The 72,089-nt window shown below is 34.5% G+C and overlaps 1 protein-coding gene across 1 annotated transcript; it reads right to left on the bottom strand.

Moving 5' to 3' along the window:
• Positions 1–21,016: 21,016 nt before the first annotated feature.
• Positions 21,017–43,417, bottom strand: RND3 (Rho family GTPase 3). Its single transcript, XM_003763850.3, has 5 exons — positions 42,993–43,417; positions 42,417–42,504; positions 28,094–28,203; positions 25,083–25,217; positions 21,017–23,038 (listed from the first exon to the last, which is right to left on the bottom strand). The coding sequence occupies exons 1-5, from the start codon at positions 43,140–43,142 to the stop codon at positions 22,787–22,789; spliced, it is 735 nt and encodes a 244-aa protein (XP_003763898.1). The 5' UTR covers positions 43,143–43,417; the 3' UTR covers positions 21,017–22,786.
• Between the last annotated feature and the right edge of the window lie 28,672 nt (positions 43,418–72,089).

Raw genomic sequence — 72,089 nt, 5'->3', positions numbered from 1 at the left:
ACATATAAATATGGAATACACTACATTGTAAAAATGAGGAATGTGATGAATTTAGAGGAATAAGTGTAGACTTGTTTGAAACGATGTGAGAAGAAAAGCAAGCTGAGCTAGGAAAACAATAGATATAATGACTACAACAATGTAATGAAAAGAATGATAAAACAAATTGGAAAACTAATTACAATGACCAATCCAAATTGTAATAAAGATGAGTAAATTCATCTCCTTCTTTGTCTGGAGATATAGGAGACTATGGACATATAATTCAGAATATATGGTCAGAAGTTCTCTACATTTTTATTTAAGTGTTTTAAATGTTTGTTATAAAATAGGGCTTATGTAAGACACATAAACATAATCTAGAAATAACAAACAGATAAAAACTAAAGTACTCAATATAATGTTTTAATAGTGTTTTTACAAGAGACAGAGATAGAGATACAGAAAAAAGACAGAAAGATAGAAAAACAGAGACAGAGAAAATATATTCAGCTTACCCAAACTCTTCCTCCTTGCACATACCCTTTACTTATATACTGACTAATTTAAAGATTGATTTCCGCTGTATCCTTGTGTGGTAACCATTGAGCATCAAGCTTTAATTGGCAGTTAGGAGACAGAGCAATAGACTTAGATTGAGACAGAACTGAGTTCAAATTTTACCTTCGGTACTTACTGGCTACATGATTTTAGTCATTTAAACCCTGAGGTTCAGATTTCTTATCTATAAAATAGGAATAATAATAACTCCTTTAGAGTATTGTTGCAAAGATCAAAAGAAATAGCATTCAAAATTGCTTTGTAAATTTTAAAATATTACATAAATGTCAGATATAATTTAATATATTTTTTAAGATAAAGCTGACAAATCCCTCTTCTTTCCTGTAAGAAATGCAAATTGAAGTTAGAAGGTGTGTTTACTTTGGAGAAATTCTAATGTCACCAAATGCAGATCATACCTTTAGTCATCAGATGCTATATTTTTGGAGGAAGGACGTTATAAATTCAAGGATTCAGTTTCAAGAATATCTAGCTATCTTAGTTCCACAGATGTAAATACAAGTTGGTTACCTCATCTGCTTATTGCTGATAAGTTTCATGTTATTCAAGGACCTTTCAGTGGTAATAACTTGTAAGAATAAGTATTCTTGACCATTTTCTCCCAAATAGGCACAATCAAATAATTCACTTCAACAAAATGACCAAGCAAAAACATACTAAATGAAGAATGTCATACACAGTAAGACTGAGAAAAAGATAATTTTAGAAACCTTAAATACCCATAATATAAAACTAAGAACATAAAGCTAGAGGTAATCCAACTTCTATAGCACAGAAAGATCCTTTAATAAGATATCTCAGATAATACTAAACAATGGGAGGTGAGAATCATGGGCTATATATATGTGTGTGTGTGTATAATATAATATGTTTAATATTATCTATATCTATATATAAGCATTGATAATGAACTGCACATAAGACTTTTTTGTGCTAGGAGCAAGTATTCTAAACTACGTCTGAGATAAGTGGTACCAATCATGCCCTAGTTAATGGGATAGATTGAGACCCCACACTATTGGGACAGTAGTAATTATAAGACAAAAGGAGAGAGCCTCGAAACACTAGTTCCTTCTATGTTGCTATGGGAATGGAAGAGTAGGGAAAGAGTAGAAAACAAGAAAGGAACGGATAAAAGCCAACCTATCTAGCAGCTTATTATTTTAACTAATTATTATTGCTATATAGGGACAAGTTTCGATTTATGTTTTTGTCTGTTTTGATTTGATTTTGGCATTGTTGATAGCATTCTCTAAATTCAGCATCCTGGGACCAAGCCCCAGTTACTCTGCTCTTGTTACAGTTCCATTAATAACTATACATCCATTTATATATGCTTTTATTTTTTATAAAATCTTTATGACATTTCAACATTACCTTCAATAAAAACATGAAAAAGGAAGGCATGCTTTTGTGGATGATTATTGTACAGAATGCCACATAGTTACACACAATTGATTGAAAAATGCAGAAAACACAAGATCCTATTTGGTTTATTGTTTGATCACACACACACACACACACACACACACACACATTATTTGACTCCAGAAAGCAAAATGAAGCTTTACAGGATCCTTCCTAACCAGGATCATTACCATATGTAGTGATCATAAAATATACCTTAATGGAAATATTTTATGATTTTCTATTATTGATGTCCTATTGATAGTCTTTGTCTATATATCAAGTCCATTTCAACTTTTTTCTATAATCTAAATTGAACCCTGACTTGCAAAAAAAAAGAAAATATAATAAAAAAAATTGATATAGAGACAACCTTTCACACTTAGCTCTTTACTGTGATAGGGAAGGTATCATTCATTATGAAGTTCTTAAGACTTTCATAAGTTTTTCAGTTAATCAAAGTTCAACTTCAACTTCTGATCATGATTTTTTCACTTACGATGAAATTATTTCTCATATTGTTCCCTTTATTCCATTTATTTTATTCTGCATCAGTTCATGCAAGTCTTCCCAAACATCTCTGAATTCAAAACAATCATTTCTTAATATATAATTCCATTTGTCACCACTAGCAAATCTGTTTCCCTATTTTATCTCTCCAATATTAAATCACTTAGACTTATTTGAATTTGAATTTCCTAATAATTAATTGCTTTGCAGTTTTAAAAAGTTCATTGCCACTTTTTAATCTCTGCTTCTGAAAATATTTTATGGAAAATTTTTATGGAATGTGTATACTGGGAAGATAGTTCACTGAAAAATAATTTGTGGACACTTTTTTTTTGATCACCTGAACTAAATAAGTAGAGTATCAAAATGTAGCAAAATCTGCAAGAATAATCAGATAAAAAACAAAAGAACTTGCTAGAAGATAATTCCTATTGTAAAAAAATTAATAAGATACAAATCATTAGCCTATAATTCCACATACTCCCTCTATTAAACTCCTCCTTCTTTCTACGCTGGCAAGGTACTCACCAGGTAAAGGGAATCTTGTCTGTGTCCTTTGTGGCTCCTACAATTTTAGGTATCAACTTTTGGAATTAGTTGCTTGATACTACCACAGAAGTATCAGCTAAGACATCAATGATAGTCACTCAAGATCTCACTGAAATTGCATTCCAAAAGGTCACCCTCTTCCCTGAAGGGTCACAAACTTTGCCCAACTCTGGTGGTCTGAAAGAACAAATAACAACTAATGAGAACTGAGGGAGGAACCAACAATGATGAGCTTTTAGAAGAGAAAAGATGGGCAGCTACGTATATTATATTATTGTTCAGCTATTTTCAGTTGTGTCAAACACTTTGTGACCCAATTTGGGTTTTTCTTGCCAAAGAGACTGGAATGGTTTGCAATTTCCCTCTCCATTTCATTTTACAGATGGGAAAACTAAGGCAAATAAGGTTAAGTGACTTTCCCAGGGTCATAGTTAGCAAATGTCTCAAGTCAGATTTGAACTCAGGAGATGTCAGTCTCCTGATGGAATGGTGTGGCATCTGAAGAAATTAAAAAAAAAAAGAACAGAAAAGCCATACACATCTGCCTTCTCCCTATGAGGTTAATCAAACAGTTAGATGGAATAGTGGATAAAAAAACTATGCCTGGGATTAAGAAGCCCCAGATTCAAGTCCATTCTCATACACTAACTGTAGGACCCTGTGCAAGTCACTTGACCTGTCTGCCTTAGTTTCTTTAACTCTAAAAATGGGGATAATAATAGCACCCACTTTCCAGGATTGTGAAGATCAAATGAATTATTATCTGTAAAGCACTTAGCATGGTGCTTAGAACTGAGCAGATAATCAATGCTTATACTTGTAACTTTACCACAGTACCCTAATAGCTCCTTTAAGAATTAATATTCTTTATTATTGTTCTATAAGAAATGATCAGCAAATTGATTTCAAAGAGGCCTGGAGAGACTTACATGAACTAAGTGAAATGAGTAGAACCAGAGAACAGTGTTCTCAGCAACAATAAGATTTGGGGATGATTAGTTCTGATGGATGTGGTTCTTTTCAACAGTGAGAAGATTCAGGTCAATTCCAATTGTCTTGTGATGGGGAGAGCCATCTGCACCCAGAGAGAGTATTGGGGGGAATGAGTATGGATCACAACATAGTGTTTTCACTTTTTATTGTTTTTTGCTTGCTTTTTGTTTTCTTTCTCATTTTTTTTCTTTTTGATCTGATTTTTCTTGTGCAACATGATAATTGTGGGAGTATGTATAGAAAAACTGTATATGTCTAACATATATTGATTACTTGCCATCTAAGGAAGGGAGTGGGGGGAAGAAAGGTAAAAAAAATTGAAACACAAGATTTCGCAAGGGTTAATGTTGAAAATTATCTTGAATATGTTTTGAAAATAAAAACCTTTAATAAACTAGCTAAATAAATAATTTTTTAAAAAAACTAAATTCCTTATTATTCTACTTCTGCCAGTTTTGTTTGTTTTTGCTAGTATTGTATGAAGTATTATTCATTATATTAAATGAAAACAAAAATTAAATTTCTATAAGAGCATTTATTTATATGATCATATGGAATAACATCTTACTTTTATTTAACTTGAAAACTGAATAAATTAAAATATGAGATAAAAAGAATTAATATTTCTGGATATATTCTATCTAGAGGATCTAAAAGTAGAAAAATAATAAAGGAGATGCAAAAAAATAACATTTCTTAGAAAGAGACATGACAAAATAATGTTACTGAAATAGAAGAGTTGAAGCAAGAAAAAAGGACTGAAGAGGATTGAGAGAATTAGTGTAGATAAAAAACAAAAAAGCATAAAAATATTTTTTAAAAAAGAAAACTGCACATATCCTTTAACCATTTAGTTATTGGGAAATGACTATTATCTTTATAGATTTATATTCATTCCATATAGATCTAAGATGTCTGAATTTTATCAGAGATTTTAAGACAAAACAAAACAAAATTCCCCATCTTTTCCTGCATCTTCTAAGTCATCTTTTATCCAAAAACTCTTGAGTTTTGTGATGAATAAATAGTTGCTTGCTAAGCAATTTTCTTCCTTACTTTCAAATATTAACTTTCAGTCTGAATGTTCTTAAAGGTTCATAAAAACATAACTTTAAAACTAGGAAGGATCTCAAAGGTCATCTAGGTCAACAGTTCAGGTAAGTTAACATACCTGAAGTCACACCTTATTTATTTTTCTCTCTTTGATCTACTATGCCCTAGTTACTATGCCAGGTGCTAGAGATACAAAGTGGAAAATGAAAGAAAAATATCTCTATTCAAGTGTTTGTTTATTTGCATTAAAATTATTTGGTATTTGTATTTACATAAATCCTTTACCCATATTACTAGCTCGACCCTCAGATTTTTTATTGTTTTATCGATTTAAATGGAAAATGGTATATTAGTGATGTATGGGGAGAAGGAAAGTGCCCAGCAACTGGCAAGGGGAAGTCAGAAAGGACTGATGTAGGTATCATGGACTTGTTTTCAAAAAAGAGGTAGAAAATCTGAGAATAAGAGAGGAGAAGAATAAAGAGAAAGAGTACACTTCTTATGTATTTCCTGAAATATGATGTTTAGTCTCTTTGTTTTCCAATTCTTTATGGAAAGTCTGCAAATTCTTGAATTACATGTTCTCCAATCAATCCCTGGCTTCAAGGTTAGTTGTTTTGGCTAGAAACCTCATTCGTCCAATTGTGCTATCTTTTTATTTTATCCTACTTCTTATTGTTTTGCCTCTGCATTTTTGAATATATCATTCTTCAGAGTGCCCATCATTTTACTGTTAGGTACCATTTTTTTTAACATAACCTATTTTCTTTGTTTCTTTTTAATCTTTAATTTTATTCTTCTATCTTGGATAAGAAGCTTCTAAATCACTCTAAATTAGGGGTTCTTAATCTGTATTATATGAACGTATTTTAATACATTATTAAATATAGTTTAATAACTGTATTTTTTAAAAAATCATTTTCTTTGTAATCCTCTGTGTTTTATTTTAAGCACATTAAAGACATTATTTTGAGGAGAGGATAGACTTCACCAGATTGCCCAAAGGTTTTATGACTCAAAACAGTTAATAACATCTGGTCTAAATGATCTCTAAGGTACTATTCCTCCATGATTGATGAGTACATGAAATATCTTTCTTCATTATAAGGAAGGTCCCATTGTAAGACTCTGCTGAATACTAAATATCCAATCCTTAGTTGAGGGTAAATAACATCCTGGTTCTGCAACTTGTTATCTACATCTTTTTGAACAAATCACTCCTGTAGAATGATTTCTACGATTTTTTTCCAGCTTTATATGTAACACAGAGAGAGAGAGAGAGAAAAAAATCAAAATGTATACAAAATAATTTCTGGGAGAAGAACATAGGTCTGAAATAAAGGGCTGTTCCTTAGCAATAGAATAAAGATTTCAAAGGACACAGTGGAAGGTTGACAACAAGATGGGGATTCCGGAGGACCAAGCTGACTTGAATGGATATGAAAAAGCAAAGAATATTGGTCAGATTTTCAATCTGGTTAGCCTACAGTTTAGAATCAAAATCAGGAAAATGAATTGTTTTTTTTTCTTATCTAATCTATTTGAATAATTATGTTAGTTATTTGCTTTGTGTTGATACAGATTAACACCAAAACAACTAGTGGTGAAAGGAAACAAAGAAGTAATAGAATGGTTTCCCTGTTTTTGCACAGCACAAAGCAGACTGTATTTGATAATTATTTGTTTAATAGGTCCAATGCAGATAATTAAATAATATAATTATTGTAAGTAACTTGAAGTCTGTCAAACCTGTACTTTACTAAAATTGTACAGACTATCTCATATCTATACAGTACTCTGAGGTATCCTAAGTTTTACATTTGAGCTTCACAATTGCTTATTGAAGTAGGTGCTATTACTTGTGCCCCCCACCTCTACTTTGCAGATGAGGAGCCTGAGTCTCAGAGAAAGTAAGTGACTTTTTGAGGATCACACAGCAACAAGTATTTGAGAAAAGATGCAAACCCAAGACTTCTAACTTGAAAGTTTTATCAGATCACTTCTGTCTTATTTCTGAATTGTTTTACTCTATAACATCCCTTTTTGAAGATGTATGTAAAATTCACCTCAAAGGGATAGTCCTGTACACTCACAGATTTTTCCTCCAGCAGGTAAAAATATCATCATTCTACCAAAATTAGAGAAGAAACAAGAAGGCCACACAGGTGAGTGAAAGGACTTTCAGGAAACAAGGAGAAACCGAAACTAATTATGTGGTTGGAATTCTTTCCTCTGTTGAAGAGGGTGATGGAAGGTTCCTGACTCTTCATGTGTGGGAAGATACAAGGATAATCATGTCTTCAACAAAAAGGCATGCTTAAGCCACTCCACAAGTTTCTCCTGAAAACAAGTGGAAGAGCCGGTTTTATTTTCCGGAGGTTACCACTACAGGAAGCAATTGTATTTGTGAAGATGAAAGCCTGTCAGAGTTTCTGGGCATAAGCCAAGGAAGTCTAACCTCACTGACAGGATGTGATGGAGGCTAAGAAACATGTGAAGGAAAATGATATAATCTTTGAGAATTCAGTCTTTTAAAAGCAGATATTTTTAAATCACAAATTTTAAAAAGCCAAAATTTCATAGTGAAATTTTTACTATTTTCATTTTAAAATTCACCTAAAGTAAGTTACATATGAACAAAAAATACAAAATTTAAGCCATCTTCAAGGTGTCTTGTTTAAAAATCAGAGATGCCACTCTTAAGATATAAGACTAAACCAGAGAGTATTCTATGTAGACAATACATAAACAAAAACTAAACACTTGTCCTGTTGGCTTTTATGCAGCTTTCATGTCTCCTTATTATCTGGAATCTAATTCATTCCAATTCATCAAGCAACTATTAAGTGCCTATTGCATACAAAGCATCAGACTTCCCTGAATCAGAACCTCATGCTCCTGATGATTTCTGCAACAAAATATACTTATCCTGTGTCCCATTCCATTTCAGAATTTCGTTCTGTGAAATAACATTACAACAAATTGTTGCTGTTTTTTCAGCCTCATTTGATTCTTCACAACCACATTTGGGACTTTCTTGGCAAAGAATTAAGCTAAGTTATTAATAGATGATAATAACTGAACATGATGCTATTGTTCAAGAATCCAACCTCATATGTGACATCTGTATATTAAACACCTGTTTAAATTCAAGGTTGTAGCTAATAGAATTTTAGCTACCAAGCAAAGAGGGTGAGTGAGAAACTTTATTCAGGGAAGATTCTGACATAGAATATCTCTGCTTTTATGTATCACCTACATATTACATCATACTACATATATGGGGCACATTGGGCTGAGAAGTTTTTATCTGGCACAGAATGGCATATGTGTTTTCCACAGACTTAGATGGCCTGAAGGTCATCAAGTCCATCCAATCCTCTCATTTTACAGATGAAAAAATTGAGACTGAGTAAGGTTAAGTAACTTACCAAGGTCACACACCAGTAAGTATTTGAGTCAGGACTTCAACACAAGATTTCCTGACAGCAAGCCTAGTGCTTTATCTACTGTGTCATTTACATGTCAGCGTTTTAGGATATGACCATATTGATATAAAACCTATTATTGGATTTTCATTTTAAACATTTGTGTAACAATGATTTTCCTAAGGGCAACTGCTAAAGTTTCCAGGATTTGAAACTGAATTTTCCGTAGTCAGATGTCTATTTGGTCAGTTTTTCCATCTTGAGTCATTTACTTAGAATATTTTGATTAAAGGAAGGATGAATGTATCACTTTCCAGATGACCAGATGAAAACAGTCCCAGAGCAAAATTTTTCCCATCCTATTGCAATTTTTTTAAGATTTCTGAACAAAAATAAAGCACCAATTGTGTTTCAAGTGTGGATTTTGTGTCTTGGTAATATAATAGCATTCCAGGGTGTTGGATTTCTCTTTCAGCTCTGCTTTTTACACAGTTCTTTTAAAAGTCAAGTCTGTTTCTATGCTCTATGCTCAGTTAGATAAGCTCCATTAGGTGTGGAGTAGGGTAAAAAATTAGTCCATAAGTCATACTGACCTTTTTTATAGTAAAGTCAACCTGCACTTTTTTCTTACAGTAACACTAAAGCAAAATATATATTTTCCCATAAGAAAAATGTTATAATGGGAGAGAGATTTTCATTTTCCTGACACAGAATTTAGTATCGAATATATCAAAGATATGACCAAAATGTCACAAAAACAAATATACAACATAAATGAACCTCTATGATAATTTAAATTAGCAAAATTATGCTATGTCATAAAATAAACAGAAATGTGAACTTAATTAAAAGATGCTCAGATTTAATTCTAGTTCCTGTATATGACTGATTGTTTTTAATTTTAAAAGAACAATATTCATTTTACAATTTTCAAAAATGCCTGCAAGAGTGATTCACAAATCACATGGGGTTCATGAAAATGATTCCAAGGGTTCACACTAAAAATCCTTTAACGGCATGTTAAGGAGTAAATAATTGCCCAATTATGTTACAAATGCATTTTTCTTCTGTGACTACAAGTATAAGCATGTTTGAAGCTTCATAGCAAAAGTTTCTACAGTGATTTGAACCATCATTATCAGGCACTCACTGATTTTGGTATACATACAGAGATTACATCAAACTCTGATCATTTCTGACTAAGCTCAATATATTCTTGCAGTTTTTTTAACTTACCATCAAATTGATCCTAAATCCCATAAGGCTTCAATACTTACTCATAAAGGCTCTGTGGGTGGTAAGATGCATGCATAAATATATAATCACATGATCACTCTTGGGTTATTATTGAATGTATTAAAAATTAATATTAGAGTATGGACAAACTTCAAACATGCATAAACAATGTTTTTCCACAGTAACTTACAAGTGTGTTAGATGATGCTGTCAAAATAATTAGATTTATAAAGACTAATTCTCTTTGTATACCATTTTAAGCAGAGATGGACAGCAAGTACAATATACCTCTAACAGAGATATTAGTTGGCTTTCTGAAAGCAATTGTTACTCATCTATTTGAATCAAGAGAATAGTTAGTTGTTTCCTTCATTCATCAACTATTCACTTAACCTGAGTGAATTTATAAGTACTATGACATAGCTACAAAGTTTAGCATATTTAGAATACATTCTATTTTTTAATTAATAGATTCAATATAGCATTACAAGAGGAAAAAAATCCTAAAAACTTGGGAGCTAGACAATAAACTGTTAGCTGCCCTGAAACATTACATAATTTTAATTTTACTTATTTTGCTATAGATCTTGGGTTTACCTTTATCTGAAAAGTGGAAATGCTTTGCTTAGAGAAAGTTTGGTAAAGATTTAATCCAAACTTTGAAGTCAGGGGACTGAAGACAGGGGTCAAAGTGACCTCTTCCATTTGCTGCCTATATGATATTAAATAATTTAACTGCTCTGGGCCTCAGTTTTCTCATTTGTAAAATGATGTGTTTGCAATTGATAAATGATCAAAGGATATGAACAGAAAATTTCAGATGAAGAAATTAAAGCTATCCATAGTCATATGAAAAAATGTTCTGCATTACTATTGATTAGAGAAATGCAAATTAAAACAATTCTGAGGTAGCAGAATCCTATCACTCCTATCAAATTGGTTAAAATGACAGAAAAATATAATAATGATAAATGTTGAAGGGGTGGGAAAACTGGAACACTTATGCATTGTTGGTGGAATTGTGAACTGATCCAGCCATTCTGGAGAGCAACTTGGAACTATGCCCAAAAGGCTATCAAACTGTGCATACTCTTTGAATCCAGCAGTGTCTCTACTGGGTCTATATTCCAAAGAGATCATAAAAGAGGAAAAAGACCCACATGTACAAAAATGTTTATAGCAACTCTCTTTGTAGTGACAAAGAAGTGAAAAATAAATGGATGCTAATCAATGGGAAAATGGCTAAATAAGTTATGGCATAAGAAAGTAATTAAATATTATTGTTCTGTAAGAAATAATAAATAGGCTGATATTAAAAAGGAAAACCTGGAAAGATTTACATAAACTGATACTGAGGGAAGCAGGTAGAACCAGGAAAACATTATACACAGCACAGCAAGATTGTGTGGTAATCAGCTGTAACAGACTTGGCTCTTCTAAGCAAGATAAAGATCCAAGGTAATTCAAATTAATTTTGGATGAAAAATGCCATGCATATCCAGATAGAGAACTATGAAGACTGAATCCAAATCAAAGAATACTATTTTCAAATTTTTTCTGTTTTTTTTTTCATTTTTTCCCTTTTGTTCTGATTTTCTCTCCCAATATGACTTGTGTAAATATGTAAAAAATGAATATACATGTATTATCTAAAAATTTTAATAAATTTTTAAACACATCTTATTTTTAAGGAAGTAGAAAGCATTAAAGAAAAAAAGTAAGTAAAATGATTCATTTGAAAACAAGTAAACTGTAGAATATCCAAGAAGGAAAACAGAATTCTGAAAAACCTCAATTTCATGCTTTATGGAAATCTTAGGAGGAATTGATTCTATTTAACCTAAAAAAGAAGATTTGCTGAAGATGTGATAGTTATCTTTTAGCATTTAAAATATTGTGGTTCTAGAGGATATCAATAACCACCAAACTATTAACCTATTTTCTTATCTCTATAATAAAATATTACCCATTCCTCGAATGCTCATCACCTTCTTCACTGCTGTCATCTGCTCAAGTAAGAGACCTTTCCTAATCCACTAAATTGTTAGAGCCCCACTTCCATGTCATTTTATATATATTTTGTTTACATCTTGCACTTATTGTGTTATATTTTCCAAGTAAAATGTAAGTGTCTTGAAAGCAAGGACTGTCTCACTTTTTGATTTATATTTCTACACAGTACCTAGTACACAGTAGGTGCTTAATAGGAGTAAACAAGTAGTTGCCAACAAGCATTCATGTCTTCTCTCATTTACCAAGTATCTCATTCTGACATTTTAAGGTAGCTGAAGGTAGGAATTATGTCATAGACAAATAAAGGAAAGAGGGTTAAAATTGACTCCTCAAATAGAAACATTCCTCACTGACATAGTTTGATTCATTTGTCAAAGAAAAATGAACAGTATCTCCTCTTCAATCTACAGCAACACATCCTAATTTCTGAAAAGTTCACATGTACAAGTCCTATCAAGTGATTCTTTTGTAATCTAAGGGCTATTTCTCTTTAGACAACATTGTGACATTGAAATGGAGAATATTGTAATGGATATGGTTCCGTATTTGGAGGTAGGAGATCTGGGTTTGAGTACTGGCCAGATCTGTCACTGATTTTCTGTATTACCTCAGATACCTGAGATCTAATACTTTGTAAAACTGGAACAACAAGGCTTGCACTATATCTCTTGTAGAGCTATTTAAAAGTGCTTACAAATTTTAAAAACAACAACAACTATAAAAGTGTAATGTAAAAGCTTGGCAGTGTGTGGGTGAAGAGCAAGAAAAAAAAAAAAAAAACAAGTGATTTCTTTCATATGAATATACTGCAGTCTTCTTTCATAGTCTTTGGAATAGCTAGGTGATGCAATAGATAGAGTACTAGACCTGGAGTCAAAAAGAACTTAATTCAAATCCAGGCTAAGGCACTTAAGTGACTCTGGGCAAATCACTTAAACTCTATTTGTCTTAGTTCTTCAAGTGTAAAATGAGGATGTAATGAAGAAGGAAATATCAAACCACTCCAGTATCATTTCCAAAAAAAAAATCCCATGAATCCATGGGGTTTACAAAGAGTAAGACACAACTAAATAATCCCACTTAGATTTTGTGATAGAAGATAGAAAATCGAAACATTTTGTTATGCTTTCTCAATCTCAGGAGAACAGATTTCAAAGGGGTCATTCAGATAATGAATAGGTAAGATGACTTATATGAAAAATTATGTAGGCAAACTCAGCCAAGATTGGATGGAAATCATTCAAGAATGAAATACTAAAGGCACAAAGACAATTCTGATAAGGAAGAAAAAGATTATAAAAGTCATATACAGAAGATGAAAGAAAAATTAAGTAATACAAAAGTCATTGCACAATTCTGTGAGAATTGTGTTATAAATACTAAACTCAGAATGCTTTGAAGCTGATAAAAATAAAGAACTGGAAGGTGAAAGGCTTGATAGGATTTGGGGATAAGGGATTGGAGTTGTTATTTCATTAGCATATTGTCTACTCGGGCATGAGGAAATTCCCTCCACTGGTGTAACTCAGCATTTTTGTTACCTGAGGAGTTAGGTGAAGAGAAAAGAATAAACTTGTATATAGCATTCACTATGTTCCAGGCACTATACTAAGTGCTTTATTTGGCCAGTGAGGAGTTAAGTGATTTGTCCAAGCTAACACAGCCAATATATGTCAGAATCAGGATTTGAATTCATGTCTTCTCTACTCAGAGGAAAGCTGCTCTAAGAAGCTTTCTATCTGCTCTGCCACATTGCTTTATATCCAGAGATTAATAACTGGGGCAGGAAAGGGATGATTTTGTTTGACACTCCCACGTTCCACTATATCAGACCTAGAAGATACAGGGGGGAGGGTTGCTTCAGTATTTAACTTTTAACATATGGGTGATGGCACTGAATAAATATTCTTTGATAGTCTTAAGATATGCATATGTGGGACACAACTTTCACCTTTTAAGCAACCAAATTTTTGCTTCTTTGAGGAAAAGATCTTCCTCTTCTTGCTGATAAAAATCTATTTTTAATATTGCTGTGTTGATCAATCATTTTAATCAGGTTTGACTCCTCATGACCTTATTTGATGTTTTCTTGGCAAAGATGCTAGGGTAGTTTGTCATTTCCTTCTCCAGCTCATTTTACAGATAAGGAAACTGAGGCAAACAGAATTAAATGACTTGCTGAAGGTCATGCAGCTAGTAAGTGTCTGAGATCAGATTTGAACTCAGAAAGATGAGTCTTTCTGACTCCAATCCAGCACTCTATCCACTGTGCTTCCTAGCTTCCCCATTATTGTTGTATGTGATTTTTTTCCCCTTAAAATTAGAATGATAGGATTTTGAGCTATGTGTGATTCTGGGCACTTTGAGACTGGAGGAATGACTCATCAAAGAAAACCTGGGAAAAGCTATAGCTAGTGATCTCAACTTAATACTCACCTAGCTTGGGACAAGTTAATAAATGTCCTTAGCCTTACACATGTGCCAAAAGCTTAATGCAGTTCTCTGCCTGGAACCAGGAATTAAAAAGAGAAAGCACAAGAGAGCTTGCTAAGCTTTAAAATAGAAAGTTAGGGGCAGCTAGGTGCTGCAGTGGATAGAGCACCAGCCCTGAAGTTAGGAGGACCTGAGTTCAAATGTGATCTCAGACACTTAACACTTCCTGGCTATGTGACACTGAGCAAGTTAGTTAACACTTGCCTCAGCCAAAAAAAGAAATAGGAAAATAAAATAGTTGGTTCTTGAGAGTATGAGGAGGGTATAATGGTGTTAAACTTTGGGAGTCATTGTATAATGACTAGATTTAGATATGTCAGAGCAATAAGCTGAGAATCCTCAAAAAGATTTAAGAGCTGGTTTGTTAATCTGCTTTAGACAAATTGATTGGTACAGAGAGAAATGAATCAGAGATGAAATAGATCTTCCAGAGGCCCAAATCGTGTACTCTTCCAGGAAAGGAGAAGGAAGAGACTGTACGGTCAGTGTTAGATGGCCTGATGTCCAAGAGAAGAATATCTGGGAACACATAGGAAAGTCTCTTCTCCTCCAAGGATACAAAAGGAAAAGAGGAATTTCCAAAGTCAGGATCATGGAAACCTCCAAAGCCAGACTGTTTTCCTCTTCTTCTACTTGAAAATTGGGACTCTTCACATGTTCCCATCAAATTATTGCCACCAATCTTTTATTTCCTACTTTATTTCAAATTTTCCTTCAAAGGAGGATGCAAGCTGCCTCCAAGAAGAGTAAAGGAAGTAGCTGAAGTTCTGTATAGGAAAGTGTGCATTCATGGGGCAGAATTTTTGCAGGCCTGATAGGAAACTACTTTCATCGATCACAAGTACCCACATGCAGAGATTAAACCAGAAAACAAGCTCCAAATTTGAGAATCCCAGCAACACACTGAATCCTGCTATATCATAGCTTAAACACTCTATGAATGATTGTTGACTGACTAACTGACTTCCATACCTTTCCAACCAGACTCTTCCTCAGGAAAAGCGACAGAAAACTTTCTATAGCATCCAATCCAAGAAAGGTTTAAGTAGAACTGACCCTGGGAATAAAAAACTAAAAGACAAGTGAGTAAAGGAGAAAAATTAAAGCAAATAAGACCTGTTCCACATATATTTTAATTGAAGGCAGGTCAACTTACTCCTTCCTAGACATTTATAAGACTACAATTTTACCCTTCTGTTTATTACTTCAAATTCCACAATTACTAACAGCAAAAAAAAAATTTTTTTATAACCTAAGACATAGTTATATAATTATTCCAGAGATAATAAAGTTGGGGAAGAGTTGAAAACTTGCATTCTTTTCTGAAGAAAAATTTGAAATATAGATAAGCAGACAGAAGAAGAATGGTCTCAATGGTTCCAGAAGCTTGTGAAAATTCTAGTTTACCAGGTAGAAGAAGGAACCTGAAAACTGGCCTGTGTCAGAAGAAATATCCCCAAAGTTTAAACATGCATTTGAGGGTCTGGAAAGGTACCATAGCCTCCTGAATGACAAGAAAGATAATACCAACTCATATTCCCAACTGCCTTCCAAGTGTAGTTTATTATCCTTTTTTTTAAAAAAATAGGGCAGCTAGGTACATTGCTGTCATTGATAGAGTACTAGCCCTGGAGTCAGGAGGATCTGAGTTCAAATGTGACCTCAGACACTTACTAGCTACGTGATCCCAGGCAAGTCATTAAACTCAATTGCCTCTCTCTCTCCCCCAAAAAATCCAAAGGAGAAAAAAAGCATTAGTATAACTGCACCAGTGTTCAAGCATGGGAAATGAGAAAAATTCCTTTTTGAAAAAAGAAAACAAAGAGTAAATTGATTTTTACTATTCTTGCTCATTTTTGTTCACTCATTAAAATATTTGTATTCTGTGAATGTATAAACATTTTTTTCCACTACCATTACTAAGTCTCATTCTTCCTTTTATTTCCTGTATTATGATTGAGAGTGTTAAAACTAAAAAATCATGGACTATTGCCCTTCATTCTATAAGAATCTCATAAATTTTCAGAAATCATTGTTTTTATTTCATAATTAAGTTACTATAGCTTATTTCATTTCATACATTTTCATTATATTTGGTTATTGACTATAAATTTCATGGAAAGATGAGAGTAAACATATTCATCGGTTATTTACAACAGGATCAGCTATATGTTGCTGTCCTGGGTTTTTCAACTCTGGCATCATTAGGTTTTTTTAAATTAAAATATAATTTTTTAATCAGTAAAAATCTACCCTCTCTCATTCCCTCTCACAATCCCCTGACAAATTGGGCACGGAAGAAAAACAAAATCCATGTTGTGAAAACATATTTAAGCAAAACAAATTTCCACAATAGTCATATCTAAAGAAAATATAAGCATGTATATGTTTGTATATTAATATGTACATTTTTCATTTTACACTCTGAATCTTTGACTTCTTTTAAAAGGTATAGATAGCAGGTTTCATTACTAATTCTCTAGAACCATGGTTAGATTATCCTGGGAAGAAACCATATCCATGGTTTCCTAAGTCTTTCAGAGTTATTTCTCTTTACAGTATTGTTGTCATTGTAATAAATTGTTATACTGATTCTGTTCACTTCACTTCTGTCATTCTCTGTTTTGTTTCATCCTGATTCTGTTCACAGGGTCACAGCTAATAAGTGTCTGAGGTTGGATTTGAACTCAGAAAAATCATTTTTCCTAATAACATGTTTTTCTGAGACCATCTCTTTCATCATTTCTTATAGCATAATAATATTCCATCACATTTATATACATTGCCTAGCCATTCCCCAAATGACAAGTAGCCCTTCAGTTTACAATTCCTTGCCACTTTAAATAGATCTAAAATTTTTTTATCTTTAGTTTTGTTTTGCTTAGGAATAATCCCTCCATTAATGCAGCCACTCTCTTATCATCTCTTTTCCTGATTTGATCTATTTTTCTAATGAACTGAACTTCCCCACAGTCACGGAATTTATGATTAGGTTGTTAATATATTGATGGCTGTTCTACATCACTGACCTTCTCTCACTCACATTCCTTTCTCCCAGAAGGCTCAAAAACAGACAATAGAAGCAAGTTTTAGAGGTTCCATTATTCATTTCCTCTAACCATAAGACTAGTATAGCCGTATTTCACCTTCTGATTTTACATGGTATAATTCAATGGGGAGAGATAATGTCTTTTTATCATTCCCAAGTTCATTTCCCTTTAAGGGAAGTTAAATGCCTTAGGGTAGTACCATAATAATAAGCCTGCATAGGGTCCATGAGATGAAAGTGGGATTCAGTGGAATAGGAGGGGTAGTCTCTCTAGCAATCTAACAAAGTATGTATAAGTGTAGAACTGAAAGGGATCTCCAACTCTTATTTTGCACATAAAGAAATTAAGACCTATGGCTGGAATATCATTTGCCTAACCTTGTTTGCTTTGGGACTCTCTTCCTCTGAGAAAAGATGGGACTTATGGGAGCTATAGGACAAATATACCAATTTTTAGGGAACAAGATGAAATATAGGCTGAATGTTATCCAATATGCATTTGTTACCTTGATGGCTTGTATAGGAACTGTACTCCTCTTACCCATATCTGTACTCCCCTAAGAGCTTTAACTTCCCCTGGTTGGAAGAAATTAAATTGGGGTTGAAAGAAGGTCTGCTCATTTGGAACTATGCTCAAAAAGTTATCAAACTGATCCAGCAGTGTTACTACTGGGCTTATATCCCAAAGAGATCTTAAAGAAGGGAAAGGGACCTGTTTGTGCACAAATGTTTGTGGCAGCCCTTTTTGTAGTGGTCAGAAACTGGAAACTGAATGGATGCCCATCAATTGGAGAATGGCTGAATAAATTGTGGTATATGAATATTATGGAATATTATTGTTTGGTAAGAAATGACCAACAGGATGATTTCAAAAAGGCCTGGAGAGACTTACATGAACTGATACTGAGTGAAATGAGCAGAACCAGGAGATCATTATACATGGGAACAACAAGACTATACGATGATCAATTCTGATGGACATGGCCATCTCCAGCAATGAGATGAACCAAATCAGTTCCAATGGAGCAGTAATGAATTGCACCAGCTACACCCAGCGAAAGAATTCTGGGAGATGGAGTCTGGGAGACTATGAACCATTACATAGAATTCCTAATCTCTCTATTTTTGTCTGCCTGCATTTTTGATTTCCTTCACAGGCTAATTGCACACTATTTCAAAGTCTGATTCTTTTTGTACAGCAAAATAACTGTTTGGATATGTATACTTATTGTATTTAATTTATACTTTAACATATTTAACATGTATTGGTCAACCTGCCATCTGGGGGAGGGGATGGGGGAAGGAGGGGAAAAATTGGAACAAAAGGTTTGGCAATTGTCAATGCTGTGTAATTACCCATGCATATAACTTGTAAATAAAAAGCTATAATTAAAAAAAAAAGAAAGAAGGACAGCTCTCTTTCCACTGGATTGTACAAAACAGAGGATGACAAAGTAATCTGGTTGACTCTAGGATGTGAAGTAATTCTTGAGATTTCAATGGAAAACTAGGTAGGGGTTTAAAAAAAGTCAAAGAAATATAACAGGAATAGTGAGCATCACAGAAAGTTCTAAATTAGAACACTTGGGTCCACTTTGACTATCAGAATATGAGACCTTTAACCAGTAACATATTCTTTCTGTTCAGTCAGTTCATGACTCCTTTGGGGTTCCCTTGGCAAAGCCACTGGAGCAATTTGCCATTTCCTTCTTCAGCCCATTTTATTGATGAGGAAACTAAGACACATAGCTAATAAGTGTCTTGAGATTGAATTCAGAAAAAGATTTAGTCTTCCTAACAGCAGGCCCAGCACTCTATCCATTGTGTCACCTTTGTACCCCTAAATTTTTTCAGTGAGAGGGTTGAATTAAATGACTTCTGAGGGTCTCTTTAGCTCTAAGTCTATGAGCCTCTATAAGCCAAATCTTGGGTGCTAGCTCATAGACTAGAGAGATATATATGCAAATACAACATATAGTTGAACAATATATAGAGAGGTATACTAAATAATACTTAAAAATACTAAAAAAAATGCTAAATAAAATGAAATAATTACAGAATTATCTTGGAACATTTTTTTTTTGCCTATATTTTTCTTTTAATAAAAAACAAGTTTGTTTGGGCTATTCTTATGTTTCTTAAACCCCCTACAAATCCAAGATCTCAGAGAGGGATAAATGGTTAATCAGAGTGGATAAGAAGTGGTTAAATCATATTCAGAGTTTGAAAACCTCTTGGTATTTAAAAAGGGCATTTAAAAATCATAATCATTTATCAGTTGAAGGGAATTTTCCCAGAATGACCAGAATAAATGTTTGCTAAAGCAAAGTCAGAATTGGAAAGTAAAAACATACATGCCTAAGGCTGGAGAAAAGCTAATTTTTGTTAAACAAATTAAAGCAGTTGGAGAAGAACAATTCATCAGAGAAAAACATTCCTGAACAACCTAGCTAACACTGCCAAGGTCAGCAGAACTTCAGATGTGCTTTTTCTTTTTTTCCCCTCTGTGCCAGTGATTGTCAGGAAAATTCTTTCCTGAAAGATAACTAATTCAGCCTTGCAACCATCCAGTTACTCAATGCCTCAGTATAATGAAGGACACTAATTGAATTTCTTTTCTGATTTTTATGCACCTTCTATAAGGACTGACTATAAACATGTTAGTGTACATTTTGCATGCCACTTTGCAAGACTCTTCCAAAACATTTCAACCATCTACAATCAATAAGTTTAACTTGTCCACTGGCATTTGCTTTTCTAGTTTTTTTTTCTTTTCTCTGAATTCTTGAAAAATGTCATTTTATTCAAATAACTCATGAGTCTCTATATATTGTACCTGAGTAATTTCTAAGTAAGATCATTTAAAAATTCACAAAACCTATCTTTCATTCAAATGATGGAGGCAAATGGTTTGGGGCATAAAAGAATGTAGTGTGGATGTTATCATTATTTTGAAAAATATACCATTGTATCACTTTTACATGTATAAACTACTGGACCTTAAAGCTGCAGCTGCCATTCTCTTTAAGCAGAAAATTAACCCCTTAACTAATTATTTCCTAGAAGGTTAAATTCTTTCCTGCATGCTAAAAGTTTTCTTAAAACTTTCAGATCACTTAGTGAGTCCTTGGGTATCATTTCCCTACTTTGCTGAAACAATATGCTGTCTTTAGTATCCAAAAGTGCTGTTATTTCTCTAGTACATGACACATAATGTATGTAACTCCACCTTTGTTGGATTTCCATGCCCAAGATCACATTCTTACAGACAGAGTTAGGGAGAAAAACTTGTGGCTATAAAAGCCTAGCTGATAAAGGAACCTTGTCCTTAGATTAGATCATTTCTTTTTTGAACTGAGAATGCATGCAACTTCCAAATTGTTAACAACTATTCTCAGAATTGAGTAACTTGGGCTTTTTTTCTTCAGCAAGACTTTAAAATGCTTCAATTGTGCTGGGTTACCAGATATCCACTTTATGTGTTATTTTTAAAGGAAAAAACTTAACTCATAGGCCAAGAAAGTCCCAAAGCACAGAAGGCCAGGACATGAAGGTAAGTAAAAGCTTCTATGTGTTATGTATATGTGTATTGCATGTATGTATATACACATATATACATATATTTCTAGTACATATATATGTGTGTGTACTAGACACATGTCTAGTGGAACTAAAGACCCAAATCTTTATTAAGTAGTTTAAAAATGACCCAACAAAATTAAGCTAAAAGATGGTTACTTTTTTATTTAAAGAAAAAAATGATATCTTAATAAATACTGCAGGAACATTAACCAAACAAACATACAAAGTGACTTCGACATTTAAAAAATGTAATGAATGTTCTGTTTTATAACAGTTATAACTTATTTTCTTTGTACAATATTTAAATACAGAAAGCACTTGCCAGCTATTTTTGTAATACTGCCCAAAGCATAATGCTGCATCAATCAAAGCATATTATGTGGGTAAAACATCTGGATTTTGTGGGAAATGACTGGAATGGTATTCTTGCAGAGACAAAACAAAGTGCTTGTAAGACATAGAACCAAGTGTTGTAATTACCTTATTCTCCTATTCTGCCACATTTTAATGGGAACACAGCTTTAACACTTCAAAAATGAAGTATCATCATTGGAAAGAATGCTCGTTTTCAACAAGCGCCAATAACGAACAGGTCAAGTCTATCCTTCTTTGAAAGAAGCTCTAAGAGGAACTGATGAGAAAACATCTGCAAACTGTTTTAGAGGCTGATTTATTTTCACCTGACATGAGAAATAAGTCCACAAAAGATGGACTTGGCTGAATTTGGTTACCACAAGTTCAGCACTCACTCTACATATGTACATGCTTGTCCTATAGGATTGATGCTGTATCCAGTTTCCACTTGGGAGCCCTTAAAGCTCTGTTGTACTTTTGGCTCCTTCTCCTATGAATGCTATTGGAAGAAAATGAAATAAGTAATACTCAAGGGTCATCAAATATGGACATTTTGGAAATTATCCATGTACCAATTTAACAACCAGCCACGTTGACTTGAATTTGTACTCATTCAAATTCAGAAAACTTTGCTTATAATCTGTGCTTTTCTGCTATCATTCCTTCACACCATACATAATCTGGTTAAAACTATCTAAGATTTCTTTTCCCCATGGATCCTTCCATAATCACAACTCACAGAATTTTTATATAACTTTGCAGTTTTATCTATGATGGCACAACCCTACAATGTATTTTCTAAACAGGGCACAAAAAGAAAACTCAGGGTATTACCACTTTTCAAATGACAATCACATTGAAAAACAGAAACATAAAACTGAATAATAACTGGCAGACTCTACTTGGTCAATTCCATCTCTCATTGTGCTAGTCTGCAGGTCTTGAAAAACTGCAAAAGGCTTTCTTCACAACTATCTTGTTCAGCTATCTCAGGAAGGCAACATTTCAAAGCCTCATACAGCGTTTCCTCTCGATACCCCATGGGTCTTGATATAATTTCCATTTTAATGATGAGCTGGGAGGAAATTAGATCACATCCTCTGGAAAACTAAACTCTAAGGTCACAGTGCCAGTTCCCCAGTGAGGAGGGTGTATTAATATTTTTAAAAGGAGATTAAAACATTTAAAAATTAAATCAATGCAGATAGCCATGAATAGATTAAGAAAAAAAAGCAAGCACCAGACAGGGTGTGATTTTTCTTCTTGGAGGTACTCCTTCCCCTCCTCATCTATTTCTAGAGCAACTGAACCTCTCCTTTTAAAAAAAATTTTTTTTGGCATATCTTCCAAGTCACATTTTCAAGCTCTTCAAAGTCTTCTCTTCCCATCACTTGGTCTACATGCTGAACCCTTAAGTATAGTATCCCACAAAAGATGAAGAATATCCTTTAAAATGGTCGCTAAGCCTCCATCATATGTCACTTTGGCTGCGTACTCCATTCGATCTTCACCTTTTTTCATTGGATTTTTTTGTCCTCATTACAGAAATCCAACACATTCACATTACTGTGCAACTCTTTGCTTTGTCCTTTCGTAAGTCTGTTGCAACTGTGGATAGTTCTGGTCTGCCAGGCATATGTGAAATCCGCTTTGTGGCCCTTTGTGATTTGTTTCGCTTAACATTTTTATTTGTCTTATTTACACATGCCAAGGTGGCAACGTGGAAAATGTCTCTTACACTGTTTTCTGACTGTAAGGCTGAGCATTCGATATAAGTAGCTGCTCCAATTTGTTTGGCCATGTTTGCACCCTGGAAAGCAAAAAGAGGACATTTCAGTCATGGTATCTCTTCTGCTGCCTATAAAATCACAAGATCACAAAATTACTTTCACCAAACACCATAGGAACAATTATTATTCTAATTGGAATTAACCTTCTTTAAAGTTTAAGAATATCTCTAATCAGGACTTCAGCCAATCAATAGGCACAGTGTTTAGAGATCTTTCTTCTCTCCAATTAATCAAACAATATTTACTGAGCATTGTGCTATCAGTGAATTAGGACAGCTAAAACCACGCTAGTCACTCTAAGGTGATTCAAAGAAGCAAGGGCACTTCTAAGGAAGTGATTCATCATAATTATCAACAGCAAGAGTAAATAGTTATTGAACTAGTGGCAGTTCTCCCAGATCACAGCAAAACAGAGTGAGCCATATTACATCACTGCCTGGACAATCCTTACTAAAGAAACCTGGTGATCTGAGTCACAAGCACCTGACAAAATTTTCCATTTGACTTTGGAAACTGAGATCTGCTCCCATTCTAAGACCATAAAGTTCAGTTTCTCTAGATTAAGAGATTGTTGGAACTAGAAAGAACTTCCGAAATCATGTAGTCCAATCTCCCAACAGTATGATTGAAAGAAAAGATGAACAAAGAAGTTAATTGCCAAAGGTAAAGATGAACAAAGAAGCTAAGTAAATTACCAAAGATTAGACAAGGTCATAGTTATTAGTAGAGCCAGAATTCAGATTAAGACTTGACCTTTCTACCACAACATAAAACCTTCTTTGACCAATTCTGTTTTGTTGAAATAAAAAGGAGAGCAACTGAGTAAATAGATGCCAACCAAAGTATGAGGTAGAAGTTAATGTTTTAATGGTAAAAACACAATATGGAAGAACATACTAAACACATAAATATGACAGGGACATCACATTTATCTCTATTGCTTCTTTGAAAGTCATGATTTTAAATGTAAAACAAGGAGTTTCTAAAGGTAGATGACCCCACCAATGTGTCCAGATGGCAAGCACATACACATGACCAGAACAGCTTATTCAAATGTTCCCAGCTTTGCTAATTTGAAATACAATCTGCTTCCATAAAAATAAAGACCAAGTAGAACATAGAGGGATTATAGTGTTGAATGCGAAGTAAAATTCAAGATAATTCAAAATAAATTTTTTAGTGCTGGGGTTTTCCAAAGAAATAACTATTAAAACAGCTTCTCCTAGCTCTCTCTCTGGAAGAATGCCTACAGAAATTGTGATCTTCTAAAACATTCTTTTATGAGGTGCTCAGTTCAATAGCAAAGACCTTTTTAGTAGTTTATTATGCCATTAACTATAAAGCAAGATTAGCTCTCTTAAAAGTTATCTTTGAGTCCCAAGGGTTACTATCTTAAATCCACAGAACTCATCAACTGCAGAGATACTGAAAGACCTGAACTCAAATCCTCCCTGATATTTATTAGCTGTGTAACCCTGGATAAATTTCTTAAACTCTCAGCACCTTCATTTCTTATCTACAAAATGAGATCCCAGGAAATCTTTTGGTTCTAAAAAGAATAGTATTTAAATCTACTCAAGATCAAGAAACAAAAAAGATAAACAAATATTAATATGCTGCTGTTCAGCCAGTCATTTCTCAGCCATGTATGACTGTTGATTTCTTGATCCCATTAGGGATTTTCTTGGCAAAGATAATAGAACAGTTTGCCACTTTCTTCTCTAGCTCATTTTACAAATGAGAAAACTAAGGCAAACAAGCTTAAATGACTTGCCCAAGGTCACCTAGCTACGAAGTTCCAAAGTTATTCGAAGTCAGATTTTTCTGACTCCAGACCTGGCACTGTGCCATTTAGCTGCCCCTGTGTTAACATGCTCATCTTCATATTAACAAAGTTACTTCAAGACATAGCACTTCTTCAAAATTTTGGACTAGAGAGAATTTTTGATTGGAGGTAGTGCCAATCAATGGGAAGCATCTTCTGGCAGTTTTGCATTCATATAGGGAGATACACAGTTCTTTATTTTTAATCAACATTCACAATCAAAGGGATAAAATACATACCTGATCATAAGACACTGGTGTTTGTCTGTGATTTGAAAGTTCTACTAATGTACTAACATCTGTACGAAGATCAGACTTGCAGCCAACCAGCAGCATCTTGGTATTAGGACAAAACTCTTGAATTTCACCTTTCCACTGTAAAAAAAAAAAAAAAGTAAGAACATTAGAAAGCATATTTAAAGGACATCAGCACTTTATCAGCAAAACTCTTTTTTGTCCTTCCTCTAGAAGAATGTTTTGTTTGGGGCAAGGAAGTGAACTGTCTTAAGTTTCTAGATAAACTTTTTAAACTTTATAGTTTTAGGGCTGGCAAGGACCTCACAAACCATAAAGTCCTAACTCTTCCTTTTACAGAGGGGAGAGATCCAAGCCATTTGCTCAGGGTAACAAAGGTAGTAAGTTTCTGGGCTAGGAGGAGAATTCTGATTTTTAGATTTCAAATTGTTTTTGAAAATGGTTGTAATAATATTAAAGAATACTAAAGCATATTTTTATTATATATTTTCCCTCCCCTTGATTCATTATCTGCTCATATTATAAGAGATATATTCTTGAGATTTGTTAGACATTAAACAATTTTTTAAAAATTATCAAGTCACACATAGATAAGCAGGAAAATGTCTATTAAGAGTACTTATAGATGCCTAAAATGTCTAAATATTTTAAACCAATATTTCCAAGGTCATAAGATAATTTCTAGGAGTTGATTCAAGTACTGCAGAATCAACCATGTCATAGAATTCAATCTCTCACCTCTGACATCTATCTTGATGACTCAAATGCTATTAAGATAGTCTCAAGCTTATAGGACCAACTCATTACTCATTCTTAGTCCATGTCTTATAGTGAGGCCTCTGTGAAAAATTCAATTAGGAATAAAACTCTTTAAAGGTGTTGGGAAGAATACTGAATAATTAATAACCCTGATTTTTAAGTTTTGATTATGATTTTCTGTGTGACCCTGGGCAAATGAATTTCTTTGGACATTCTGTAAAATGGGAGTCAGTCTGACTGGTTAAGTCTTCCTTCAGCTCTATAAATTTATGGTCCTTTTCAAAATTTAATTAATATAATTCAATTTGGGGCTCCTTCTTTTGGCAATACTTCAAGGATATGATTTCATCCACATGGATACCCTGTTAACTGAGGCAAACTGCAAACCTTTCACATCTTAGCAGATGGTTTTCATGAGTTCCTTGGCCAAAAATATTAACCGCCAACCTTCTGGTGATAAGCCTCTTAGAACTTAGCTAGTTCCCAGGTGACCGAGCTACAGTTCATCTTATAAGTTATATTTTCAAGCCTGATGGGATAGGTCAAAGCTGGCATCCAGCTTGTAGAGCTTTCTGGAACCCAGGGTCACCTCCATATTATAGTGAAGTACTACAGTAGTGGCAAGATTAGTCACTGGTTTAAAAAAAAACAATGACAAAAAACCCTATCTTCATAAATCATGCAGAGCAGAGCTGCCTACATTGGCAGTTGCTTGGCAAAAATACCTCATTGCTCATTTGTTTGTCTTGGCCAATTCAAAAGTAAACAGGGACAACCTCTATGGATAAAGTCCTGATGTCTGCAAGGTTTATCTTTTCAGTCCCCATCTCTTCCTTTTTGCATTCTTTTCCCCATTCAGTGGCAGCCCCTCCCTACCACTTCAGACAGCCAGTGCCTTCCATTCCTCTGCCACCTTTTCCCTAATAACAGGAAAAGTTGCTGATTAAATCATATGTGTTTGCAGACTGGCTAGTTACATTTTAATTGAACTTCATTCACATAATTTTTGTTGTTGTTTTAATCTCTAACTGAAAGACAGCTCTCCTCTTATTTTGTCTAATTGTAGAAGTTTTGCAGGAGCCACCATAGTTTTTAGCACCCAATAAGTGCTTAATAAATACTTGTTGAATTATTAATAAAGGAGCTTCAGATATCAGACAAAACAAGGATCAGAAGATTGTGTGTGAGGGAAATTTGAGAGAGGTTCTAAATTAAATGGGGAGTTTACTTGGTTGCATCTGAAGATACTTTTGAGTATTTTCAGGTTAACTATGTTAGAGAGAAGGCTGGGCCATGTTCTCTATATTAAGATATAAGAATAACTGAGGAGAATGGGCTATACTGGCTAAAAATCTCTTCCTCATCTATGGAAGGAACTTCATCCCTTTTTCATGAACTTCTTTCAGGATTGGAAGCCTGATGACTTAACAAGCTCCTAGTTGTAAGTACAACCTGGGCTCATTTTGACCTAATCTCTTCATAAGGCTTCCAAATTTGAAAAAGCTGGAGATCACAGAACTGAAGTGTCCTCACAGGCCAATGTAGTCCTTAACCTTCCTTTTACATGTGAAAAAAGAGAGGCATCCCCTTCCCCCCAAAAAAAATTTAAGTGCCTTGCCCAACATCACACAGATAAAGTGGATTTATACCCAGGTTCCCTTACTCTGAATGAAGCATTTTTTTCATGGTACCAAAGTACTTATAACATAGGTTTTGGCACATGACATTTTGTCCATTTTTATGTTAGAATTCACCATTTATCGTTTCTTCTATTATTGTCCTTGGGTTATGAATTGTCTGATAAAGGTGTTGTATAAGATATTCTTTGTTAATAAAGGTCTTCCTGAAAGCACTATGATGCCTGAATATGGTCAATTTATACACTTAAAAACTAAGGAGAAAATAGCAAACTTACATACAATCAACAAGAATTCTTATTTTTGTTAGTATCTCTTTCCACCAAAGTTTCTTTAAAAAGCTTCTAAAAGTATATACTATTTCATAATTGTATAAAAAGTTTTTCTGAAATAAGGAGATTATCTGCATTTATAATACAGTACACAGTATAATATTTATAATAAAGAAAGCTCATGATACTGATGTGACCAATATTCTCTACAATCTAATTACCAAATCTAAGCCAGGATCTTAACCTCTTTTAAAATTAGCTCTTCAATAAGACTTCTATTGATGGGTCATAAGACACTGAAACATGTTCAAATTTTTCAAATACTTGCCTTTTTTAGGACACTGTCAAGAGTTTCTGGTCTACTGATGTCGAAACAGATCAACACAGCATCAGAATCAGGATAGGAAAGGGGCCGGACATTATCATAATAAGGAGATCCTATAAACAAATGAAGATATTTCAATTTAGACCTTAAGGCATCTCTTTAGAGACATACGTTTATTTTGCCCATGTAAAGTGAATTCCTTTCATGTTCAAACATATTTGCTTCCACTTGATATAAATATCCCAAAGTAATGTTAACACTAGTTCCCACCTCTGCATCCTATTTAAGATGGCTCTCTCTCTCTGTCTCTCTCTCTCTGTCACACACACACACACACACACACATGCACATACACAGACATTGTATCAATAGCTCATTTTTAAATTTTAAAACATAGGCTCCTATTTATATGTGATCCTTTAAAATAATTAATAACTAGAAGGACTCAGAGGTAAACTAGTCCAAACTCCCTATCCTACCTTCTCGTTTTACTTTTTTTTAATTTTCTTATTTATTTTTTTTTGCCTTCTGATTTTACAGTGAGAAATTGACTCCAAATAAAGTTGAAGTACTTTCTAATGGTCACCCAGGTAATAATAAAATGGCAGTAAAATGAAGTCAAATCCATTGTGCTACAGGCCAGAGGTCAAGGAGAATAGAACCAAAACTCTATTAAAAAGACAGATACCTAAAATAATAGTTCAAAAGTATTTTTTGTCGTTTTCATAGTTTTGATACTCATTGTCTTGTGAATTGATGCTTAACAAAAATTCTGTTAAGTAAGTACTCTTATTATTCTCATTTTATAGTTTTGGAAACTAAGGACAAAAAAAGAAAAACAGACTTCAAATCCAGGTCTTCTATATACTAAGTCCAGTTATCATTTTACTTATATATCTTCTACTATACCCTAGTGCTTTCTCCTGTTCTCTAAAAGAGGCTAATATTAAAAATATGGCACAAGTTTTAAATGACTTGGTCTCCGCATTGTCCCTGTAGATGAGAAGTGTGAAATAAAATTCTCTGAGAGAAGACCAATAAAGAATGGAGATCCTTCTCTAGAACCCAAAAGGAAAGAGGTTAAAGGGCATAAAAGTATATGGTAAACTTAGTTGTGGGTAAGTATAAGGTTTAAGTTTAGTTTTTAAATTATTTGAAAAGCCAAAGAAATTTCATAATGGACAGTACCCATAGTTGTCACCCAGCATACTGTCTTGGATAGTGGTATCATAGACTGATAGACTGATTGAGGTAACTGGTGGAATATTGTCATACTATGCTAGCAACACCAGAAATACACTATACTCTGAATTAACAACTTATTATTTAACCACTAGAATACTCATACTCCTCAAAGTCATTTTAATGGAATTTTATGGAAACATTTCAAATGATTTCTCAGTTTTGACATGCAGATGTTTTAGAAGGATATGTATTTTAAGTCATTTTAATGAGTTTGAAAATTCATATTAACATATAGGAATTTGACTGCACCATATAAGAAGAAAATTCAAAGCTCAAAGTGTTTATGGCTTTTAAAGTCACAAAACTTTTTAAGTTGTAATGTTTCAAAGCAAGCTATACTTCTGACACTGCTTTTTAATACAGAACAACTAATCTACCCTTCAAAAGCTAAGTAAACTAAAGAGATAATAAAAATGAGGTGAGTTGTTTTTGCAATTTTTAGAAAAGCCAATTTAAAAAAATTTCATGGCAAATTTGATTCTATTTAATAATCCAGCGTTGGATTCTACTTAATAACTGTCATTAAGCAAAGTAGAAATGTTTTTTCCCCCAAAGCACTTTAGATACTTTAGATTTTCATTTATCATACCAAATGTGAAGTAGATAGTTCAAATATTCCCATCCCCATTTTAAAGAAAAGGGCAACTAAGGCAAAAATGTGATGAATCAGAGGCAGTATTTGAATCCAGTCTGTCCTGAAACTAACTATGGCATCATACTGCCAACTTGGAAACTATTAAGGGCATCTGCTATCTGAATACTTTTCTGTGTATAAATCTGCTGAGTCAAGAGGATCACATGGAAAAATTCAGCTATTCCATTTGTTTCAATGAGATAACCTAGAGCCAACTGTGTTCCTGTGAAGCAAGAGGAAAAGGAATGTGTCAAAGATAAAAGAACAAGAGTGTGAACAAGTGAAAAGAGATCAAGCCAGCAGTTTGCACAGTTTACAGTTGCTTCACTCTCTGGCCAGAAACAGGCGACCTGATGTAGCAAGAATTGACAGCTGGGAAATGCTTTGTCTTTGCCCATGTACACATAAAAATAAATCTCCTGAAGGTCAAGGGGGTGAAAAACGTACTCATAAGGGTTCCTTCACATAATGAGGAGTGAGAGCACTTCTGCAACTAGGAGTTAGTTCTATACCTATTAAGATTATGATTGGAAATATTAATCTAATAATGTAATGATACAGTGATGTAGAAAGTTTTGAATAAGGAGCTAATAGGCCTTGGATAAGTCAATATCAAGCCCCTAATGCTTATGGCATTTCTATTTATTGCCTCATTTTGACTTTTAGGCTCAAATGATCCAAGTCATTGTACTTTTACTATTTCTGGGTTTGAAAGTTAATTTTTACAATACTCCCATTATAATTCTTTGTTAATTGCTTTGTAGCATAATCTAAAATTACAAAATCAATATCAGTATGTCCTTTCTTCTTAATACATATAATTCTTTCTCAAGACATTCCCCAAAGTCAGAAGGCTAATGAAAATCCTAGAGGCCTTCCCAGCTATTCATAGTTAGCTTTTAGAACAGCCTACCAAGAAAATTCTGTAATTCTGACTTTAAAAAAAATCTACTGTATTCTCTTTCTTGGATATGTCTATCATTTAAAAAGTCAGTCTTCTCTCTACGAAGATTTCAACTTTAACTCTAACCTGAAAGGACAGGATCTCTGAATTCTTTCTAACTCAAAAACTCTAGGCTACTATGACTAGTCCAACCCTCTTCTTTCCTTGTCCTTTTCTGTCACCACAACAATTCTTTACTAATCCATAAATTAGTATTAATTTAGGGTTAAACAAGAAAGAGCATACTAAATCTGGAGCTCTCTGTGTTCCTATTATATATACCTTTTTTTCAATTTCAATTCCTCATTTGTAATATAAAAGTATTTCCAACTGGATGATGGTGTGCATCATGCCACTTAAATGTATTTCTGTGAATAAAACTTCTCCCAATCCTCCTGTGTTAAAAACTATGAAAATTGAGTTCTCTTGTGACATTGTTACAGGTTCACTGTTCATATCTGAATATATTCAGACAGGAAATTTTTTCTGTGAATTTTGTTAAACCCCCAGAGAACTTCCAAGATTTAGGTTTTGGCCCTCTGTAAAGAGAACCTGGTTTATTAGCAAACTTTTGTATAAACTTAATTTTAAAAAATAAATACTAATTAAGCATCTACTATATATCAGGCACTTGGCTAAACACTTTTAAAGCTAGAATCTCATTTGGCATTCTGAACAACTCACTGAGATAGGTGGTATCATTACCCCCATTTTACAGATGAGAAAACAGGAAGACAGAAAGGTTAAGTGACTTGCTTGGGGTCATATGTCTACTGCCTGAAGTGGGATTTGAACTCAGATCACCACCTAACTGCTTTTTAAATTAGAATAACCTGTATTTACTTTAGCACCCTAAGATTAATAAAGTACTAGATAAGCATTTATATCATCTGAGTCTCACAATGACCTTGTGAACTAAACGCTGAAGTTATTATTGTCTCTGTTTTACCAAAGAGGAAATTGAGACTGAGAGAGATCAATGAAATGCCCATGTTTACAAAACTACTTATTTAGTGGGTAGAATATTAATCCAGACCTTTCATAAAAACAATATTTAAGGAAAAAAGGAAAATAAAGAACTTTTTTTTTTCAGGGAAGTACCTGAAGTAATGCTAGGTAAAATAATGATATAACACCATTTTTTTTTTTTTTTTTTTTTTTGCTGAGGCAATTGGGGTTAAGTGACTTGCCCAAGGTTACACAGCTAGAAAGGGTTAAGTATCTGAGACCAGATTTTTACTCAGATCCTCCTGTCTTCAGTGGTGCTCTATCCACTGTACCACCTAGCTGCCCCTCACTATCATCTTATGCTAAGAAAACATGCTTCTTCCTCAACAAAAAAGAATACAAATTGTGAAATGACCTTATTCTTGCTTCTATATTTCTTCATGTTAAAAGATGTAAATGTATGACAGAGCTATGACTAATAAAAGTAGCTAGATGTAAGGAAATACAGCAATACAAGGAAATCCACCCAGAAAATCCATTTGGTTAACTATGCTCCCTTAGAAACTCTGTAGCAAAATTTTCATTTTGTGTTCTCTAAGTTTTCATCATTTTTAAGGTCAGTCTTAAAATTTTCCTTGAAAGCTGGTGCTGTTCCATAAAAGAAGCAAGAAAGCTGTGAGACTGCATGCTTTAATCACTAAACACTTGTTAGATAACTTAGAGTGCAAAGAAAAGCTAAGAATTCCAGGAATTCTCTTGCGAAGTGAGAAGTCACATCTGGAGGAGAAAACTTTACCAAACTAGGTATCAAAAGAGCTGCTCCTCAGCAGAAGGCATTGAAGACAAACCTCACCACCAGTTCAAGTCCCATGGGGGGAGAGTGGGGTTTGGGGAGGAAGGGTGGTGGTGATTTTTTGCAGATTTTTATGTTGCCTTGCAAAAACATCTAGCATAAATTAAGAGCAGAAGACAGCAGAAAGAAAGTGAAAAAAATCTACCATGACTCATGAGTTGTTTCCTAAACCCTTGAGGCAGAAATAAATCCATTTTTATAATTTTAAGTGTCTGTCTTGAGCTACAAAAGTCCACTGAAGTTCTCTTTGTCCCTTTTTTTTTATTACTTGCTTTCACATGAATTAAAAGGTTCAGCTTTTTCATTCTGTCATTTCTTTTAGGATGACATACTGAAGTTTTAATTAAATCTCATCCCTAATAACCCTTTCATTTTAACCTATGAGCTTCTTTCAAAGGGAATCCCCCTTTCAAATATTAAATGGATCAGTGTACCTAAAAATTACTATAAATATTTTTTAAAAAATAAATAAACTGAAGAGTTTGCCTGGGAGTGATAGGTTCAGTAATGCTTTTTATTTTCTTTCATGAGTCAACTGAGCTACAGTAATTGTAACTTGGCACATGTAAGTGGCAAAGCCAAAAAGGCCTTTTGAAAGTTCATGCCTGCCCATCTTTGTCTTTAAGATCATTAATTCTGGGTGAGAGCAAAATTTCCAGCCCAAGAATAGTCACAAAGTGCCTCACCCTGAAACTAATTCTTGAGACACATACCTGCCTGCTTAAGTCACAGCTTCTCAAAGATAGAACATACCATATATGTACATAATTAAATGTATATATACAGATTCCAGCTCAAAAGGGAACCTGTGTGGATCTACTCACCATACCAATTAAAACATTTTGAAGCTTTAAAAGATTGTTACTAAATGCTCTTCTAATTCAGTATTTCTATAATATGATCTTAAAATGGATTTAAAGTAAGAAAACTAAAAATAGGATACTTGCATGTATATTTTAATTTGGGGTAACTAGCAAGAAAGCATTTGTTTTATATTGTACTGAATAAACAGCTAACATGTGTGACTGTGTGACCTGTTATAAGATACCGTTTCATCATGCCGTCACTAATCTAGATGAAAGCTTCAAATTATCAAGAATCTTAGGAATGTGCATTAAGTCTACCCAGACCTTTTGGATATGGCTCACTAAAAGATTTTGTTCAATTCCTCCCCCTGCCCTCTCTCCTCAGTCCCACCAAGTTGGTCTGCACTTTTGGAAAAGTGCCAAGAAGGAAAGAAGGCAAATATGCAATACCCTCTAAAGCTTTCTCAATATAGCATTTTTGTTCATTTCTCCCCCTGCCCCATAAAACCAGAGTGATAGAAATTGTGTGCAGATTTCTCTTGAAACAATTTGGAGAATAATATAACACTATAAAACGGGTTGAACACTATTATTTTTAAAGAATGTAAGTGATGTAATTTTATAGATTTTTTTCAGCTTTATTCAAAGTACAAAATTTATTAAATCCTAAATCAATTTGGCTCCTGACAACAAAACTGTTATTTATAGATGAGATAAAGTTGTATCATCTTAATAGGGATAAGAAAAACTCATCATGTTAATGAGGAACCAGTTGTATCACTCTACTTAGTATAATTTTTAATAGATCACTTTCAAGTCTAGTTTGAGAAATGAATGGCTTTCAAGAACCTGGCTATCCATCCCCAGGGCCTCTTGAGAATTTATAGTCAGGCCCAACTTCCTCACACAGTCCAAGTAATATGTTCATCCTATTGAACAGAGTACTTTAAGGACATTTAAGAACCATTTCAATAGAAGAATTGGTTTTTCTATAGGGACTGTGAATAAAGTTGCCAATTGGTGGTAGCCAGAGCATTTGAAGGGCATTACAAACTGGCTTTGGGAAAACTGTTTCATTTTACATAGACCACTATGCAGTCCTGAACTAATCTGGGAAGCTATTGGTCCTTAGTGTCACATCTACATGCAAAATTACTGAATTAATGAGCAAACATCTGGTTAATTTAAGCAGAATCAATATGGCCAATCTGGATACCTTATCTGAGCGTGCAAATGCTACAAATAGATAAGAAAGGATGCAGTTCTAAGTGGGGTTAAAAATGAATCTGAAAAAAAAAATCTAAATCTCTAGAGACAGGTGCAGATCTGCAAGTATAATTGACCTTTGCTAGCCATCCAATAGTTTCAGTGAGGAAATGCTCTTATGTGGTCTGATGCATCTGTTAGCATATTTAATTGGGAAGCCAAGTGCTGTCATCCTGTGGAAACTTGTCATGAAGATAGAGATCTGTCCTCTTGCAACCTACTTCACCTATTAAATCAAGCACAGTGAACCTAAGTCAAGGGTCAAGTTTAATCTTGGGACTAAGGCTTCACATACCATTATTTACCTTCTGACAGATTTAGTTCTTTCCTAGGCATGTGTCTTTAATTTTACATCTAATATTTACCACGATAAACTCTCATACTTTCTCTTTCATGCTCTTACTACCAGAAAACTAACCTTGCTTTCAAAACTATTTTATTTAAGTGAAAATAATACTTCAGCAGGAGTAGCATGCAAAAAAGGGGCAGGGAGAAACTGCTTAAGTCTTTAAGACATTTATCTACTGAACAAACAAGCACCAACTAGAAAATGCAATGGATGCTGAGCTTGGAATAAGGAAGATTTGGGCCTGGAGTCAGGAAAATTTTTGTTCAAATTTAGTCTCACACTGTGACCCTGAACAAGTCCCTTAACCCTGCTTATCTGGAAAATGAGCTGGAGAAGGAAATGGCAAACTTCTCCAGTATCTTTGCCAAGAAAACCTCAGCTGGGGCCACAGACAGTTGGACATGACCAAACAAATAAACAAAAATGGAGGGCAGAGAAGCTTCTGAAATAATTGTACTCTATTAGGATTAGCACTGGACCTTGAAGTCCTTGGTTCTTAGTCCTAACACATTTATCATCTAGTTGTGGGACTTTGAATAGTTCATCCCTTCTAAAATCTTAGTTTTCTTATCTGTAGAATGGAGGAGGAGGAATGACTTCCAACTTTTATTTATATATTATAAGTGCAAAATGAAAACTTTATTTTAGAAGTGGTAAAATTTTTGATTTTCATATAAATGGAAATATTTAGGTATTATACTATGATAACAATGACATACAAAAGGATAACTAACATGCTTTGTGTTGCTCCTTAAATAGTTTATCTCACATATCTCAAATAAAACATTCTTACATATTGGTGTGCTTTTAGAATGTTTCCATGGGGAAAAAAGGAGACTCAATCTTTATTATGATATAGTGAAAATTTCACTGGATATGAAGACCAGGGACTTGGGTTCAAATCCTAGCTCTACTATTTGTTATTTGCACTGACACTGGATAAATCTCTAGCTCTCAAACTCCTTATTTGAAGGAGTTGGACTAGATCTATCAAGATTCCTCCAGTTCAAAATCCTACCAATCTACCAAGTCAAATCCTACCCATTCTTAAGGGACAGCTCAATCCTTTTTCCCTCATGAAAACTTAGTACATGCATATTCAAAGTGATCTTTCAATGCTCTGAACTTGACAAATTCACTGTTTTATTATCATTCACATAGCAATTAATGTGAGAGTATCTCAACATTCCATATAGATATCATTTAACTTTTCAACCATTTATGAAAGGGGCTGCAACTTATACTTTCATATCTCCCACAATGCCTCACACAAGAGCCCTGCAAATAATAACTGCTCAATAAATATTGGTTGATTTGGTAATCACTGCTACATTTCTGCCCAGATGTTCCACACATTGTGCATATATGTTCAAATCACAGTAAAGTTAATTTGTTTTGAAGCCTCTAAGGCTTTTCTGGATTTAATTATATGCTAATCCCCAGCACTGCTGTAACATTTCTGGCCCTGTTGAGAAATATTTCATTAGAGTGCTTGTCATAAAGTCCATGTTTCAAATTCAATGCATAAACTACAAATGGGGGCTATAAATCTGAAGAATATTTTTCTTAAATAAAATGGAAATATATACTTAAGTACCTAATTGCCTCATGTGTGGACTTTTAAAGAATGTTTTTTAAAATGCTAAAAATTTTCAGAAAATATTCAATAATTGTTAATTCAAGCATCGATAGGCTTGTAGCACATGAATATTTTGAAAGATTTCCAAAAGATAGTTCCCTGGAGGTTCCTAGTAGTCACACGCAATTTTCATTTAAAATTATTATCCTTAACCAAAATATGAATTACTTAACCTAGGTTAAAAACTGACATGAAGTACTTCAGAAAATAACTTCTAATTAATATATATCATTATTATAGGTTGCTTAGAAATAGTTACTTGGTGATCTTCTAATGACTATTTTATATCAGAAGGCCATGAATTAGCTCGCTGTAGTAAATGTGAAACCTTCAGAAGCATTGGGAAATGTAAACCCAACTCTTATCTGATTTGACTACACACAAAAAAGTACAATATACTAGTAATAATTAACAAAAAGCATTGTTCTGTCCAGTGCCAACTGGATACTTAGAAATTCCTGGGCAAGGATTAACAATCCAGTTTTATAGGGGAGAAAAGAAGATATAGGAAGATATGATTTGCCCAAAGTTACCCAGCTAAGTGATAGAGCCAAACCACAGAGTTAAATTTAATGGGATTTTTTGTTTTCAAATCCAATGTTTTCCCTATTATACAAAGCAGATTCATATTTAATAAACCCATAACTAATAGAAATTTAATTGCATTTGGAAATTATTTAGGTTGTAGATCAACTATTAATAAGATGGCTCTATTACCAATAGGGAAACACCAGAAATATTGTGTACACAAAAATCTGAATACCAAGCACTTCAAGAGTTCCTGCTAAAATGCTGCTTCCATGGAATCATGTATCAATCTTTTGAGCATGTTCTGCTCATCTGTTGGATTTGCTATTTAAGCATACTAGAAATTGGTAAATTCCCTTTTGTGGTAAATTCAATTAGAAAACAATTTTCCCCCTAACCACTGGAAATGGATCCACTGGGCAGTCCTAGCTTAAAAAAAAGGGGGAAAAGTCAGATAGTATTTTTTCAGGGCTCACAAATAAAAATGGAATTACTACAAGTTCAATACTCTAAGTGAAATCCATTATATTTAATAAAGTTCAAAACAGTGGGAGATTTACTTCCTTCTCCCTGATAGGGTCAGACATAATGACTTCTATTCTTTCTGATACAAAAAGTAACCTAAACACCTTACATTTTGACCTTCTTTTCCTTCTCATTTTAGATTATCTCTCACTTTCAAAATAGTATTTGTGCATGGCTGGGAGAAAAATAGCTGAGGGATCTACAGAGCTAATCTTGAAAAGTTTTAAAATAAGTAAATCTAACTTTCAGACAATCAGAAATCTAAGCTTACTTTTTTAAAAAATTGAGGTTGAACAACAGTTGGCAAAAATAAGCAAATATAATCCAGAGGGACCAAAGATGTACAATTATTTTTATAACCTGAAACAAACAAATGTTCTTGGTGGATAAGAAAATGTTAAACATTTGTCGCAAAATAATCCTGTTCAAACATTTGTTGTGAAAAGCTTGAAAGGAAATACAAAATACTAAAGTTACTTCAGATGACTCCTTGCTGATGCAATGATTCCAGGTTGAGTGCACTGATCCATAGCATTGTTCTTTCTATATGTGAATGACAAACTTGTCATTTTATTTGTGGGATAGCCTATTCTAAGAATTGCAGCACAGCTTAGTGATTTTTATGTCATTAAATACTTTCCAACTTATATACTACACTGAAGTTTTACATAATGACATTTTCGTCTTGTGAATAATTTTTTTTTTCTGTAGATCTAAACTCCACCCAAAACTTCATTACTAACCCTTAAAAAGATATTTTCTTTACCTCAGTTAATTTGGAAGCTAAACACACGTGAGCTTTATGCTTCATTGAATAAAAGTACAGATCTCATTTCAGGTGATTATCTTTAATTTAATGAAAGGCAATGTTTATAAAGTTGCCAACCTAATGTAGTTTCTTTGTGCACTGATTATTCAGCTTCTGAGTGGCAATAAATACAGGGAAATCTAATCTTCTTAGTGACTCTATGCATAAATAAATATGAACATTCATAAAATATGCATGTTTGTCAGTCTGTCAAAAGTCTAAAATGTTGAATTCTGAAATTCTCCCACCTAAATTAAATTAATCTTCACATGGGAAGGAATATAAAGATTGTTTACAATAAATTTGTCTTCCCTGCATGCTGGAAATACATCTTAATTTTTTCATTCCTTTTGGAAATAGAGAAAAAACACCTTTGATTCAAAAGAAATAACAATGAGAGTTTCTATGGAATAAGAGAGACTACACTTAGATTGACAGTTGCCTTTAAATACACCTCTTTCCCTCTTCTAAGAAATCAAGCTAGTTGTATTCCCAAGATTTTCAGAGTCTGGCTCAATTCACACAGCTGATTTTTAAGGTTAGAATTTCCAGCATTGCTAGATGACCCACAAAATCTAAAAGCAGAAGCCAAGCAATTGTCCTAGTGAAGAGAAAGCCCTGGTCAATTGGTTGGCCTTGCAAACTATCTTCCACTGATTTCTTATTCTTTTGTCTTATGCTTGGTGACCTTGGAACAAAGGGGGAGGGGAGTATCATAACAGATACTACTCAAATCCATTTGCCCAGGATAAAGCATTAGATTTGAAATGAAAACATCTAGAGACAAGTCCATTTTGAGCCTCTTATTAGATATGGGATTTGAGTTGTCACTCCTCTTCTCTAGGCATGTTCCCTAATCTTATGAGGTTGAAGATGATCTGGTATGGTAGGACTTGCACACTTTATTTAAGTGTGCATAAGTAGGAAGAGAAAAGCAAACAAATATATATATAGGGGTCATGAGATCATAGAGAATAGTGCACCCTTGTTAGTGTAACTTTAGAGTAAAGAATCTTGGTTCAAATTCTACTTCTAATTCTTAATAGTTATGTGAATGGGAGAAAAGTACTTTAATCTCAGGTTGTTTCTTTATCTATAAAATGAGGATTATATTTGTAGGGTCTATCTGGCAAGATTACTGTAAGGATCAATTTAAAATAAGTATATTCTCAAAATATTATATAAATATCAGTTACTATAATTATGATAAGATCCTTTCTTTTGAAACTTTAAAATCTAATGAATAAGATGGCCTCTAAAGACCTTTTTAACACTACAATTCTATTGGGGCTAGAAGTGAAGGTGTCTTGTCAAGGGTAATTATCATTCATCGAACTAGATCAAACTGGTTTTCCTACACAGTAAGCTTAGCTAAATTCATGGGGATAGGAATGTTTCTTTGATATAGGTGGCTTAGCATAAGGAAACTCCTACCAAGGCAGATGGACACCTTTTTTGTAACTTGGAGTCCTAAGTGCGGTGCAGGGAATCCTAGATAAATTAAGGATGTATAAGAAGCTGGTCTTAAATTCCAGTCTGCTGAGTCCCAGGCCAGCTTTATCCACCATTTCTCTCATTATCATGGGATCATGGAGCTTGTAGAAAGACAAGAACACGACTTTTGGGTGAAAGACCAGAAAAGGAATTCTTAGAGAAGATATTCGATATAATAAAAAGAAAAATAAAGAAAAACACCTCTCTCTTAATGGCCTGAAAAGCCAACACTTCTCTTGCTGCTTTCTCACTTTCTAATCCAGAGGAGAGTGGAATCCCCTGGGAGAAAGAAGGCAGTGTGGTCTCAGCCCCTCCCTCCCTCTGCCGGCCCCCTCAGCACATGGTGAGGCGTTTGTGAAGTGCCTGGCTCTCCAAGTGGAAAATGAAAAGCTGCCCATCTGGGCTGGGATTGATTGTAGCAAAAGCGGAGTCTGGCATGGACTGCAGCTGAGAGAAGCTTTTAGGGAAAGGGGACCAGCCTTTGCCTCCTCTCCCCCACTGTGCATGCGCGGGCTTTATCCCTGCTGGAAGCCTCGGCTGCCCCTTTTCTAGCCTTCAATATTCTGGTTCGCATTGAGAATCAGGGCTGACCACACTGCAGAGAAGGTCTACAGCTAGACCGCTAGCAGCAGGTAGAAGCCGAGTGTCCCCCGCCTACTCTTCCGGGCAGCACAAATATTCCTCTGGGGCAGATCCGACATGCCCGCTCTTGTCCCCTAGTTAAGTCTTCACTGAAGCTTCCCACCTAGTCCGATCCTCGTGGCAGCTCAGTTTTGTTCCGGACCTCCCATATCCCCACTTATTCAATTTCTCCCTGCTTGCTTTGCTCTCATCTTTTAGCGTTTTAGTTTTCTTTTAAACCCCTAGTCCAGCTTCAGATGCGCGGTGCAGGTCCTATCCGCAAAGAGTCTGGGTAAAATTCGGAGTCCTCCCAGAGAGTGGCTGGGGACAATGTTCACCACTGGGTTAAGCCGCTTCCACATCACCAATCACCTACCACTTCCCCCTTCCCCAGTAAGAATCTAGGAGATACCTCCCCCAGACAATCTGAGTCCTTTCCATCCTTTTGCTTATTCCTTTTCGCAAACTGCCCACAAAACTTGGTTATTTGCCCTCCCTACTTTAAAAGCCGTGAAAGGGAGTGGGAGACCAGAAGGCAGCAGCCAAGTTCTAAACTCAATGATCCCTTTTAAAAAGAATCACCCCCAAAACTGAAGCAGAACGTAAGGATAACAGATAACCCTGGTAGGGATGGTTTTATCAGCATACATCATCTCTTAATCCAGGGGTCGGAGGACTGAAGTGGGCCTCAAACTCTTATTCCAGGTTGCAAAGCAACCCCTAAAAGGAGGGAAGCCCCAACCAACTCAGAGTTTTCAGTCCCCCTCCCCCTCCACTACTTCGTTCCCGGCACCTCGCTGTTGTACAATCGCCTGCACATACTTTCCTGTCATCGTCACGAATACCAGAGATTGCCTGCGCTCATGTTACTTTCTGGTAGGTTAGGATTCCACACGTAACCGCGCCTATTTGGGGATTTTCCTTCTCCTCCCACAATCACTACCACCTTCTCCCGATTTTCCCTCTCCCCCTCCTAGCAAGCCACAAAGTTACATAGAGGTGTTCCCAGGTTTATAACTGGATACAGTACATAGTGGGAACTCACTGCTTTGTCACTCCAGATTCAACGAACTACCCCCAACACACACACATCACACACACACACACACACACACACACACACACACATGCCCTAAGGTGTGTTGGGGAAAGGGCCAATAGCGGAACCACCCCTAGCTAGATCACCAATCTTACGACTAGAGACTTTATTTAGTCCATTTCTATGTGCAGGTCCAAAAGTGCCTGGGTTACTTCATGGATAGTTAAAAGCCTACAATCATTTCTTTCGGATTTCTCTTTTCTGCGTTCGGTCTTCAGTCCCTGCCTCTTCCTCCCCTCCTTCCCCCTTATCTTCCTCCCCACAAAGAAATAAAAGGCATTTGTTGCTGGATTGAATTCATTTCGACCGGAACGCGGGGATTACTCAAGGAGGAAAAACTTAAAGGAGGCACTGTGGTTTGAGGGGGGGAGGAGGGAGAGAGGGAGGAGGAGAGAAAGAGGGAGGAATGCCAGAGGGCGCGCTGACCTCAGGGGTTCATGGCACTGGCCCAACTCTTGCCTAGGGCACTTAATCGCCCAGTCTCAAACCCAGTACTCCCTGTCCCCAGCACCCCAATCCTCAGATAAAAGAAGCAAATCCCTATCTGAAGACAGGTTTCTTTTCTTACCCGAAGTGTCCCACAGGCTCAGCTCTATCCTTTGTGTGTCAATTTCAAAACTGGCCGTATAATTTTCAAATACTGTAGGGACGTAATTCTGAAGACATACACGGAAAATACAAGGAAAGAAACAAACAGACCAAGAAAAAAAAAAAAAAGGTTATCTTAAAAGAAATGGAACCAACAAAATCCCTCTCCCCTTAAAATAAACCTCACTCAACCACAAAGACAACAAATACGCACAAAATCTCTCCCTCATATCGGCCCCAAATCCCCAAGACTGACCTTCCCAATCAAAAATCACTTCGATCTCACATCAGCCTAAACCCGCTTAGCATCTTCTTGCCAGATGAAAGACAAGTTTTTAACAGCAAGGAGATTAATCGGCAGGCTTCAAGCCCCAGTGCCTTTTTTTATCCTGTTCCTTTCCCCCTTCAAGAGATCTTACAAGAAAGGGTAAAGGAGAGGGAAGACTAAGGAAGTTTGGGCATTAAAGCAATTAAAATAAATTAAAAAAAAAAAATCCCACTGGTCTCTAGTAGCTTTGAATCCCTCCTGGACAGTGGCAAGGAAAGCTAGACATACCTCGGGGAAGCAATCCTTAGCAAACACATGAAGCAGCGCCGTTTTCCCACACTGGCTGTCTCCAACTACCACTATTTTGCATTTCACGTTCTGATTAGGATCCATCATAGATTTACTGTTTAATTTCTGACTGGCTCTTCTCTCCTTCATTGATCTTGCCTTATTTCCTCTTGGTAAAGAAATCTTCTTTTAAGAGAAAAATTTATAGAAATCTTTGCCAAAAAATAACATACATATAATATCTCACAAATTACAAATGAAGAGGGTGATCAGAACCCCCGAAGCGCACAGGCGTTGTGGAGTAGAAAACTCCCTTGGAAACAAGTTTTATATCCTGGATTCCACACCTCGCCTCCCCAGTCCAATTCCGATCAGAATGCTTTGTTTCACGCTTTCTGCTCGGCTTTATATGCCGCGTCTTCCAATCCTGTTCTTTCTCAATGAGAGAAAGATACTGATCCGCCTCCTCCCCTTTTATGGAGCATGGAGAGTGCAGTCCTTGCCAGTAGAAAAACTGTATATCGTGCGCCCTCTAAGGGGAACTGCTTAAAATTCATTTCAAGGCCAGACTCCTGAGGTTTGAGTGGAAATCCTTTGTAGTGTATTATTCCAGTATGAGGCAAACTGTCTACTAATTACAGCAAGTGCTTGCCTCCGGGAACAAACAAGTGGGAAATAGAATCCCTGGATACCGTGTTACTTCCTGAGTAAGTGTCACCACGAATTTCCCCTTTGTTAATAGAAGATAACCTACATTTTTTTTTTTTTTGAGAAGTGGAAATAAAAAGAGAATGCCCTCCCCTCCCCCGTTAGTGTTAAAGCTATTATTTGTAAAGCCTACCAATGGAATACTCAAAAACTTCTTGAAAAGGCACGCACACACATATGCGATATATGTGAGATATATATGTTATATATGATATATACACATGTCATTGTTGAGTCCTGTCTGACTCTGCCAGAGAAACGTACTTTGTGCAAAAAAATTTCTTTGCAAAGATACTAAAGTGATTTGCTATTTCCTTTTCTGATATGTTCCTATTTTACAGATGAGAAATTGAGGCAAATAGAGTTAAGTAACTTTCATGGGTCACATGGCTAGCAAGTTTTTTTTGAGGTCAAATTTGAACTCAGATCTTTCTGACTTCAGGTCTGGTTCTCTAATCACTGTACCACCTAGGTTCCCCATACACACATGTACCTATTATATAGATTTGTGTACACATGTGTGTCTGTATATAAATGTGTATATATATATATATATATATATATATATATATATAGATGTATATGTGTACATAGCTGTTGAAGCAAAGTATTTTTTTACAAACATCAGTACATGCTGAGAAGGGATTATAAAGGAAGTGTTTCAGTCTCTGGAACAGGCACGAAGTGACTGTGCAAGCTTCTTTGTAAAGGAAATGTTCACAAGTGAAACCTCCCCAGGGCAACGTGGAATCCTATTACCCTATAGGAGAAAACCCCATAAAAGTTTCAGGGAAGCACCAAGAGTGAGGAAGTTCTAGTCTAGAGTAAGAAGGTGAGAAAGCTTCTTGACATCTCTTGACAAAGACTGGCTGTTGGTAGCACCTATGGTCTTCCAGTTTTTTGTTCTCATGTTTGCTACTGAGGACCCTAGCTAGGCAGGGTCATCCTGATTCCCCTCATTTCATGGAGGAGGTTGAGTAAAAACCAAATGAGATAGTGTTGCACTATGTAACTGTATAGAACTGTAAAAATATAAACTGTTATTAATGGCTTCATTTTCATTGAAACTATTTCATAATCTCTTCCACTATCCCACCATTAGAAAAGTTGGATCCTATTACCTAGTGGTAAATTCTAATAGCCCTGCAGGAGGCTGAAAAATTATTCTTATCAGGACTCCAGGAAGCTTCCAGACACCTTCTTACCTTCTACCTTGCACAGAGTTTGTGTATAGTAAATATTTGTTAAATTGTTAAATAGGAGTTGCAGAGACATTTCCCTTTGACTCAGAGGAGGTTTTATTTATTTTTTTAAAGTTGTCCAATGTCCTATTGCAATAGGTCTAGAGGGTCTAATTTGATCATACTTGTAGTCAAATTTTGGCTGCTGAAAATCTATGGAATATTCTACTATAGAAAATGATTCTTTACCTGGGTTAAATTCTAGGGATAAATTCATTTATATTAATATTTTGATGATTGGATTTTAATATAATTGGTTTTCTGATAACATGTATTTTATGGATTTAAAAACACTATTTTGAGAAGGGGTCTGTAGCTTTGCCACACTACCAAGGAGTCCATCACACACACACACACACACACACACATACATACACACACACAAAGGTTAACCAATCTACTAGATCTTTATGAATTTTTTAAAATGTCAAATAAAGTTATAGAATTTAGTATTAGAAAGGACCTTGTATATAATCCAGTCCAATCCTCTCAATGAATAAGGAAAAACTGAGACAAGGAGATAAAATGATTTGTCCAAGGTCACACAGGGAGTAATAGACAGCAGTTCTGGGATCCAATGCCAGGGCTTCTCATTCCAAATCCAGGTTTCTTTCCAATATGTTTTATTTTTACTGCCATATCACAGGTATGAGCAACATTATAGGATGAGGAGAAGAACAATGAGTCCAATATAGAAATTTAAAAGTTCAGGGGTAGGTAGTGATGAGACTGGAAGAGGCACTAGTAGAAAGAAATAGCATGAAAAAAAATGATCTGGTTTGACTTAGATGTGTAGATGTGCATAGGCTCATGGAATTTGCCCTTTTCTGTCTAATGTTCTATCCATTAAGTCTGAAGACCTTATTTTGTGTTCAAAATACCTTGTATACAAATAGAATGAAAACTCTTCTAGAAGAGAGAAACTCTATACGCTAATTATTTTATATCCTGCCTGGGGTGTATAGGGTATTCAAGGAGGACTAGTATTTCTGTTATGAAAATTTCCTAGCTCTTTTCAGGGCTTTTCATGCACCTTTGGAATCTACTTGCTTCCCAACTCTCATCTGTGGTTCCAAGAAGATATAGCATGTGCAGTGACTACATCTCAGTAAAACAGTCTCAACAAATGGGCTAAACCCAGGTTGAGGGTAAACAACGAGCCTCAGCCCCATCAGTGGGTTAGGGAAATGTTTCTTCCAAGCATCCTAAGTTAAGACTTCCTCTTGGAATGGACAGCTAAGAATAATTTACTCCAATGACCAGGAAGGCAGTTGAAGGAGGTGCTGTGAAGTGCTTAGGCAGTGGTTCTCAAACTTTTGTTTTCAGTATCTTTATCCTATTAAAAATTATTGAGGATCTCTTCAAAGCGTTGTTGTTTATCTGGGTTATATTTATAGACATTTACCATATTGGAAATAAAAACTATTTTTGAATTTGTAGACCCTCTAAAAAGGGTTTCAGAGATCCCCAGGATTCTCTAGACCATACTTTGAGAACCACTGGTAGAGCTTAGTCAAGCATTAAAGATTCCAAGGTCTTGCACTATATCCTGGACCATCAGCAGTTATCTATACTTTTTCCTTGCCATTGGACTACAGTGACTCTGAAAGAGAGGCTGATAACTTTGTGCAGCTCTATCTTACTTAAATCCAATTCACCCTGTGATGTTATTAATCCTCTTTGAGAACAAAGACAATATTCTTCCTTCACTCTATGTACTTTCTGGGACCTGACTTGATCATATGGATTAAGGTAAATTCAACAAATATTTAGTAAACACTATTATGTGTGATGGTCTATGATTAGCATTGGAGTTTTAAAGACAAAACTAAAATTTTCCTTTTCTTTCTACTCCTGGGCAGATATTGTATGTACACAGATAAAAACATGAAAAGTAATTTCAGGAAATTTAATATTGAACATTGAAAGATCCAAGGCAAGCCCTTATGTAGGATGTAGCTAGTACTGAGTCTTGATAGGAGATAATGATTCTAAAAAAGAATACATAAGGAGGAAATACATTTCAGGCATAGTCTTGGGGATAGTCTGGACAAAAGCACCAAGAGCAGATGGAACCAAAAGTGTAAGGAATGGGTAATAGGCCAGTTTGACTGGCATATAGAATTTATAGAAGGGACTAAGTAATTTGAAGTAAAACTGAAGGCAAATGGGAATCTGGTCATAGAGGATTTTAAATGTCCAAATTTTAGGTTTGGATTTAATTTTAGGGACAATAGTCCACTAAAGACTTATGATTAGGATACTGACTTGGTTAGGCTTTGATTAAGGGAAATCATTTTGGCTGCTCTTGTGGAAATGAATTGGAGAAGGGAGAGATTAGAAGCAAGGAGACCTGTTAGGTTATGCTACTGCAGCATAGAGTAAGAACTGATGAAAATCTGAACTTGGATATTGGCTATGTGAGTGAAGAGAAAAGGGTGGATATAAATGATTTTGCAGAGGTAGAATCAATAGCAGAGGAAAGAGTAAAGGATGATTCTGAGCCACAAACCTGGTTGATTAGAAGGATAGTGGTACCTTCCCCAGAAATGGAGAGATTTGAAGACAGGATAGGTTTGAAAAACAAGTATATTGTTATATAAAATGTTATTATTCATTTCTTAAATAGAAAACAAACAACCCAGTGTCCTTTCCAGAAAACAGTTTGGTTATTTACCGTATCTCTAAGAATCTATAAGTTTCCCGGCAAAATAATCATAGCACAGCACAGCAGAAAGAAAACTGAACTGTGTGTTAGAAAACTGATTCATATATGTGAATAGGGGGCCAAGAATAGGCATTTTATTCCAAAAAGTGGTAAATGGCTAAATAGAAAAGTCAACTGACATATTCCCTCTAGGAATAGTGGCAGTCTTGATTTGATTGTGGTTCATAGATGTGGAATTGAAAGTGGGAAGTGGTAGAGAAAGAAGGCAGGGGTCTCTAGTGTGGATTACAAAGAAATTTCAGAATAGTTGGACTGGGAGAAGAGAGCAAATAGATTAAAAAAATAAAGCAGGAATTTTCTTGTAACACTGTTTCCCAAGATGAAAGTTCTGGAATGTAGTCTCTGAGAATAGCTTAAAAGGTAGTTATAATGAAGATTGTATAGGAAGTGACTGGAGGAGAGGGTGTAGGTGGAAAACAATAAGTTGATTTTTGGGAACAATCAGAAGTTCAGTTTGTCTGAAATATAATGTATATATCAAAGAGAAAGATGCAATGCAAGTTTATAATGGTAGGCTGGAATCATATGAAAAATAATTAATTTGCACCCCTACTCAATTCCAATCAATATTAATCAATTAGATAGAATCATATCAAAGTTCTGTGTAGAAGAGTCCAAAGCTTTGAGCCACAGATTCTAAGTTCACTTGCTTAATTTACAGGAAGTTAATTAGAAGCTCTCCACCTTTGTTTTTCCTTGTCACAGTGACCAAACCCAGTGTGGTAGAGGTGATTCAACTACATGGAAAATCCCTCAAAATATTTTTGTATTTCAGATCAATCTTTTGTCCAATAGGAGCAGGTCGTCTTCTTATGATCATTTAGGTCACAGATTGTGATAGCTTATACTATTTCCTCCTGCCCAAACTAAGGAAAAGCCTGTCCATCTTATGTGGAGATACTACTTGCTTCACTCAATTTGTGATACATCACTTTGCTTATTTTACCTTATGTATCATATGCCAATTAATGAAATTATTTTGCATTTGTTATAGCTGTCCTTGAATGTTTGGGTCTTGGAAGGAAGTAGTATCTCAAATCATGAAGAAGATTTGAGGTCCCTTTCATTAGAAGGGACAATGAACCTTTTAATAAAGTGCCATTGGTTTAGAGCTCTGCCTCAATCTCTTTTATTGTAAGTAGGATAATTTTAATCTCCACAATTGTATTGTAGTGGGATTTAAATGCCAGATTTATTTTGAGACCATGTGGGACTGGGAATCTATTCTGTGTCAAGTACTTTATTTTACTATTTTATTTTTTCTTACTGGTGACTGCTAACACAATTGATGGCTGCATTGTGGTATTATACACCTCTCTTTGGACAAAAGGAAATGATGCAATTGTCTGTCTATTGAATAGCAAGTCATTGAACTGTTGACCACCTTTTTCACTATTTTAATTCATTGTTTTAATTTAAATTTAATTTAACTTGTCATTCCTGAATAAGTAAATTAGTGTGTAAAGAATACCATCTTATATATGAAAGAACATGAAATAATGAGGATTATGATAAAAATGACATGATGTTGATAAAGATGATTATTTTGATGGTGATTATTATATTGTGCTATCTAATAATATCTATTCTGGGTGATAAGTCATTTGGGGGCTCTTGATTTTAAAAATGCCTTGAAATATAAAAACAAAAAAAAACTTACAGAAAATGATAATTATTAGTGATTAACCTAGAACAAAACTAATATTAGATTAGGAAACTTAATGATTAACTTGTTTCATTAAAGATCCTTTTCTATTAATATTTCAGCATATTCTGTACAAGTCAGTTAAAGGAAGTATTTCAGGGATGAAGAAACTACAAAAGAAAAACAATTAAAAGAGGGGTTTTTACAAAAGTGCATGCTTCAGGTACAAGGATACAGCGCTGTTAATGTTGTAAGACAAAAAAAAAAACAAAAGAAAATTGAGAAAACCAGAAGTCTAAGCCAGTTGCAATTTTCTTTTTCTTTTTAAGATCAATAGTTTAGATTTTCTTGCATCTTTAAAAAAATTTTTTTGAAATAGATTTATTTTTACTTTGTTTTATTAGAGCCACCCTTTGGAGAATTCTAGGGGATATTTTTTTATTGAATTTGATGATTTTTGACTAATAATTTAATCTTCTACTGGGAGACTTCTCTAATCACTCTTAATTCTAGTGCCTTCTCTCTGTATTATTATTTTCTATTTTTCTTGTATATAGCTTGCTTTGTATATATTTGTTTGCACGCTATCTCTCCCATTAGATTGTTAGCTCCTTGATGACAAGGACTGCTTTTTGCCTCTAAGAGGCAAGAGAGATAATATGTGTCTGTACCCTCAATTTATCACCTGTTAAGTAGTTCATATGTTTCATCGTTAGTCTGAAATAGTGCTTGGTCATTGCATTTAACAGAATTCTTAAGGTTTTCAAAATTATTTGTTTTCATAATAGTTTTAGTATTAGATGATATATTTTCAATTATCTCCAGGAAATCTGCAAAGGAAATCTTAGACTGTATAATATGATGGTAATAAAGTCAATGTTAAAAGTACTCCCTTGTGAATGAGTTCATGAATTATATATATATATATATATATTTATGTAAAATAAGGGGGGTAAGGTTGGACTAGAAGATTTCTAAGGTCCTTCACAGCTCTTATTTTGTGTGTATATATATATATATATATATATATACACACACATATATATATACACTTAGATATATATATATATATATATATATATATGTGTGTGTATCTATACATATATACACTTAGATTTAAATTTATATATATGTATATATATATATATATTTACACATAGATAGATAGATATACATATATACACTTAGAGCTATGAAGGGCCTTAGAAGTCTTCTAGTCCAACCCTACCCCCCCTTATTTTACAAATGAGGAAACTGAGTCCCAGAAAGTTTAAATAAATTGTTGAGGATCATAATGGTAATAAGTGTCTCAACTCCTCTGATCCAAAATCTGATGTTTTCTTTGCACAATGCCATTTTCAATAACAATAGACAACCTCTTAATCCTATCTAGCTGTCTCAGAGATGTTATGGTTGGTTACAAGAGAGACTGATGAGATGATATGGATATATCCACACAAATTCTTCATTCCTTAATAAACAAACTAGTGTGTCAGGAATATCACCTTATATATGAAAGAGGGTGAAATAATCAGGATTATGATAAAAACGACATAGTGTTGATAAAGATGATGATTAATTAGATCTATTCTGAGTGATAAGAAAAATGATAACATTTCTACATTAACTTTAATTCATTTAATTTTTTTTATTATAGCATTTTTATTTTCCGTATGACATTATTAGGGTAATAAGGCAATGATTAATTGATGCTTGGTCCCAACTCTCACTATGGTTCATGTCTTTAATAAATTATTCTTTCTCCATTATTCTAGAAAGAACCAAATTTCTTAACTCATTCTTTTATTTTAATCTCAGTTCTCATTATTTAAACAAATGAAATGTGAACAAATTTATACCATTATCACTGAAAGGCATAATTATTAATTCAAGCAGAAAGCTGATGTTATGCCATACAAACAATGCTTATTTAAATGTTACATGACAATTTTTTAGTTATAATCAAATGTGATTTTTTTCATCTTTGATAAACTTGATTAGTAAAATAAAAAGTTAAGAGTAAAAAGAATGTTATCAGAACAATACTATTTCACATAACAAGTTTTTAGCTTTAGAAGTCTTTTTAATGTGGGTTCACTGGGCTGCCATGAACTCATTTATCCTTAGTTGAACAACTCTTTATTATCATCATCAATGACCATGAAATCAAGACATTTGAACTCTTAAGCATTTCTGCATCATGAGTATTGTATATGAATGATGCCACTTAAAATAATACCCCTAAAATGGATGAATAGACATGAGTAACTCCTGAGAGAGGCAGAGACAGAGAGACAGAGACAAAGAGAGAAATATTGATACTTTCTAATTTATAAAAAATGAGAATATTATACTCACATATTTAAGGCATTGTTAATGAAAATACAATTGGGAAAGTGTTGAGCTTTTGCAATTTCCCACTGTACACCATATTTTTACTTTCACTGAAAGTTGTAGAAATTGAAAATGTTTACAATTAATTGAAAGGTGTAAAGAATACAACATTCTATGTTGATTTCTAAAAGCATTTCACTTTGTAAAGCAAAATACAGCCTTAAAAACTTCCTTCTGACAGGATTTATTCCATTCATTTGATTTAAACAAAATATTGATAGATGGAACTAGTGACATGGCTTTGTTCAAAATATATTTTGATTATCAGTATCAAACAAGGCCTGAAACAATTAAGGCACCAGCTTTACAAAAGTTATAAACAATACCCTTTCTATAATACAAACAGAAGATGGATTCCTTAATGATGATGAGATTCTCGATATGCTATTGTTTTCTAATTTCATCTTAAATGACTATAGGGCCTCTTCAGTTCCAGTTGTTCCCCTTATTCAAGTTACTTTACCCTTATTTTAAATGACTGTAGGGTTTCCTTAGTGATACTCACAGATTTAAAACGTCTGACTAAAAACCTTTATGGGAAAAACCAAATGCATGAGAAAGAATTCATAATGCCCCAATTATAGTCACAGCACTCACTCTACATTACAGATACAGTAGGTTTCTAGCTGCTTGTCAAACTCAAGTTGCTTCATCCACCTCCCTCAACTTTATTTAACACCTATTCTTGGAATAAACATATCCGAGTCTTTCCCTTTCGGATTCCTTTTCTCCCATAGCTCAGTTTATGTTATCTCCTCTGAGAAGTCTTTACTGATCTTCCCCACTGAAGACATACTTTCCCTAACATTGGTAAAGACAATCCATTGAGTTGGACTTTTTGTATTTAATACTGTGCAGTTAAACAATGAGCTAGTTCTAGAATTGTACAGTCAGTTGGATTGAAGAATGCCCTCCAGAGAAAGAACTATGGGGACTGAATGAAGATCAAAGTATGCTATTTTCAACTTTTTGTGGAGTTTTTTCTTTTTTTTCTCATGGTTTTTCCCTATTGTTTTGATTTTTCTTTCCCAACATGACTAATATGGAAATATGTTTAAAAATGATTATGTCTGTATGTACACATGTATATATAGATATTTAACCTACACCCAATAATTGCTTGATATCTTGGGGAAAGGGAAATTAAGAGAGGGAGGGACCAAAAATGTGGAATTCAAAATTATTATGAAAGCTATCTTTATGTGTAATTGGAAAAATAAAATACTATTAAAAAAACAGAATTGCAGTCAGAACAGAATGACTTAGAGTGAATTTAGAAACTATTTAGTGCTTTCCTTGATTCCAAGTTGCTCCCTAAAAATGAAATCCAGTTTTTTTTTTTAAATTATATTTGTTGTTGTTACATTTTAAGTTCTGGACTGTCTCCTCTTACCCCTAACTAAAGAAGGATACCACCCGACACAGATATAATAAATATATACTATGCCTACTTCTATTTATTAGTTCTTTGGATATGGGTAGCAAATTTTTTCATGGTTCCTTTGTAATTAATTTAATATTTATAGTACTCAAATTGTTTGTTCACAATTATTAAAGATAAAATTCTTTAAATATTCTTGTTCCTGTGTATAAAATTCTCTTAATTCACTTCACTTTTCCTTATTTCTTACAAGTATGTCTATGGTTTTTCCCCCCCTAAAATCAACCAGCTCATCATTTCTCATAGCAAAATACCATTCCATCACAATTATAGGCTACAACTTGATCAGGCATTCCCCAATTGATGGGCAACTCAGCATTTTCCTGTTCTTTGTCATCACAAAGAGAACTGATATAAATATTTTTAAACATTTTGGTTCTTTCCCTTTTCCCCTGATCACCTTGGGAGATAGACCTAATAGTGGTATTTCCCAGTCAAAGAGTAGATATAATTTTATAATTTTTTGAGCATAATTCCAAATTGCTTTCCAAAATGGTTGGATTAGTTCACACTTTTCCCAGTAGTATTGTTGTCCCAACTTTTCCACATTCCCTCCAACATTTATAATTTCCCCCTTCTATCCTTTTAGCCAATCTGATAGATATGAGATGATATTTTAAAGTTGTTTTAATTTGTATTTCTCTAATCAATAATGATTTAGAACTTTAAAAAAAAAATATGACCATATATTTTAGTGACTAAGTCTAGGTAGAAATTGAGGCAAAGAATAACTTCTTTCAACAAACAAACAAAAAAAACAAAAATTCTACCTAGCCTTAAATCACTAAATGGGTACGATATCAGTCAAACTGAGAACTGTTGAAGCCCTTAGCTTAAAAAGGCCCAAGATCTCCCACTGCCTCCAGGGCCATTTCCAATTAACCTGATCTATATCTGGCAACTGACACAGATGGCTCTGATGGGGAAAGTGAGGCAGGTGACCTTACACATTCTCATTTAAATCCAATTCACTTGCATGTCATGGTATCACCTACCTGATATCAAGTTATTGTTATTCCTGAAATGTTCAAAACTTAGACTTCTAAAGTCTCCATTCTAAAGAACTTGTAGAACATGTAGAACATCCTTATTAATAAGAACTGTAATCCATCAAAGCATAGATTAATTGATTAAAGGTCTCAGTTTCTGATAATGATTTTTAATTTGTAAACTGATTGATCTCAAAGAGCCATCATTCAACTGTAGGGATATTGTCAGTATAGTTCTATTCTGGGTTAGACATATTTAATATTTTTAATATAAATTTGAAAGTTGAAACACACTTGTTAAATTTACATAAGAAATCAATTTTTGAAGTGTTATTTCATATACTTTATTGCTGAATAAATAGCCATGTAAGAACCCAATGAAAGCAGTCTTTGTTTAATGAAAAAGTGATAATCATAAAAGTGAAAATCACAATGCAGATCTCCATAATCAACTTATCAACATTATTGATTGACAAATAATATTCCATTATTCCCTAGTTATAGACTGAAGATCCTGAAGAGATTGGTCAGCTTGACATGGATGAGACAATTGCAAGGATGGTTTCAAAAAATTGAATTCTTACCACCATACTCTCCTTTTTAGATGCAATTTAATTCAGAATTATCAGAGTATCTGCCACATAGTGAGCACTTTATTAATACTTGTTGAATTGACATGAAAATGAATTGATTAAATCTGAACTAGATTCAAGATACTCTTCTAGGCATTGTCAATATAGTCTTGAAAATGAAACAATAGGGGCAGCTAGGTGGGGCAGTGGATAGAGCACTAACCCTGATGTCAGGAGGACCTGAGTTCAAATATGACCTCAGACACTTAACACTTCCTGGCTGTGTGACCCTGGTCAAGTACCTTAAAAGTGGCTCAGTTCAGGGGACAAGGAGTGTGTTTTTGGCATGAAAATGGCTCGTGAAAATGTACAGAGGAGAAAGACAGAATGTTGAGTATTGAGAACAGACAGCTGTGTAGTTTGGCTAAAAAGAAGACAATATGAAAGAGAGTGATTTGAAATGAGGCCCAAATAAAGTATGTAGGAACTAGGTTATGAGGGACTTTGAATGCTACAATAAGTAGCTTCTATTTTATCCTAGAGAAAATAGAAGGATAATGAAAAATTTTGAGTAAAAAATGTAGTCAAAGTAGTTTGTTAGAAAGATCATTTGCGTGATTTGTTGTGTGAAGGATGAATTGAAGAAGTGAGAGAATAAAAGCAGGAAGACCAAAGAGAACATTATAATATTCTAGGTAAGAGAGGATGATGTCTAGAAAATGGATAGTAGTTTCATATCTATGTGTGTATGTGTATAAATAGTGAGAAGGTAATGTGGCAGTAGAATCAATGGGACCTGGGGAATAATAATATGGAGCATTTATATAAATTTTAATATTTAGAAATGTGTCATTACATATTTTCTTTTAAATTTTTGTGTAAATAGCACCATCTGTTTAGCTTCTTCTTCATTAACATAGACCTTCGACCAATCAATCAAAAGCATTTATTAAGCACTTATTATGTGCCAAGTAATGATTTTAAGTACTAGGAATACACACACACACACACACTCACACATACACACACACACATACATACATACATGCAAAATTCCTCCGTTTTTTTGAAGGACTTATTGTCTAATGGAATGACTTAACTCCCTCCTTTGATTTAACCAATCACTTATGACATAGTTACAAATTAAGTCTCCTTTTCCTGAAGATTTTTTTTTCTCTTCAATCCTTTATTCATATTCAAGCTTTAAGCTAGATATGAATTCAGCTATGTGGCACAGTGGATAGAATCCTGGGTCTAATGTCATGAAAACCTGAGTTTGAATTCAGCCTTAATTAATTAGCTATGTCATACTACACAAGTCACATAACCTCTATTTGCCTCAGTTTCCCCATCTGTAAAACAAGTAACCATAGGTCCTATCTCCCTGCTGTTTACAAGGATGAAAAAAGATAATATATGCAAAAAATTCTATGTAACTGCTAGTTATTATTATCAGTATTATTATTATAATCATTATGCCTTTTTTATTGAAGGATGTTGAAAAATGACTCAGTGTTTGTCTCTTTGGTTCAAAAAGAACATCTGAAATAACTTGAGAAACAAATCAATGCAAAAAAAGGAATCTTAGCTTCCTGTAGAAAAATTCAAAATAATGCATTTGAAAAACATTGCAAACTTGGTCCTTTCTTCTAACCATATAATTTCTTATTCTTCTATTGCAGTGACATATTCTGTCCTTGACACTTCTACTACTCCAATTCCCCACTAACAAATGACTCCAGATTCATTGGACTGACATTTTTATTCTGACCAAGCCTGGTTTAGTATGAATGTGAGTTGAATGCCCAGTCATTCAGCCTGGCAAATAGGTGAAGATAAAATGACTCATCACATTTGACCCTGGTTTTTATCCAAGACCCATCTTCCAGTTCAGAGAATTGTTGCAGGACAAAGACAAACTAGTTCATTTTGGAACTGGCTGAGTATGACCTTAGATAAGTCACTAAACTTTTCCATGCCTCAGTTGCCTCATTTTCAAAAGGAAGAAGTCGGACTATAGGAGATGGATTCAAAGGCAGTTACTTCCAAGATCTAAAGCTGTGCTCCTCTGAACCATGAATTGGTTGCATTAAGTTTTAAGTATTTTACTCTGTCTGGTGACCGACTAGCCATCCAAATTATGTGGAAACACTGTTCTGTGCTTATAAAGGAATACAGAAGTCTCAGTGCATCAAAAACATTATTCATCTTAATTTTAGCTTGCAACAAAGAGCTTCCATCAGCACATTGCATGCAGCTATTGATCGTATTAAATATTTACTTGAAGGTTTATGCCGGTACACTTTGTTCATGAGTCTGGTCCCCTTGCTGCCTCTGCAGATGCCCCATGGTGCTTTCACAACATCAGTGCATAAATTCTGAAATCAATCAAAGAACTGCTCTCTAGAGCTCCACATGTCAACATGAGAATAATCATCTTCAGTGCACAGAAGCCAAGTTAATATTAGATGAAGTCACTAAGCACCCTTCACATATTGGTACCATGGTGCTTAAAGAGGTAAGGAGAGAAAGAAAAGTATGTAGGAAAGGGAAGAGACCCATATAAAACCAAATTGTATATTATTTCAGGAATGGGAAATTTGTTAAAGAGAAGCACATGAAATCACTGCAATAGAACCAATAAATTACATGAGTCAGAAAGGCATAGCTGTTGCAGAAGGGTCACAGGATGATTTACAAGAGATCTTAGAAGTTATATTTGATCCAACTGCTTTCTACTATGGATGAGAAAACTGAGGACCAATCAAGTAAGCATCTGCTATGTGTTAGGCATTGAACTAACTGTTGGGGATACAAAGAAAATATCCCCTTCCCTCCAAAAAAAAGAAGTCAGTCGTTGCTTCCAAGAAATTCACAGTCTAAAGATGAGACAATATACAAATAACTATGTTTAAACAGCTTTTGTAGAAGATAAATTGGGAATAATCAATAATAGGAAGTTATCAAATTTAAGAGAGAATTTACAGAGATTATGCGACTTGCCAGTGGTTCACACAGTTAATGTCTTAGTATTTGAACCCTGACTTCCTAACTTCACTTCCAGATTCTATCCACTACCCCATACTTGAAAAAAAAAAAGAAAACAGTTTATTTATTATAAACCATCATAAATATGATTAAAATTACTTTCATCTTTATAGAAAAGTTTGTGGGAAAAATGTTTCCCCGTTATTATTTGAGCTTTCTGGAGATTTTTTTTTTTTCTCAATGAGTATTGACTTCCAGAGAAGTTTTTCATTCATTCATCCTTTTAGAAAAGTTTGTGGAAGAAATGTTTCCAAGTTATTATTTGATCTTAATGAACACTTTTCTGAAAGAGAATTCACTTCCAGAAAGTTTTCATGTTTGCTTTGCTATACCCCACCCCTTCCAAATGTCCTCCCTTGATATTTTTGTCAGGTTTACAAAGGATTTTCAGAAATTATTCAACACACAAAAATGCTACTTGACCTGAATAAAAAGAATTGTCTCCATTCATTTTCATCTTGAGGCTGCTAGACATTCCCAGGATACACTTTTTTCTTTTAAAATTTCTTCCTATCTTATAAAACTAGCTTACACCAAACACACTGAGATTTGCATTAGAGCAATACAAAATAGGACCAGAAAAGGGAAGCACTATCTTTTTCTTACAACATTTACTCTGGAGAGGAGAGATAGTTAAAAATGTATACCAATTATCTGGAAGGAGAAGAAAAAACTACTAGGATGGCTCTAGAATGTGCATATATTGTAGATAAGAGGTATACCAGGATCAGATCCTTAGATCAGTCCAAGGAATATATTATGAAAAGAGTTATCTCTGCATTGGATTCTAGTGGGATGTCCCATATGAATCTCTTTCAACATATCCAAAATAAATTCCATTCTCCTAATCACAGAGATTTGTCTTCCAATCATCCTAGGTTATTTTCTCTCCTTACACCTCTTATCTCTATATCTAATATTACTTTCCAAATATTTTTCACATTTATGCCTTTCAAGCCTTACTCAAACCACACCCAGTATAATTCAGGCCCTCATCACCTCTTGCCTGGACTATTGCAAATCTCTTCCTCAAGACAGTTTTCTCCAGTCCAACTTCTAAATGTCAAATTTCTATTCCTAATTCATGATCAGGTTTGACCAGATCACTACTCTGTCCCCCCCCAAAAAAGGTTGAATGGTTCATATTTTATTACCACTCAAATGGCATATAAATTCTTCTGTTTGGCATTAAAAATCCTTCACAATTTGGCTTCAGCCTACTTTTTCCCCAGGCCTATAAAGTATATGTTCTGGACAAATTGGCCTAATTGGTGCTCCTTATAAGTCCACATGCCATTTCTCATTCTCATATCTTTATGTAGATTTTCTTTCCTTCCTCCTTCCCTCTTTCCCTCCCTTTTTCCTTCCTTCTTCCCTTCCTCTTTCCTTCCTTCCTTCTTTCCTTTGTTTCTTTCCTTTTTATTCTAAAAATAACCAATATGGAAATGCTTTACATGTATAATCTATATCAGTTTATCAGCATATGATGGAAGGAGATGGAAGGGCTATAACTTGGAACTCAAAAGTTTTAAAAATGAATGCTAAAAATTCTTTTTCCATGTAATTGGAGACAAATAAATTTTCTAAAATTAGATTCCTCTCTCAAGTGTGAGACCTTTTGTGAACTCTCCAATTCTTATTTCCCCTCTCCTTTCTAACTCCCAAAATGATTTAGTATTCATCTTGCATATTTTTAATATTTACCTATCTATTTAAACACAATTTCTTGATAGATTATAAAATCCTTTAGGGGTAGAGCCCTGAGTCTGGAACCAGGGAGACTTGAGTTTCAATGTGAACTCACACACTTATAACTTTGTGATCCTGGGCAAGTCACTTAACCTTCGTTTACCTCAGTTTCCTCACTTGTAAAATGAGAATTGTAATAGCACCTAATCCCAAAGTTTTTGTGGGGAACAAATTCTATATGATTGCTATTACTATTATTATTATTGGTGCAGAGAAGATAAGAAATAATTACAATAATGATTAATTAATAAATGCTTCTTTGAAAGAATGAGTGAATATATGAATGAATGAAAAAATTCCGCAAAATTGGATGGAAAGGCATTCCTTTGAATTAGAAGTCAAAGTTCGTGAAAATGACCTAGACATCTCAGAATCTAAGAAATGCCTTTTCCCCTACTTTCCCTTCCCCCTTCTCCAGAGTTGTAAAGTGGGAAGAACAGCAAGACAACTCACACTATTTGGATGAGTCACTAACACTAATCCTCCTTATGAGATAGAGGACCACCAAGCCTTGGACTAACATCCTATTCTAAGGTCCTAGGGGCCTTATCATTTACCCTGCCTCCATATCCATCATGGCCCCAGGGCAATGATTCCAGACCTGATTAAGCATCAACTCTAATCCTTCTGGAGAGATAAAGGACCTCCTTCTGCAGAGATAAGGACCTCCAAGTCTAATTCTACTATTGTCTCTTAAAATTCTCTGAACTTAGCTCCCACACATGCCATAGTCCTGAGCACAGTCCTCTGACCTGCTGATGTACTCCTGTTACTTCCTGGTTTTTCTAGTCACCAGCACCTAACTTTTTTTTTTTTTTTTATTATTTTCTTCCTAATTAGAATATGAATTCCTTGGCAGCAGAGAGGGTTTCCATTTTTTAATTTGCATCCCCAGAATTTAGGGTCAAGATTAACACATAAAAAGCACTTATAAAATGTTTTTCTTTCATTTATCTATCAAGCTGATTTACCTTGCATATGTTCAATATTAACAATATTAACAAATATATATATATAGATATAGATATATAGATATATTCTCTTTCAGCAGATATAAGTACCTTGAATGGCTTTTATTTTTGTTTCACTAGCCCAATACTAGCACCAGGTATATCCAGGTGGGTGTCCCCTAAAGTTAATTCATTGATTCGCTTCTCTCACTATTAGCTTGGTGAACTTATCAGACTCTTCATATGACTCTCAGATCTAGTAATCCATCTCTAACCTGTCTCCTGATCTCCAGCCTTCAAGTCTTTGGAAGTACACAAACTGCAGACATTTTAAATTTAATATCCTAAAAACTGAATTCATTTCTTATTTCCTCCAAACCTTTCTCTCTTCCTGATTTCCCTACTACTGGAAAAAACTCTGCTGTATCAATTTATGTCATTTTCATCTCCTCACTGTCTTTTACACTCTCTCCTTTTGCCAATTGTTTGCCAAGTCCTATTGATTCTACCTTTATAATGCTTCTTGAATATGCTCATTTTTAGCTCTGATACTACCTCTATCCTAATAAAAATCCTTCATTTTCTTATTCCTAGACTTTTGCAGTGGTCTTCAGTTTAGTGTCCCTGCCTTAAGTATCTCCTTACTTCATTTGCCAAATTGATCTCCCCAAAGTTCTGGTCTGACCAAATCATTCTTGCATTCAATAAACTTCACAGTCTCCTTATTACCTCCAAGGTCAAATTAAAAAAAATCCTTGCTTTGCCTTTTAAAATCCTTTATAATCTGGTCCCTTCCTTCTTTTATAATCTTATTGACACTTTCATGTATGCTATTATCCAATGATTTTAGGCCCCTTATTGTATCTTGCACAATATATTCTATCACTCAACTCCACATATCCATGCATTATCCCCATTTCTGGAATCCCATCCCTTCTTATTTCCACTGGCTTTCCTGATTACCTTCAAGTCTCAATTAAAATTCTATCTTCTGCAAGCTTTTCGTAAACCTCCTACATACCTAGGATATCATCTATGAGATGATATCCAACTTATTCTCTGTCTCTTTCCTTCCTCCCCCCATGCCCTGCTCCCCCCTATCCCTTCCCTCTTCCCTTTCCTTCCCTATCTTCTTTGTATATAGTTATTTGCATATTGTCTCTTTCCCTTCCTCCAGACTTTGAGCTTCTTGAAAACAAGGCTTGTTTTTGCCTTCCTTTATATACTTAACATTAGCGAAGGAAGGAAGGAAGGAAGGAAGGAAGGAAGGAAGGAAGGGGGCAAAGGATGAAAGGGAGATTGGAAGAACATTTCATGAGAATGGGGAAGAGTGGCAAGCCAGATCATCCCTTTGATTAGAAGACAGAGTAACTGTTATAGCTAAGGAAAAACAACCGAGTGTTCCCAGAAGCATTATGAGCCAAGCTGATCTAAACAGCTGAGAAATTATAAGAAATAATGAGCAGGCCGATTTCAGAAAAACCTGGAAAGATTTAACATGAACCAATGCTGAGTGAAGTGAATAGAATCAGGAAGACATTATATACAGTAACAACAACATTGTCTAATGATCAAATATCATAGACTTAGCTTTTCTCACCAATACAATGATCTAAGAAAATTCCAAAAGACTCATGATGGAAAAAGCTATCCACATTCAGAGAAAGAACTGATGGATTCTAAATACAGATTGAAGCATACTATTTTTACTTTCGTTGTTTTATGTATATGTGTTTGTGTGTGTGTGTGTTTTCCTTTTATTCTGTTTCTTCTTTCATAACATGACAACATAATTGCACATATCTATGCTATATCAGATTGCTTGCCATCTTGGAGAGGGGAGAAGGAGAAAATTTAGAAGTCAAAATTTTTACAAAAATGAATGCTGAAAACTATCTTCATATATAATTAGAAAAAGATATTTATATTTAATTTTTTAAAAAATAAAAAGCTGGAAAACGTAATTCTAATCCTTAATATATTTCCTTTTATTTCACCATTTAGAGATCACTTTACTACAAGGAAAAAAATGAAGGTTATTAAAGGTCATCTAGTCAAGGGCTCTTAAGTATTTTCTACTTGGCAATCCCTTTTCACCTGAGAAATTTTTATGTGACCCCAGGTATATAGGCATAAACATTTACTGATCAAATCATAATTTCATAACCCTCATATTCAATTACAAGACTCCATATGTGGTCATGAATCACAGTGTAAGAAGTTAAAATCTAATGCAATCCCTTTATTTTATAGATAAGGAATCTGAGTCCCAGAGAGGTTAAGTGAATTTCCTATAAATTCCAGCTGGGATTTGAGCATATGTTTTTTGATTCCAAAACTAGTCCACTTTCTACTATCTCAAGCACATACTGTGATGAAACATATTTGAACTGAATATTGTGACTTCTTAATATTGTAGAATAGTCATTGCATAAATACATTAAGATATGAGAAGGGTGAGTGACTTAAATGTAATAAGCCTGAATTGGACTTTTACCAAGTCATAAAAACAGGGAAATTCCAATCAGGCAAAAAGCCTCTAACACTTAGTTACATGGGTTCTTCCCAAACAAGGAAGCATTTTTATACAGGTACAATATGGATGATTTTCTCTTTGATGGAGAAAATCAGTCACAAAAGGGCCATATGAACTTGAGACCCATGAGCTTATATAAAGATGGGGAAGAAATAGTTCCAAAAATTATATATATAGATAATCCTAGGGTTATTTTTGGTTTTATTTTGTTTTGTTATATCATATTTCTAGCAAAAAATTTTTTTTCTTGCCAATATCCTCCCAGAAAATCAGTCAAATGCCTCCAGCATTAGCTGAGGTCCTTCAAGATGTGAGGTCTAGTATTTTATTGGTTTCCTTCATAATCCTTTGCCTTTTATTGTATGCATTTAAGAACATTACTCTGAAAAGCCCATAGATTTCACCAGAAGGTCTGGATCATATTGGCCTTTTTTATTTTTATTTTCATTTTGTTTTAAGAACTGGATGATGAAATAGGGAGAATGATAACTAAGACTACAGATAGAACTAAGCAAAGGAGAAAATTAACTGGGAGTTCAAAAGAAAGGATCAAGGTGTAAAAGGCTACAGTGAATTCTACTGAAGCAAGTAGAATGGCTTAAAATATGGCATATCTTGTGATAGTTGAAAGCCAAATTGAGCTATTATTCAGTGCTGAGAGGAATGGGTAGGAGAGCACCTAGAATTCTGATCCTTGTGAGCTGTCATTATAAACCCTGTAGTTAAAACACCACTACTCCCACATTATCACCAACACCAACACAAACCAACACACAGAAATGGAAGAACATCTCAGAAAATGTTTATACTTAGCAATCATTAGGATGTTCTTCTGAAATACTCTTTCTGTTCTGGGTTACTTAACTACAAAGGGATGTGGAGAACTTAGAAGGTAGTCAGAGAAACACAAAGCCTGATGGACTGATGTCATTTAACAGTTGGTAGAAATCTTAGAATTTAAGTCAATCTTTTTAAGTTAAGAAGTTTACCTGAAGGTCATATAACTTGCCAAAGGTGGAGATGGGACTAGAAGCCCAAATAATTTGATTTTGGAAACAATGCTCTTTCCTTTTGTCCAATGCTCTTTTACATTACAGATGACTAACATGGTGGAAATGATGACCTTGAAATTGAGGCAAGGTTAAAGGAAGTGAAATTATTCATTCTTGGGGAAAAGATTCATGGAGGATTTTAGTAACAATTTTCAAATTTAAAGAAGTTTCCATATAAATGATGCTGACCAGTTGTTATTCATGGAGAAGCATGGAAAACATGTAAAGTGGATTTGGAAGGGCATTGGACTTGGTGTCGAAAGATATAATCGAGTCTCTGTAAGGCAGCATTGGAGTCATTTTCTCCCTTCTGAATTCCAGTTTATTCATCTCTGTGATGGGGATAATAATATTGTACTGCCTATTTTATAGGGTTGTGAGAAAAGGTACAAAGTATTATCTATTATTTTTATTAATGTATTTTATCCTCTTTATTAATGTCCTACTCCAACACCTCTTGGTTACATAGAAATGACCCTATATTCTTTTTACAAATTAATATATATTATATGTAATAGATATATATGTGTAGCTTTGTCATAATTCCACAACATCCAGTTTCAATTTTGTTTTTATTCTTTTCATTCTCATTATATTAGTCACTATGGTTATTTTTCCTGGTACTGCTTTTGTTTATTTCATTTTGCATTAGGCAGTCAGGTGATACTGTAGATAGAGCTAAACTTAGAAGCAGGAAGAACAGAGTTCAAATCTTGACTCAGATATAAATTAACTATGGATTGCCCCTAGTATGTCATTATTTTCATCCTGGAAAACAAGAGAGGTGGATTCAATGATTTCCAAGCGTCTTTTAAGTTCCAAATCTGGGATCTTACCTCTATACTTTTCACATTCATAGTTTCTTTCAACATCCTAAAATTACATCATATAAATACATCACCATTTAGCCTTGACCTTATTGGAAACAAATTGGAAGTAAATTAACAATGAGAACCCCAGGAGTCTATGCACAAGTCTATATTGAAAGGGCCATTTGAAAAGGCTTAGAACAGGATTTCTTAATTAGTCATCTGTGAACTTTGAATCAAATGAAACTATTTTGACAATTGTATTTTAATATGTTTGCTTGTTTGTTGTCCTGTATATTTTATTTTGGGTATTTAGGAGCATTATTCTGAGAAGGAATTTATAGTCTTGGCCAGTCTGTTTAAAGTGGTCCATGAAATAAAAAAATCAAGAAACCCTGTCTTAGAATATGACCCCAACTTCAGAATGTGTCACTTTTCTGAAGGATTTTGCCTAGTTCATTTGGATAATCTCATCACCCCCATTATATACCAGACAATAGATTATTTGATATTATCAGTTCACAAGGACTAACTAAGGCACAGAAAAGGCCAGTTCTATATCTGTGGAGAAAGAAACTCACACTGGCAAGATCACAAATTCTCAAATATTGATTTATAATTATTATTCATCTCCACTGGCAATAAACAGAACAAGATGAAACAGACTTATTGTTCAGTTTAAGGAATTTAGATCAACCTTCCTAATACTAAGAGATATTAAATATTAGAATGTTAGAATTAGAACCTGGAGTCAGGAAGATCTGAGCTCAAATCCACTTACTAGTTGTGTGACTCTGGGAAAGTCACTTAACTCTGTTTGTCCCAGTTTCCTCCTCTGTAAAAATGAGCTGGAGAAGGAAATGACTAACTACTCCAGAACTTTTGTCAAGAAAACCCCAAATGGGGTCACATAGAGTCACATATGACTGAAGTAACTCAATAACATTATATACAAACTCAGGTGATCGAAAGAACAATACTAACCAGTCCCTACTGTCAAGAAACATATTAGAGAAGTGGAGAGAGATAAGAAGGAGATATATACAGAATTCAATTTAAATGCAAAATAATACAAAATGATTTCAAGAGAGAGTGCCAATAGTGAGGGAACCTATGTAGGATCTGGTACCTGAATTGTACATTGAAAGAAGCTAAGGATTCTTCTCAGAGGGAGTACACCAGATAGAGGGGACAATTGTGAAAAGATTCAGAGATGAGGGATGGGATGTCTTGTATGAAGAAATGCTATCAGATCAGTCTGATGGTAATGGATGGTGCATAATGTAGAGCAATACAGGAAAGGTAGGTAAGGGCTAGATTGTGGAGGGCGTTTGAAGCCATAATGAATTTATGTTTTTGTTCTTAGAAGATGCTCAGATTGCTTCTTGTGGAATTCAGGGTGGTATTGTTTGTTTGTTTAATTTTTTTTTGGAACTGATCTATTATCTTTGAGCATTATTATGGAAACTTCTAAGATTCCAAATGATCAAAAATTTTTGGGAGGTGGGGGGAATGTAAGCATAGTGTTGTAAAAAATGGTCATTGATTTTTTTGTTCAAAGTAAATTTTTGTCAGTGATAGAGTATGTAAAATATATCGCTTTTTTTGGAGAAAACTATAATTACAAATAATGACCTGTGGTGAAGATTTACAATAGAATAAGGATTTGAAAAATGGCAAGAAGTTGCAAATATATTAAACTCTGGATTGCATGGTTTCTAGGTTGCATGAGTTACAAATAGGAGTATTAATCTTGCTAGTATTTTGGGAATTCAAGGTCATTCTTATTGCTTTTTATTGTTACTTTATCTTCCTTCAATAAGATTTCATTAAAAACAAAACAAAATTGCATCTTTGACAGTTAAAAGTAAATTGAAATTGTTATTCAGGAACATTCTTTCTGTCAAGAAAAATAATTACATTTTTAGTTCATTTCAAGCTTAATTCTTTTATTTTATGGAAGAGTGTTCACAAGTGAGTCTGATGAAGGTCATAAGGCTAAGCCATTATTTTTCTTGTAAGAGCTCAGCTATGAGAGGGAGATAAATGGAACTTGAAACCAACCAACTGAAGTAAATAAGTTTGATTATTTCTCTTGAAAGTTTATTGTGAGCCATTTGCTCCCTCCTTCTTTTTCCCCCATATTTCAGTTCTTGTAAGGGTAGAAAACAACAATCTTGTCACACCTTAGAATAAATTGTAAATGGTGTTGTGCTTCAAAAAATCTAATGGTTTATCCTGTTTTCTAGTATAGAAAAGGACCATTTGTTAGATGCCTTATTACCATAATGTCTTCCATAATGATGGTTCTCTTTTCACTTTAATTTTTTTTGCTTTAATTCATTTCAAGTTTGATAACTGAGAAGCTACTATTTCTCCAGTTCTACGTGTAATTGTATTAAATATAAGGTAGAATATTTGCCCACAAGGAGCTTGTAATTCAGTTTAGGGAAATAAGTCAGACAGACAAGAATTAGCTAAATAATCATACAAGTCAGGATATGATTGAGTACCCAAAAATACAGTGTAGGTAGGTAGAAAGTATAACAGAAGTTAAAAGGAAGACAGAATGTTTGGTGCTTGTTCCTTAGCAAACTGATTCAGACTAACCTGACTATTTGAAATTTATCACTATGGCTATGGCAAATGAGAAAAATAAACAATGTGATCAAAGTCCAGGCTGGATGACTCAGAATTGAAAGAGTAATCCTGTTATTTCTCTAACAGTATTTTGGGAGTTTTGTTTTGCCAGAAATTTGAGTTAATTATCTCAAGTTTCTACTATACCCTGTGAAGAACTACCTAAAAGAGTGTTAACTATTCAATTCAGTTCAAGTTATTAAGTACCCACATTCTGCAAGACACAGTCCTATGTGCCAGAAATTTGGAGATAAAAAAACAAAACAAAACAAAAGAACAGTGCCTGTTTTCAGAGAGCCTATATTCTTCTGGAGGTCACCATCTATGCAAAGATAAGTAAATATAAAATATAAATAAAATAATTCAAAGTGGAGAGAGGTTATCCGGGAATACTTGAATTCAAATCACACTTCAGATATGTAACTAACCCTTGGCAAGTCACTTTATCTCTGATGACTCTAGTTTCCTCATCTGCAAAATGAGAACAATAGCACCTATCTTCCAGAGTTGTTGTGAGCATCAAATGAGATAATAATTGTAAAGCACTTAGCACAGTGCCTGGCACATACTGAGTACTATATTTAAGTATTAGCTATATAAGTATTAGATATTAGTAATGTCAAGAAAGAGAGAATAATTGTCACTGGCAGAATCAGAAGCTATATTTGGAAGGAAGATAGAGATTTTAGGACCTAAAAGTGAGAGTAACTATCTGAAAAATATTCATAATAGATGATAAAAGAAAAAAGAAGCAAGATTTTATTAGAAAATAGATGTTCATGATTCAAGAGATGAAAGTTGTTTGCTGGGATGGTGCTGATTTTTGAGACCAACCCTGATATTGTCAGGTATTTGGGGAACATAGATGAATGCTCTTGTAGTAACATTTCACAGTGAAGTAATGATCTATATCCATCTTACAACTGACCCTTCCTACACTCTGGGCTCTAAAAAGTTGTATCCACAAATGGGAGAAACCTGATGACTAAGGTCTGCAGACTGCTCCAGTGAAAGAAAAAGGTCGTGGAGCCACAAATAAACATTTGTTGACTGATGACTAATTTCATGAATGATATTGTCTGAGCCCTAGGAACTGGAAGAATAGCTCCTACTTTTGATTTTCCCAGTGATTTTTTTTCCTAAGAGAAGTTGGGATAGGTGATGTCACCCAGGTGACTCAGATACAATAGATCTGAATGACTACAGCAAATTCTAGGCAGTCAACAGGAAATGACACTCTGGACACAATGCCTCCAGTCATTGGTCCAGGAGAAAACAACCACCAGCTACCTCTATTTTCCATTCCAAGGGAGAAGAGAGGAGTCCTTTTGTGGATACAGGAATGTTTCCATTTTAATTTGCAGGTATAAGCTGATCATGTCTTGCCAAGCCCCACTTGTGTTTCTCCTAGTATCTACCTACTCAGTGGACATTGAGCAGCACTGGAGGAAGTAATACAATCGTGGCAATTGGGTCCACCACAAAATCTGTGCTATTGAACCCAGCTGACTGTTCACTACAGCCAGGTGATCTTGCTGCTACTCATTATCTCACTCAGCACCGAGGATGTATCAAACCTTATCTTCTCTTTTCAAATCTCCCATACCATCCCCTCAGCTAACCACCTTGTCCTAATTTAAAGAAAAAAAATTGAACTCATTCAGAAGGAGTTTCCTCTTGTCTCTTTCTCCTTCATTCCAGTCTCTGATATAAAGGAAGCCATTCTCTTAGTCAAGACCAACTATGTTCCCATTCTCCCCAGAGTTCCCTGGTAGATACCCTCTCCCCCATCTTTAGTTTCTACCACTCTACTGGTTTCTATCCAGCTACCAACAAATATATGCCAGTCTTTCTTATCTATAAAACCTACAATACTTGATTACTAGCATCCTATATTTCTCCTTTCTTTCTCAGCTAAACTCATTGAAAATAATACACTTCCTCTCCTCTTGCCCTTTTCTAAGCCCTCTTCAATGTAGCTTCTGACCTCAAGATTTTATTGAAATAGTTTTCTCCTAAGTTAAAGATGATTTCATAATTGCCAAATAGAATAACTTTTTTTCTCAAATCTCATACATCATCTCTTTTCAATATTTGAGCCTGTTAATCTAACCTTTAAGAAACTTGTTTCTCTCTGTGTTTTCATGATATTGCTCTTTTTTGATTCTCTTCCTACATGTCTGATTGATTTTTCTTTGTCTCCATTATTGGCTTTACATCTGTGAGGATGCACTAACTGTGGATGTTCACCAGAGCTTTGTCCTGGGCCCAGTTCTATTTTTTTCTTTCTACATCCTCTCATTTGATGATCTTACCAATTTCCATGCAACATTTCTACGTATGTGACAACCAAATCTAGCTAACCAACCTTAGTCCTCATCCCAGCTCTGTCCTGCATTGCCAACTGTCAACTAGACTTTTAAAACGAGATTCTGTAGACCTCCACAAATTCAATATGCCCCAAATGAAACTTACTATGTTTCCTTTTATCCCATCCCAAATTTCTTATTACTATCAAGGGAACAGCCATCCTTCTTGTTACCCAAGAACCTTAAAATGCTGAACCTTGGTGCATTCTTGACTCCTTACATATCCAATTGGTTTCTAAATGTTATTTCTATTTTCGCAATTCTCATGTGTTTCACCACTCATGGCCATCACTCCTTGCTTACATATTGCACATTTTTTCCCATTCATTTTCATTCATTGCTCAGAATGAATGAGGCATGAGGCTTTGTTTGGGAGCATCTGGCAGGCATCTATCCTTGCAAAATGTAGATATGTCAGTTAGAACATTGTTGAGAAAATGAGAAACAACTCTTTTTTTTTTTTTTTTTTTTTTTTGCTGAGGCAATTGGGGTTAAGTGTTTACCCAGGGTCACACAGCTAGGAAGTGTTAAGTGTCTGTGTCTGAGACCATATTTGGACTCCTGACTTCAGGACTGCTGCGCTATCCACTGCACCACTTAGGTGCCCCAAAGAACAACTCCTAACTGATTTCCAATGAATACAGCTGCCCCCAAGATAATTGGCTAGAATTATGGGTAAAAACAAACAAACAAACAAAAAACCATCTCTGAGCACCTATCTCCTTTGTCTTGGTTTACAAAAGTGAGAGATTTGTTCAGCCCATTTAATTTCTTCTCCAGAGCACAGCAGAACAGATCTTTGTTTTAGACCTATTCTCAAAAAGCTCTCCCTAAGCACCATTATTGGTGACCTTGGGGTGGAAGGACATGTGCTCTGTTATATGTACTCCTTTACAGTTTTCTGAACATTAGTTAGAGGACTGGAAATCCTAGAGTAAATCTGAGTCCATGAAATGGAGCTGAAACAGTGACCAAGTTTCTTCAGGGACACAGGAGCAGAAGTGATTGATTAAACAAGAGGAATTCCGGAGTTTCCCAATCTATGAATAGTCAGGACAATAGTAAAAGTTCCTGTAGAAACTCAAGGCTCCCTTCCAATTGGACCTCTGGCACCTTCTCTGGGCTATGCTGATTGGTGAAAACTTAGCACACATAGCCAGCTCCAACTAGCCACTGGGCCAATCAGTTTCTAATTCTATTATACCATTTGCATCTTCCTATCACACTTAGGCAATTACCTCTTGAAACACAATATTCCCAGGCCCATTTTTCACTACCTGATCTGGAAATAGTAACTGAATCAATTTTAAAAAAACATAAAAAATCAAATGCCCAATGACTTCTTTCCCCCATTGCTATAACTTTATCCTTCTCTGACTACCACTACCACTGTTGTCTCCTATGACTAGAATGTAAATTATTTAAAGTCAAGGGACTATCTTAATTTGGGGTTTGTATTCCCATCACTTAACATGGTATCTAATAATAATCAACTTAATAAATTAATAATTTATTAAGGGAAGGAAATCAATGCACCAATATCCCTATACAAAAACTGCCTGGTATGGGAATGGGCAGGGAAAGCAGAAAATGAGTGAGAAGGAAGATTTGGAGTACTTAAGGAAAATTATCCACAAACCTAGCCTTATAGGTAGTGAAGGAAAGATTTCTAGATAGTATCAGGCTTTTAGTAAATCAATTAATAAGTATTTTTAAAGTATTTACTATTTGCCATCTCCTCCCAATATCCACTTTTATAATGAGTTATTTAGACAATGTATTTTCCATGGGAAGGAAATTACTTGTTTATTAACTCCAAAGTATATTTGCCTTTTCAGAAAAGTTCCCATCTAAGTTCATAGACTCCCTTGAAATTTATCCATATATCTCCAGTTAAAAAACCTTGATCTAGGCCAACCCTTTCTTCTTTTAAATAAGGAAATTTAGGCTGTAAGAATTTGATTGATATGCTAAGGTTATGTATGGTTAATGGCAGACTTGGCACTCACTTATCCAGTTTTGTTATTCTTTGATCAGCTCCCTTATAAAAAATCCCAACATTCATTTCCCTCTTCTTTCCCAGAGAACAGTACATTTAGCATATAATATTTTAAAGGAAAAAAAAAAGAAAGATGAGGAAAAAATACCAGCAAAACTAATCAATATACCAAAAAAATCTGAAAATATATGTAATATATCACACTATTCAGCCAGGGGAAGGATCAG

This window comes from Sarcophilus harrisii, chromosome 3, assembly GCF_902635505.1.
Source record: "Sarcophilus harrisii chromosome 3, mSarHar1.11, whole genome shotgun sequence".
Lineage (NCBI taxonomy): Eukaryota > Metazoa > Chordata > Mammalia > Dasyuromorphia > Dasyuridae > Sarcophilus > Sarcophilus harrisii.
The sequence above is the reverse complement of the archived record's forward strand: the minus strand, read 5'-3'. Positions and strand labels throughout refer to the sequence as shown.

Excerpts from the sequence above, each read along its gene's own strand:
- RND3 (XM_003763850.3), bottom strand. The coding sequence starts at position 43,142 with ATGAAGGAGAGAAGAGCCAGTCAGAAATTAAACAGTAAATCTATGATG. Across the intron at positions 28,204-42,416 it reads GAGCCTGTGGGACACTTCGG|GATCTCCTTATTATGATAAT; the intron begins GTAAGAAAAGAA and ends ATTTGTTTATAG. Across the intron at positions 25,218-28,093 it reads TTGACAGTGTCCTAAAAAAG|TGGAAAGGTGAAATTCAAGA; the intron begins GCAAGTATTTGA and ends TTTTTTTTACAG.